Below are 72,089 nucleotides of genomic sequence, written 5' to 3'. Positions count from 1 at the left end.
CTGATTTGTAGGGGTCCAGATTTTGCAGCTCTTTCAGAACATTAGCTGAACGGATTTGGGAGAAGGAGAAATGGGGAAGACTTTGGCGAGTTGCTGTGGGGGGTGCAGTGCTGTTGACCGGGGTAGGAGTAGCCAGGTGGAAAGCATGGCCAGCCGTAGAAAAATGCTTATTGAAATTCTCAATAATGGTGGATTTATCAGTGGTGACAGTGTTTCCTATCTTCAGTGCAGTGGGCAGCTAGAAGGAGGTGTTCTTATTCTCCATGGACTTTACAGTGTCCCAGAACTTTTTTGAGTTAGTGTTGCAGGAAGCAAATTTCTGCTTGAAAAAGCTAGCCTTGGCTCTTCTAACTGCCTGTGTATAATGGTTTCTAGCTTTCCTGAACAGCTGCATATCACGGGGGCTGTTCGATGCTAATGCAGAACGCCATAGGATGTTTTTGTGTCTGGTTAAGGGCAGTCAGGTCTGGGGAGAACCAAGGGCTATATCTGTTCCTGGTTCTAAATTTCTTGAATGGGGCATGCTTATTTAAGATGGTTAGGAAGGCATTTAAAAAAAATATCCAGGCATACTCTACTGACGGGATGAGATCAATATCCTTCCAGGATACCCCGGCCAGGTCGATTAGAAAGGCCTGCTCGCTGAAGTGTTTACCTCAAATCTGTAATCCTCCATAGAAGCTAACCAGAAGCTAGCCATAAGCTAGCCAGAAGCCAATCCAGAAGCTAGCCAGAAGATAGCCAGAAGCTAATCAGAAGCTAGTTAGCTTCTTTACTGGCTAATCGTTAGTATAGACCGATAGGTCTATTCAGATAGCAGCCGATAAGACAGCTAACGGTTAGCGGACCGCAGATGGGCGTTCAGGTAACGTCGCGACGGAGGAGCCAACCGGATAACTCCTTCGGGTAGATAACGTCGGCAGTCCAGTTGTGAAGGCCCGGTGGGGCTCCGCGTTGGCAGTAAAACGGGTCCGGATAGGTGATTGTAGCCCAGGAGTGACTGATGGAACTCTTCAGCTGGCTAGCTCCGGAATAATTGATGTTTGCTCCGGAATCGACGAAAGCCGATAGTCACACGGATAGCAGCTAGCTAGCTGCGAGATCCAGGTATGAATGTCCAGAGTTAGCGGTTGAAATCCAGGGACATGGAGAGAAAAATAGGTCCGGTATGTTCCGTTCCAAGCCGCGCCGTACAAAACTGGCGATAGATTTTCGAGCTAAAGGAAAGCTAGCTAGCTGATGACCACAAACCGTGGTTAGCTGAATACTAACGATTAGCCAGTATAGAAGCTAACTAGCTTCTGATTAGCTTCTGGCTATCTTCTGGCTAGCTTCTGGATTGGCTTCTGGCTAGCTTATGGCTAGCTTCTGGTTAGCTTCTATGGAGGATTACAGATTTGAGGTAAATAATACTTTTTTTATAAATATAAATTGGTGAGGCAAGGTTGCAGGAGAGTGTTTTGATGATGAGTTTATGGAAAATTAAAAATATATATATAAAAAGGTATGGGAAAAAAGTTGTGTATATATATATATATATATATATGGGACACGATAAGACGAGGACAAAAGACGTCTGAACTGCTATGCCATCTTGGAAGAGTATAATGGAATAACAAAAGCATTGGTTGGGTTGGACGAGCTTTCGGCAGAAATGAAGGGCGTGGCTGGGGTGGAGGAGTCTGGCTGGATGTCTTGGATGGGGGTGTGGCTTTGAGTATGCATCACTGATGGTTACTGGATTTCTGACCCTAATTCTTGTATTTTTGTTATTGATGTGTTGTGCTGCTTGCATCATACCTTGTTTGAAGAAGTCTGTTACAGATGTGGTACAGGCTTCAGGTATGATGCCCTTGCTTGATGCTCCTGAAGGAGATGCAGATACGGAATCTAACTTCCGGAGAAAGATGGGGCTGACTGAGGATGACCCCTGGTTTGCTGTGGGTGAGGTCGTGGAATGATAACTTCTTAAATACATAACGTGTACGATATAACTTGTCCTCTCTTATGTGAATGTTTAGAGTCCCTGGGTGGCAAGGAGCCCACCTGGTACAGGATAGAAGAAGCTGAGAGGACCAGATGGTTTATAATAATGCTTTGCTCTGCTTTACTCTGTTTTCCATTACCAAAGTTTTATCCTATATCTAACATGTCAATAAACAATAAAGTTATCCTATTTTTGATAGTTATCCTATTTTGTATGTTGGTTTTTCTTTTCTGTTTTTCTGTAAAAAAATCTAATCAAATAAAAATTAATAATAAACGTTTTATTATTTTCATGAAATGCTATTAACATTTTACTATGTTGGGACCGCTGAAATAATGGATAATGAGTGACACCCTAGGGGGTGTCAAAAGGGGGACTCAAATTTAACACCGTTTTTTAAATTAGCGAATTATCGAATGGAGGACATGCGGGTATTTTAAACTTTGTAGCTTTTATATGATTCATTGCTGAATTTGCATTCACACGCTTGTGGGTGTGAAAAGGGGGATTGTGGCGTTCTGTGTTATGCACTATAGCCCGTTACCATATCATATGTGAATATTATCTGCTGTTGGCTTGTGTGGATGTATGTGTTATGCAACATGGCTGACTTGGTTATGGGCGGAACAGCTGCCATACCAGGTGGTTATACAGCCCGACAGGATGCTCTCGATTGTGCATCTGTAAAAGTTTGTGAGTGTTTTTGGTGACAAGCCAAATTTCTTCAGCCTCCTGAGGTTGAAGAGGCGCTGCTGCGCCTTCTTCACCATGCTGTTTGTGTGGGTGGACCATTTCAGTTTGTCCGTAATGTGTACGCCGAGGAACTTAAAACATTCCGAGGGCCCTCACCTCCTCCCTGTAGGCCGTCTCGTCATTGTTGGTAATCAAGCCTACCACTGTAGTGTCGTCTGCAAACTTGATGATTGAGTTGGAGGCATGCATGGCCACGCAGTCGTCGGTGAACAGGAATTACAGGAGAGGGCTGAGAATGCACCCTTGTGGGGACCCAGTGTTGAGGATCAGCGGGGTGGAGATCTTGTTACCTACCCTCACCTGAGGGCGGCCCGTCAGGAAGTCCAGGACCCAGTTGCACAGGGCAGGGTCGAGACCCAGGGTATCGAGCTTAATGACGAGTTTGGAGGGTACTATGGTGTTAAATGCTGAGCTGCAATCGATGAACAGCATTCTTACATAGGGATTCCTCTTGTCCAGATGGGTCAGGGCAGTGTGCAGGGTGATGGCGAATGCATCGTCTGTGGACCTATTGGGGCGGTAAGCAAATTGGAGTGGGTCTAGGGTGTCAGGTAGAGTGGAGGTGATATGGTCCTTGACTAGTCTATCAAAGCACTTCATGATGACGGAAGTGAGTGCTACAGGACGTAGTAATTTAGCTCAGTTACCTTAGCTTTCTTGGGGATGGTGGCCCTCTTGAAGCATGTGCGGACAGCAGAATGGGATAAGGATTGATTGAATATGTCTTTAAGCACACCATCCAGCTGGTCTGCGCATGCTCTGATGCCGTCTGGGCCTGCAGCCTTGCGAAGGTTAACACGCTTAAATGTTTTACTACACTGTATGAGAGCCCGCAGGTTTTGGTAGCGGGCCGTGTCAGTGGCACTGTATTGTCCTTGAGCAAAACATTTTTTTTGTCTGTCTGGGAGCAAGTCATCGTGATCCGCGACGGGGCTGGTTTTTCTTTTGTAGTCCGTGATTGACTGTAGACCCTGCCACATACCTCTCGAGCCGTTGAATTGCGACTCCACTTTGTCTCTGTACTGACGCTTAGCTTGTTTGATTGCCTTGCGGAGGGAATATCTACACTGTTTGTATTCGGTCATGTTTCCGGTCACCTTGCCCTGATTAAAAGTAGTGGTTCACGCATTCAGTTTTGCAGGAATGCTGCCATCAATCCACGGTTTCTGGGACCGCTCAGTGCCTCTTTGCATGGGAAAATCCCCCCCAAAATTGTAGACCTCCACAAGTCTGGTTCATCCTTGGGAGCAATTTCCAAATGCCTGAAGGTACCATGTCCATCTGTACAAACAATAGTATGCAAGTATAAACACCAAGAGACCACGCAGCCGTCATACCGCCCAGGAAGGAGACGCATTCTGTCTCCTAGAGATGAAGGCACTTTGGTGCGAAAAGTGCAACTCCATCCCAGAACAACAGCAAAGGACGTTGTTAAGATGCTGGAGGAAACGGGTACAAAAGTATCTATAGCCACAGTAAAAGGAGTCCTATATCGACATAACCTGAAAGGTCGCTAAACAAGGAAGAAGCCACTGCTCCAAAACCGCCATTAAAAAAAAGCCAGACTACGGTTTGCAACTGCACATGGGGACAAAGACAGTACTTTTTGGAGAAATGTCCTCTGGTCTGATGAAACAGAAATAGAACTGTTTGGCCATAATGACCATCGTTATGTTTGGAGGAAAAAGTGTGAGGTTTGCAAGCCAAAGTAACCCATCCCAACCGTGAAGCACAGGGGTGGCAGCATCATGTTGTGGAGGTGGTTTGCTGCAGGAGGGACTGGTGCACTTCACAAGATAGATGAGGAAGGAAAATTGTGGATATATTCAAGCAACATCTCAAGACATCGGTCAGGAAGTTAAAGCTTGGTCACAAATGGGTCTTCCAAATGGACAATGACCCCAAGCATACTTTGAATGTCAAAATGGCTTAAGGACAACAAAGTCAAGGTATTGGAGTGGCCATCACAAAGCCCTGACCTCAATCCCATAGAAAATGTGTGGGCAGAACTGAAAAAGCATTTGCGAGCAAGGAGGCCTACAAACCTGACTCAGTTACACCAGCTCTGTCAGGAGGAATGGGCCAAAATTCACGCAACTTATTGTGGGAAGCTTGTGGAAGGCTACTCAACTTTTGAGCTAAGTTAAGCAAGTTAAAGGCAATGCTACCAAATACTAATTGAGTGTATGTAAACTTCTGACTTCAACTGTATATATTTTTTTAAATACACCAGAGAGTGCTGTTGAAGTTACCATAGAGCTTTGATGGATTCTGTAAAATGTAACATATTTAAAGTTAAATTATAGTTTGTTTGTATCCTGTTTAGTGAATGACTACTGTGAGTGTTAATGGAGTTTAGGCCATGAAACTGTGTGTATGCTAATTTAGAAAGGTTGACCTATACAGGTAAGAGGAAATTGCCTAGGATCAGATAACCGTGTTTAGGTCAGAGCGTGACTAGGGGGGTGTTCTAGTTTTTTATTTTCTATGTTGGTGATTTGTATGTTTCCCAATTTAAGGCAGCTGGTAATCGTTGCCTCTAATTGGGGATCATATTTAGGAAGCCCTTTCTCCCACCTGCTTTGTGGGATATTGTTTTGAGTGAGTGCGTGAAGCACTACGGTACTGCATGGTCGTTGTTAGTTTCTTGGTTTGTTTAAGTTTCACTAAATAAAGATGTGTGTCACGTTCTGACCTCTATTTCCGTTGTTTTGTATTTATTTAGTATGGTCAGGGCGTGAGTTGGGTGGGCAGTCTGTTTGTTTTTCTATGTTTTGGGGCATTTCTATGTTTTCGGCCTAGTATGGTTCTCAATCAGAGGCAGGTGTCATTAGTTGTCTCTGATTGAGAATCATACTTAGGTAGCCTGGGTTTCACTGTGTGTTTGTGGGTGATTGTTCCTGTCACTGTGTTTGTTGTCACAGGATAGGCTGTATAGGTTTTCACGTTCCGTTTGTTGTTTTGTAGATTTGAGTTATTTCATGTATCGTTCAGTTTTCCATTAAAGAACATGAGTAACCACCACGCTGCTTTTTGGTCCGCTTCTCCTCCTACAGACGAACGTCGTTACAGAATCACCCACCCACCAAGGACCAAGCGGCGTGGTAAACAGAGGCAGCAGCAACAGCAGCAGCAGGAGAAGCGACAGGTGCAGCAGGAGCAACAGCGGCACAAGGAGGAATGGACTTGGGACGATGTGTTGGACGGCAAGGGTTGCTACACATGGGAGGAGATCCTGGCGGGAAAGGATCGCCTTCCATGGGAACAGGTGGAGGCAGCGAGGAGAGCAGAGGCAGCCGGAGAGAGGAGCCGGCGATATGAGGGAACACGGTTGGCAAGGAAGCCCGGGAGTCAGCCCCAAAAATTTCTTGGGGGGGGGGCTAACAGGGAGTACGGCTACGACAGGTAGGAGACCTGAGCCAACTTCCTGTGGTTACCGGGGGGCTAGAGAGACCGGGCAGGCACCGTGTTATGCGGTGGAGCGCACGGTGTCCCCAGTGCGGGTGCACAGCCCGGTGCGGTACATTCCAGCTCCGCGTATCGGCCGGGCTAGAGTGGGCATCGAGCCAAGTGCCATGAAGCTGGCTCTACGCATCTGGTCTCCAGTGCGTCTCCTTGGGCCGGCTTACATGGCACCAGCCTTGCGCACGGTGTCCCCGGTTCGCCTGCATAGCCCAGTGCGGGCTATTCCACCTCGCTGCACTGGCAGGGCGACCGGGACCATTCAACCGGGTAAGGTTGGGCAGGCTCGGTGCTCAAGAGCTCCAGTGCGCCTGCACGGCCCGGTCTATCCGTCACCACCTCCACACACCAGCCCTCCGGTGGCAGCCCCCCGTACCAGGCTGTCTCTCCGGCCCATCCTTACAGGGGCCTCCTCCTCTCCAGCGCTGCCGGAGCCTCCCGCCTGTCCGGCGCCGCTGCCGGAGCCTCCCGCCTGTCCGGCGCCGCTGCCGGAGCCTCCCGCCTGTCCGGCGCCGCTGCCGGAGCCTCCCGCCTGTCCGGCGCCGCTGCCGGAGTCTCCCGCCTCTCCGGCGCTGCCGGAGCCTTCCTCCTCTCCGGCGCTGCCGGAGTCTCCCGCCTGTTCGGCGCTACGAGAGCTACTCAGTCCAGCGTTGCCGGAGCTTCCCGTCTGCCCAGCGCCATCTGAGCTTCCCGTCTGCCCAGCGCCATCTGAGCTTCCCGTCTGCCCAGCGCCATCTGAGCCTCCCGTCTGCCCAGCGCCGCCAGTGCCGCCCGTCTGCCAGGAGCCGCCAGTGCCGCCAGTCAGCCAGGGGCCGCCAGTGCCGCCAGTCAGCCAGGGGCCGCCAGTCAGCCAGGGGCCGCCAGTGCCGCCAGTCAGCCAGGGGCCGCCAGTCAGCCAGGGGCCGCCAGTGCCGCCAGTCAGCCAGGGGCCGCCAGTGCCGCCAGTCAGCCAGGGGCCGCCAGTGCCGCCAGTCAGCCAGGGGCCGCCAGTGCCGCCCTTCTGCCAGGGGCCGCCAGTGCCGCCAGTCAGCCAGGGACCGCCAGTAAGCCAGGGGCCGCCAGTAAGCCAGGGGCCGCCAGTGCCGCCAGTCAGCCAGGGGCCGCCAGTAAGCCAGGGGCCGCCAGTGCCGCCAGTCAGCCAGGGGCCGCCAGTAAGCCAGGGGCCGCCAGTGCCGTCAGTCAGCCAGGGCCGCCCGAGCAGCTGCCCCTCTGTCCAGAGCAGCTGTCGCCCCTCTGTCCCAAGCTGCTGCCGCCCCTCTGTCCCGAGCAGCTGCCCCTCTGTCCCGAGCAGCTGTCCCTCTGTCCCGAGCAGCTGCCGCCCCTCTGTCCCGAGCAGCTGCCGCCCCTCTGTCCCGAGCAGCGATCGCCCCTCTGTCCCGAGCAGCTGCCCCTCTGTCCCGAGCAGTTGTCCCTCTGTCCCGAGCAGCTGTTTCACCTCTGTCCCGAGCTGCCCCTCTGTCCCAAGCAGTCCCTCTGTCCAGTGGGGTCATTGAGAGGGGTGGCCATGGTGAGTAAGCCACGGAGGCGGACAATAAGGCGGACTAAGACAATGGTGAAGTGGGGTCCGCGTCCCGCGCCAGAGCCGCCACCGCGGACAGACGCCCACCCAGACCCTCCCCTATAGGTCAAGGTTTTGCGGCCGGAGTCCGCACCTTTGGGGGGGGGGTACTGTCACGTTCTGACCTCTATTTCCGTTGTTTTGTATTTATTTAGTATGGTCAGGGCGTGAGTTGGGTGGGCAGTCTGTTTGTTTTTCTATGTTTTGGGGCATTTCTATGTTTTCGGCCTAGTATGGTTCTCAATCAGAGGCAGGTGTCATTAGTTGTCTCTGATTGAGAATCATACTTAGGTAGCCTGGGTTTCACTGTGTGTTTGTGGGTGATTGTTCCTGTCACTGTGTTTGTTGTCACAGGATAGGCTGTATAGGTTTTCACGTTCCGTTTGTTGTTTTGTAGATTTGAGTTATTTCATGTATCGTTCAGTTTTCCATTAAAGAACATGAGTAACCACCACGCTGCTTTTTGGTCCGCTTCTCCTCCTACAGACGAACGTCGTTACAATGTGGAACTCCAATCACGCTGAGCCTTGGTCCGTCTCTCCTCACGACCGTGACACAGAGAGAAGGGTCAGGCCAAGAATGAAGATGGGGTGTGATTCTGACATCTAGCTAAACAAGAGAGGACCGTTGACCTTCCACAGGGGAAAGGAGGGAAACTCATTGGGATCAAAAATGTATAGCTCGGGAGATGACGCCTATAAGGGACAAGTATAAAATGTGTTGTAAACTTTCTAAATGGATGCACCTAGCTGACTGTATCCTTGGTATTAATTAAACACTTGAAACTTCTCTTGAGCTTTTAGTCTCAGTTCCTTATTGCAAAGAGGTTGCAATATCATTTCTTCTTAACACCTTCAATGCAAAACAGTGTTTTAATAAACTATTTGGTGACAAACATTTAGAATTTGTTTTTTTCTGAAAATTATCACATTTTAATGATTCACTATTTTTATTTTATGAAATTTCAATGAGGAGGATGGTCCTCCCCTTCCTCCTCTATGGAGCCTTCACTGCAGCATTCAATAACATTCTAGACGATTCCATGCTTCCAACTTTGTGGCAACAGTTTGGGGAAGGTCCTTTCCTGTTTCAGCATGACAATGCCCCCGTGCACAAAGCAAGGTCCGTACAGAAATGTTTTGTCGAGATCGGTGTGGAAGAACTTCACTAGCCTGCAGAGAGCCCTGACCTCAACCCCATCGAACACCTTTGGGATGAATTGGAACGCTGACTGCGAGCCAGGCCTAATCGCCCAACATCAGTGGCCGACCTCACTAATGTTTTTGTGGCTGAATGGAAGCAACTACACATTAATGACCATGATTTTGGAATTAGATGTTAGATGAGAAGGTGTCCAATACTTTTGGTTTTGTAGTTTATTTGTGAACAGGCGTGTAACTTGCGGGAGATGGTGGTCATAGACTTCCGGCGATGACAGAGATGGCCGCTTCGAGTTCCTAGGAAACTATGCAGTATTTTGCAAACTGGAAACCACATATCCTGAGGCTGCATTCATTGTAGCTGGGGATTTTAACAAGGCTAATCTGAAAACAAGACTCCCTAAATTGTATCAGCATATCGATTGCGCAACCAGGGCTGGTAAAACCTTGGATCATTGTTATTCTAACTTCCGCGGCGCATAGAAGGCCCTCCCCCGCCCTCCTTTTGGAAAAGCTGACCACGACTCCATTTTGTTGCTCCCAGCCTACAGACAGACACTAAAACAAGAAGCTCCCGCGCTCAGGTCTGATCAACTCTGGTCCGATCAATCTGATTTCACGCTTCAAGACTGCTTCGATCACAGGGATTGGGATATATTCCGCACTGCGTCCAACAACAACATTGACGAACACAATGATTCTGTGAGCGAGTTCATTAGAAAGTCCATTGACGATGTCGTACCCATAGCAATGATTAAAACATTTCCAAACCAGAAACCGTGGATTGATGGCAGCATTTGCGTGAAACTGAAAGCGCAAACCACTGCTTTTAACCAGGGCATGGTGACCGGAAACATGACCGAATACAAACAGTGTAGCTATTCCCTCCGCAAGGCAAACAAGCTAAGCGTCAGTATAGAGACAAAGTAGAGTCGCAATTCAACGGCTCAGACACAAGAGGTATGTAGCAGGTTCCAGTCAATCACGGATTACAAAAAGAAAACCAGCCCCGTTGCAGACCAGGATGTCTTGCTCCCAGACAGACTAAATAACTTTTTTGCTCGCTTTGAGGACAATACAGTGCCACTGACACGGCCCACAACCAAAACCTGCGGACTCTCCTTCACTGCAGCCGACGTGAGTAAAACATTTAAAAGTGTAAACCCTCGCAAGGCTGCAGGCCCAGACGGCCTACCCAGCCGCGTCTTCAGAGCATGCGCAGACCAGCTGGATGGTGTGTTTACGGACATATTCAATCAATCCTTATCCCAGTCTGCTGTTCCCACATGCTTCAAGAGGGCCACCATTGTTCCTGTTCCCAAGAAAGCTAAAGTAACTGAGCTAAACGACTACCGCCCCGTAGCACTCACTTCCGTCATCATGAAGTGCTTTGAGAGGCTAGTCAAGGACCATATCACCCCCACCCTACCTGACACCCTAGATCCACTCCAATTTGCTTACCGCCCAAATAGGTCCACAGACGACGCAAACGCAACCACACTGCACACTGCCCTAACTCATCTGGACAAGAGGAATACCTATGTGAGAATGCTGTTCATCGACTACAGCTCAGCATTTAACACCATAGTACCCTCCAAACTCGTCATCAAGCTTGAGACCCTGGGTCTCGACCCCACCCTGTGCAACTGGGTCCTGGACTTCCTGACGGGCTGCCCCCAGGTGGTGAGGGTAGGTAACAACATCTCCACCCCACTGATCCTCAACACTGGGGCCCCACAAGGGTGCGTTCTGAGCCCTCTCCTGTATTCCCTGTTCACCCACGACTTTTTGGCCATGCACGCCTCCAACTCAATCATCAAGTTTGCGGACGACACTACAGTGGTAGGCTTGATTACCAACAACGACGAGACGGCCTACAGGGAGGTGGTGAGGGCCCTCGGAGTGTGGTGTCAGGAAAATAACCTCACACTCAACGTCAACAAAACAAAGGAGATGATTGTGGCCTTCAGGAAACAGCAGAGGGAGCACCCCCCTATCCACATCGACGGGACAGTAGTGGAGAGGGTAGTAAGTTTTAAGTTCCTCGGCGTACACATCACGGACAAACTGAATTGGTCCACCCACACAGACAGCGCCGTGAAGAAGGCGCTGCAGCGCCTCTTCAACCTCAGGAGGCTGAAGAAATTCGGCTTGTCAACAAAAGCACTCACAAACTTCTACAGATGCACAATCGAGAGCATGCTGTCGGGCTGTATCACCGCCTGGTACGGCAACTGCTCCGCCCACAACCGTAAGGCTCTCCAGAGGGTAGTGAGGTCTGTACAATGCATCACTGGGGGCAAACTACCTGCCCTCCAGGACACCTATACCACCGATGTCACAGGAAGGCCATAAAGATCATCAAGGACAACAACCACCCGAGCCACTGCCTGTTCACCCCGCTATCATCCAGAAGGCGAGGTCAGTACAGGTGCATCAAAGCAGGAACCCGGAGACTGAAAAACAGATCCTATCTCAAGGCCATCAGACTGTTAAACAGCCAACACTAACATTGAGTGGCTGCTGCCAACATACTGACTCAACTCCAGCCACTTTAATAATGGAAATGGATGGAAAATGATGGAAAAATATATCACTAGCCACTTTAAACAATGCTACTTAATATAATGTTTACATACCCTACATTACTCATCTCATATGTATATGTATATACTGTACTCTATATCATCTACTGCATCTTTATGTAATACATGAATCACTAGCCACTTTTAACCATGCCACTTTGTTTACATACCCTACATTACTCATCTCATATGTATATGTATATACTGTACTCGATACCATCTACTGCATCTTGCCTATGACGTTCTGTACCATCACTCATTCATATATCTTTATGTACATATTCTTTATCCCTTTACACTTGTGTGTATAAGGTAGTAGTTTTGGAATTGTTAGGTTAGATTACTCGTTGGTTATTACTGCATTGTCGGAACTAGAAGCACAAGCATTTCGCTACACTCCCATTATGTGACAAATACATTTGATTTGATTTGATTTGATGACCACCACCAACTCCAATATAATAAACAGGTACATTTGACCCCCCCAAAAAAACACAATGAAGTAGATGAAGTTGATGGAATCGAAATTATTTCTGCACCATAGAGAATGGCTTTCTGTGGCTTTACACTATGCAGTACTACTCAATTTCATATTTTATGATTGAAACTCCCTGTGAAGAGGTGATGAAGTGCACAAGGTGACATTTAGAATGGGCCATTATCATGCACCTGTCAGAACAGGGGCTAAAAATATATGTTATCCTAATGCACTTGAATAAGGAATGGAGGAAGCTTTCACCATGGTTCATTATCATGTCAGCCAGTTGGCTACTCCGGTTGTAAAGCGAACTAATGTGCTGAATAGTTGAGAGTTGAAAGTTGAGAAATAAATATAGTAGGCCTAGACTATGGAAAGATTAGAGTCCATCCAAACTCTGTTTTGTCACTTAATTGCATAGTCTATAAAGGCTACCCTGGGGCGGCAGGGTAGCCTAGTGGTTAGAGCGTTGGACTAGTAACCGGAAGGTTGCAAGTTCAAACTCCTGAGCTGACAAGGTACAAATCTGTCATTCTGCCCACTCATTATTGAAAATAAAAATTTGTTCTTAACTGACTTGCCTAGTTAAATAAAGGTAAAAAAAATAAAATAAAATGTTGCGCAACATGGGTTATTAGGAACACATTTCATTCCATGCATCAACCAGCTATGAGGAGCTTCGCTTACCTGCGCAACAGCTGATTCTATTCCACTCAAACTCTGAATGCCAGGGCTCTCATGAAGTGTTTGATTTGATTTTCAAATGAATAAAAACATATCAAATGTCCTAATTTGGATAATAGTAGGGGCCTCAAGAAAATGGGCCAGTGTATTAAAAAAGCCAGAGACGATTTCTGGTCCCAATCCACCCCTGTGATGACACATTATTAATATGTCTTCTATTACCATATTAATAGCTAGCAGGCAGATGAAAGTAATGAGCCTCTACTTCCAACTCTCAGATAGAGCAATGGGATAATGGAAGTAATTAAGGAATGAGTAAGGGAGGAATGGGGCCTCAGCTTAGCTACAAATGTGCTCCCGATTTTCTCCACTCCCTCTGACCCCCACTCGTCCCTCATTATGAAAGAGCTAGCGTACGCTCGCTGTTTCCCCATTTCTCTGGGGGGTGCTACCCTCTCTGTTGCCTTGGAGCAGATTTAAGTGGAGAGGAACAAAAGTAAGAGGACACAATTCCAATTCTAAGGTAATTTTTTCAATCAAGATTTCAGATATGAAATAGCCCACTAGTGATCCTTTACAGCTGCAGATTTGATTATGGGAAATTACACATGCAATTTGACATCCTGTTACCTTATGCTGCAGGGACTCGGCTATTAGGGTCAGTGTCATCATCACCAGAAAAATATGGAGGAGAGGATGAGAGAGAGGGTACTAGATTCTATCATTTCTTCTGAGTGAATTAAGTTGCATAGTGTAGAGACTAATCAGCTTCCCATGAACTGGGTCTCTGTGGCCATGCACTAAGAAAAGAGTGGATGCTGTCCTATGTTCCTCTCATACTCCTCTCATCTATCTGGCCTGGTTCTAGGTTCTGTATTCCTTGTTCTGCCCATGCTGTTGGTCATGTTCTTTCCCCAAATAGTGCACATGCTATTTTATCTTTCAGGCAAATATGTTATTGTTCCTTTGTATTTTTTAATGATGTGTCATGATTGGGTCAATGTACCGAAACCGGATTGCACAGCGGAAAAGGTACGGTGGGATTCACAGAGAGTTGACGTCATTTCCGGTCACGACTTGCAGACTTGTTTTTAAGTTGCTGTGCGTTTTGTTGCCAACCTGTTTTGCTACCTTACAAATTTACGGTTTTTACTTTTTAATTACCGTTTATATTTTTGTTTTTTCCTACTCAACTTTTTCACTCCGGACGCTTTATCTGGACACGGTTCGTCAGGACCTCCAACAGCCGAAGCTAAGTAGTAACATTAACATGATGCCTTCTAATTGCAGTCGCTGTACTCGCCTTACGGCGAGGATAGCTGTGCTACAAGCCCAGCTTCAGACGCAATCGCTAGGCAAGGGTAATTTCAGTGTAGGAAAGGATGAGACCGCGTCTGTGCCACCAGTAAGTACAGATAGTAGTATAAATCCCCTGGCACAGTCCCCGCAGCCGGACAACTTTCTCACGGTTTCTGGAAGGAAATGCTGTAGGAACGCCGGTGTCGCTCATTCAGCCGACAGAAACTTTCAACCGGTTTTCCCCATTAAGCAGCGGGTCGGAGTCAGAGGCCGAGTCTTCTCTGGTCTCTACTCCTCCCGTTACGGGGTCTGAGACGCCGAAGCTTCCCACCATTAGCTCTGACAAATTGAAAACTCTAGTCATTGGCGACTCCATTACCCGCAGTATTAGACTTGAGAATCATCCAGCGATCATACACTGTTTACCGGGGGGCAGGGCTACCGACGTTAAGGCTAATCTGAAGATGGTGCTGGCTAAAGCTAAAACTGGCGAGTGTAGAGAGTATAGAGATATTGTTATCCACGTCGGCACCAACGATGTTAGGATGAAACAGTCAGAGATCACCAAGCGCAACATAGCTTCTGCGTGTAAATCAGCTAGAAAGATGTGTCGGCATCGAGTAATTGTCTCTGGCCCCCTCCCAGTTAGGGGGAGTGATGAGCTCTACAGCAGAGTCTCACAACTCAATCGCTGGTTGAAAACTGTTTTCTGCCCCTCCCAAAAGATAGAATTTGTAGATAATTGGCCCTCTTTCTGGGACTCACCCACAAACAGGACCAAGCCTGACCTGCTGAGGAGTGACGGACTCCATCCTAGCTGGAGGGGTGCTCTCATTTTATCTACCAACATAGACAGGGCTCTAACTCCTCTAGCTCCACAATGAAATAGGGTGCAGGCCAGGCAGCAGGCTGTTAGCCAGCCTGCCAGCATAGTGGAGTCTGCCACTAGCACAGTCAGTGTAGTCAGCTCAGCTATCACCATTGAGACCGTGTCTGTGCCTCGACCTGGGTTGGGCAAAACTAAACATGGCGGTGTTCGCCTTAGCAATCTCACTAGGATAAAGACCACCTCCATTCCTGTCATTATTGAAAGAGATCATGATACCTCACATCTCAAAATAGGGCTACTTAATGTTAGATCCCTTACTTCAAAGGCAATTATAGTCAATGAACTAATCCCTGATCATAATCTTGATGTGATTGGCCTGACTGAAACATGGCTTAAGCCTGATGAATTTACTGTGTTAAATGAGGCCTCACCTCCTGGCTACACTAGTGACCATATCCCCCGTGCATCCCGCAAAGGCGGAGGTGTTGCTAACATTTACGATAGCAAATTTCAATTTACAAAAAAAAAAATGACGTTTTCGTCTTTTGAGCTTCTAGTCATGAAATCTATGCAGCCTACTCAATCACTTTTTATAGCTACTGTTTACAGGCCTCCTGGGCCATATACAGCGTTCCTCACTGAGTTCCCTGAATTCCTATCGGACCTTGTAGTCATAGCGGATAATATTCTAATCTTTGGTGACTTTAATATTCACATGGAAAAGTCCACAAACCCACTCCAAAAGGCTTTCGGAGCCATCATCGACTCAGTGGGTTTTGTCCAACATGTCTCTGGACCCACTCACTGTCACAGTCATACGCTGGACCTAGTTTTTTCCCATGGAATAAATGTTGTGGATCTTAATGTTTTTCCTCATAATCCTGGACTATCGGACCACCATTTTATTACGTTTGCAATTGCAACAAATAATCTGCTCAGACCCCAACCAAGGATCATCAAAAGTCGTGCTATAAATTCACAGACAACACAAAGATTCCTTGATGTCCTTCCAGATTCCCTCTGTCTACCCAAGGACGCCAGAGGACAAAAATCAGTTAACCACTTAACTGAGGAACTCAACTTAACCTTGCGCAATACCCTAGATGCAGTTGCACCCCTAAAAACTAAAAACATTTCTCATAAGAAACTAGCTCCCTGGTACACAGAAAATACCCGAGCTCTGAAGCAAGCTTCCAGAAAATTGGAACGGAAATGGCGCCACACCAAACTGGAAGTCTTCCGACTAGCTTGGAAAGACAGTACTGTGCAGTACCGAAGAGCCCTTACTGCTGCTGGATCATCCTATTTTTCTAACTTAATTGAGGAAAATAAGAACAATCCGAAATTCCTTTTTGATACTGTCGCAAAGCTAACTAAAAAGCAGCATTCCCCAAGAGAGGATGACTTTCACTTTAGCAGTGATAAATTCATGAACTTCTTTGAGGAAAAGATTATGATTATTAGAAAGCAAATTACGGACTCCTCCTTAAATCTGCGTATTCCTTCAAAGCTCAGTTGTCCTGAGTCTGCACAACTCTGCCAGGACCTAGGATCAAGAGAGACGCTCAAGTGTTTTAGTACTATATCTCTTGACACAATGATGAAAATAATCATGGCCTCTAAACCTTCAAGCTGCATACTGGACCCTATTCCAACTAAACTACTGAAAGAGCTGCTTCCTGTGCTTGGCCCTCCTATGTTGAACATAATAAACGGCTCTCTATCCACCGGATGTGTACCAAACTCACTAAAAGTGGCAGTAATAAAGCCTCTCTTGAAAAAGCCAAACCTTGACCCAGAAAATATAAAAAACTATCGGCCTATATCGAATCTTCCATTCCTCTCAAAAATTTTAGAAAAGGCTGTTGCGCAACAACTCACTGCCTTCCTGAAGACAAACAATGTATACGAAATGCTTCAGTCTGGTTTTAGACCCCATCATAGCACTGAGACGGCACTTGTGAAGGTGGTAAATGACATTTTAATGGCATCGGACCGAGGCTCTGCATCTGTCCTCGTGCTCCTAGACCTTAGTGCTGCTTTTGATACCATCGATCACCACATTCTTTTGGAGAGATTGGAAACCCAAATTGGTCTACACGGACAAGTTCTGGCCTGGTTTAGATCTTATCTGTCGGAAAGATATCAGTTTGTCTCTGTGAATGGTTTGTCCTCTGACAAATCAACTGTAAATTTCGGTGTTCCTCAAGGTTCCGTTTTAGGACCACTATTGTTTTCACTATATATTTTACCTCTTGGGGATGTCATTCGAAAACATAATGTTAACTTTCACTGCTATGCGGATGACACACAGCTGTACATTTCAATTAAACATGGTGAAGCCCCAAAATTGCCCTTGCTAGAAGAATGTGTTTCAGACATAAGGAAGTGGATGGCTGCAAACTTTCTACTTTTAAACTCGGACAAAACAGAGATGCTTGTTCTAGGTCCCAAGAAACAAAGAGATCTTCTGTTGAATCTGACAATTAATCTTAATGGTTGTACAGTCGTCTCAAATAAAACTGTGAAGGACCTCGGCGTTACTCTGGACCCTGATCTCTCTTTTGAAGAACATATCAAGACCATTTCAAGGACAGCTTTTTTCCATCTACGTAACATTGCAAAAATCAGAAACTTTCTGTCCAAAAATGATGCAGAAAAATTAATCCATGCTTTTGTCGCCTCCAGGTTAGACTACTGCAATGCTCTACTTTCCGGCTACCCGGATAAAGCACTAAATAAACTTCAGTTAGTGCTAAATACGGCTGCTAGAATCCTGACTAGAACCAAAAAATTTGATCATATTACTCCAGTGCTAGCCTCTCTACACTGGCTTCCTGTCAAAGCAAGGGCTGATTTCAAGGTTTTACTGCTAACCTACAAAGCATTACATGGGCTTGCTCCTACCTATCTCTCTGATTTGGTCCTGCCGTACATACCTACACGTACGCTACGGTCACAAGACGCAGGCCTCCTAATTGTCCCTAGAATTTTTAAGCAAACAGCTGGAGGCAGGGCTTTCTCCTATAGAGCTCCATTTTTATGGAACGGTCTGCCTACCCATGTCAGAGACGCAAACTCGGTCTCAACCTTTAAGTCTCTGCTGAAGACTCATCTCTTCAGTGGGTCATATGATTGAGTGTAGTCTGGCCCAGGAGTGGGAGGGTGAACGGAAAGGCTCTGGAGCAACGAACCGCCCTTGCTGTCTCTGCCTGGCCGGTTCCCCTCTTTCCACTGGGATTCTCTGCCTCTAACCCTATTCAGGGGCTGAGTCACTGGCTTTACTGGGGCTCTCTCATGCCGTCCCTGGAGGGGGTGCGTCACCTGAGTGGGTTGAGTCACTGATGTGGTCATCCTGTCTGGGTTGGCACCCCCCCCCCCCCCCTTGGGTTGTGCCGTGGCGGAGGTCTTTGTGGGCTATACTCAGCCTTGTCTCAGGATGGTAAGTTGGTGGTTGAAGATATCCCTCTAGTGGTGTGGGGGCTGTGCTTTGGCAAAGTGGGTGGGGTTATATCCTTCCTGTTTGGCCCTGTCCGGGGGTGTCCTCGGATGGGGCCACAGTGTCTCCTGACCCCTCCTGTCTCAGCCTCCAGTATTTATGCTGCAGTAGTTTATGTGTCGGGGAGCTAGGGTCAGTTTGTTATATCTGGAGTACTTCTCCTGTCCTATTCGGTGTCCTGTGTGAATCTAAGTGTGCGTTCTCTAATTCTCTCCCTCTCTCTTTCTCTCTCTCGGAGGACCTGAGCCCTAGGACTATGCCCCAGGACTACCTGACATGATGACTCCTTGCTGTCCCCAGTCCACCTGGCTGTGCTGCTGCTCCAGTTTCAACTGTTCTGCCTTATTATTATTCGACCATGCTGGTCATTTATGAACATTCGAACATCTTGGCCATGTTCTGTTATAATCTCCACCCGGCACAGCCAGAAGAGGACTGGCCATCCCACATATGCTCTCTCTAATTCTCTCTTTCTTTCTCTCTCTCGGAGGACCTGAGCCATAGGACCATGCCCCAGGAATACCTGACATGATGACTCCTTGCTGTCCCCAGTCCACCTGACTGTGCTGCTGCTCCAGTTTCAACTATTCTGCCTTATTATTATTCGACCATGCTGGTCATTTATGAACATTTGAACATCTTGACCATGTTTTGTTATAATCTCCACCCGGCACAGCCAGAAGAGGACTGGCCACCCCACATAGCCTGGTTCCTCTCTAGGTTTCTTCCTAGGTTTTGGCCTTTCTAGGGAGTTTTTCCTAGCCACCGTGCTTCTACACCTGCATTGCTTGCTGTTTGGGGTTTTAGGCTGGGTTTATGTACAGCACTTTGAGATATCAGCTGATGTACGAAGGGCTATATAAATAAATTTGATTTGATTTGATTTGATTTGATTTGATGTACAGAAGTCATCTCTTATGGGATTGTTTTTATAAAGGCATAGACTATGGCACTAGGGGAACTGAGTCAAGGTGTGAATGGTCTGACACTAGTAGAATGGTCTTGCATGCCACAGTTGCTGTATGTACAAATGACATGATGGCATCTGCCTTTTAGAGAGTTTATATTAAAATGTAATTGTAAGTAAAAACTAAACAGAGACGATGTGAGGACTTATGATTTGTTTGTTGAGTTGCGTTCTTGTTGGAATAAAGCAGTGGCTTCCATCAGATTTTGATCAGTATTGAACATGTTGAACAAGGGGCCAATACTTATTGAGAGATGATGATTAGGCTAAACTCTGACTCTTATCTAAATAACAATGTGCGCAGTGTGGTAAGTGTTCATGTTTGTTTGTTGACCTGAACACTAATACAAAATAACAAAAGAATAAATGAAACCGAAACAGTTCCGTAAGGTACAGATACGGAAAATAACTACCCACAAAAACCCTGTGGGAAAAAGCTACCTAAGTATGGTTCACAATCAGAGACAACGATAGACAGCTGTCCCTGATTGAGAACCATACCCGGCCAAAACAAATAAATACAAAAACATAGAAAAAAGAACATAGAATGCCCATCCAAATCACACCCTGACCAAACCAAAATAGAGACATAAAAAGCTCTCTACGGTCAGGGCGTGACATTTATCTTGTTAACATATGTGTTATTCAAATGAGCGTAGGCCTAATATTGGCGCTGGAGGGAATGGGCCAGAGGGTATGACGGACGTTTTACGTGCTTCTGACCAATTGTGCTATTTTGTGTATTTTGTTTCTCTAATCATAACTTTTTTTGTACATAATGTTTCCCCCATCGTTTCCTATGACCGGAAGAGATTCTGGAAATCAGAACAGCTATCACGAACCTCGATGTGGACGAGGACTTCTACTTCAATGAGTCGGAGGTGAAAGATATTGATTATACCTGACCAGGCACCCTGATGAGACTACGGGGGTGAATTAATAAATCGCATCTGCCCTCTGTTCTATTGGCAAATGTGCAATTGCTGGAGAATAAACTGGAACATTCAAGACTATCCTATCAGTGGGACATTAAGAACTGTAATATGTTATGCTTCTTGGGGTAACGGCTGAACAAGGACATGAAAATATACATCTAGCAGTTTTTTCTATGCATCGGCGGACAGAACGGCAGAGTCCGGTAAGATCGGGGGGGGGGGGGGGGGGGGGGGGGGGTGTCTATTAACAACAGCTGGTTACTTATTATTAAGAAAGTCTCACGGTTCTGCTCGCCTGAGTTATAATACATAGCTGGCCACAAATGGATGTTCAATTTCACTTCCTGGGTTGGTTATGTAGGCTTCTTGTAAACCGTCCCTTTCTATTACATATAATAATACGATTAAATAAGATCTTTACATTAGAAACCAAAGTCTATTAGAATTCCAGTCATTCCAATGAATGTTATATCCCTTGATCTTCAACAATTGTCACGACTCCGACCGAAGGTGGCTCCCCAAAAAGAAGGTGGCACCCCGAAAGAATGGAGTCAGCAGGAGCAGCAGCCAACCCTCTCCCATCGATGGAGGAAAGGGTCCTACATCATACCACCGTTCTCCATCGGATCGGAACGGCTATGGATCAGGCGATGGAGAGAATGGACCGATGGGAGAGAAGTGGTCTCCTCTCTCCACCTTCAGCTCCCACAGCTCAGGACTCTCCATCTCCCGACTCCGTCTTACGCTCCCGAGGGTTTATGATGGAGCAGCGGCGGGGTGCCAGGGGTTCTTACTCCAGCTGGAACTGTACCTGGCCACCGTTAGACCCACTCCCTCGGGAGCGGAGAGGGTGAGTGTCCTCATCTCCTGCCTCACGGGTCGTGCTCTGGAGTGGGCGAACGCAGTCTGGAATGGCCCAGACTCAGCGAAGGAGCACTACCCAAAGTTTTCCCGCTGTTTCCGCGCCGTGTTTGACCACCCTCCAGATGGCCGAGCGGCGGGAGAACGACTATTCCATCTCAGACAGGAGAAGAGGAGCGCCCAGGATCATGCGTTGGAGTTCCGGACCTTGGCAGCAGGATCTGGGTGAAACGACAGGGCCCTTATTGACCACTACCGGTGTAGTCTCCGGGAGGACGTCCGCAGGGAGCTAGCGTGTCGGGACACCGCTCTTTCCCTGGATGAGCTGATTGACATGTCCATCCGACTGGACAATTTGCTGGCTGCCTGCGGGTGTTCGGAGAGGGTCCTGTGTGTTCCACCACCCAGCACCTCCACTCCCGTTTCGATGGAGTTGGGAGGGGCTGTGCCGAGGGGTACCGGAGGAGGAGGCTCCCCCTGCACCAGCTGTGGTCGGAGAGGACACACGGCCGATCGGTGCTGGGAGGGTCGGTCTGGGAGTCGAGATGGCAGGCGGAACACTTCTCGATCACCCCAGGTGAGTCAGCACCAAACTCACCCAGAAACCCCTGTTGGTCACATGTTTGTCTTGATTTTTTTCCTTAATTTTTTCCCCTCTTTCCAGCATAGGGCGCTAGTCGATTCAGGCGCAGCTGGGAACTTTATGGATCGCGGACTCGCTATTAAATTAGGTGTTCCGCTTGTGCCGATAGATTCTCCCTTTCCCGTGCACTCCCTAGATAGCCGGCCATTAGGGTCAGTGGTGGTCAGGGAGACCACGGTTCCACTGGACATGGTAACGCAGGGGAATCATAGGTATACGTATCAGTCTCTATATTATTGATTCGCCTGCGTTTCCAGTGGTGCTAGGGATTCCCTGGCTGGCCCGGCACAATCCTAAAATTTCATGGAGACAGGGGGTTCTCCAGGGGTGGTCAGAGGAGTGTTCTGGAAGGTGTCTGGGAGTTTCCATCAGTGCCACGTCGGTGGAGAGTCCAGACCAGGGTCCCACAGTGTGCATTCCCCCGAGTATGCCGATTTGACAATTGCTTTCAGTAAAAAGAAGGCGACTAAATTACCACCACATCGACCGGGAAGGGATTGTGCGATAGATCTCCAGGTAAACGCTGCACTTCCCAAGAGTCACGTGTACCCATTGTCCCAAGAGGAGACGTTGGCTATGGAGACATATGTCACGGAGTCTCTGGGACAGGGGTACATTCGGTCCTCCATCTCATCCTAGAGTTTATTTTTTGTGAAGAAAAAGGAAGGAGGTTTGCGTCCGTGTATTGATTATAGAGGTCTAAATGCCATCACAGTGGGGTTCAGCTACCCACTACCTCTCATTGCTACGGCAGTGGAATCATTTCAGGGAGCGCAGTTCTTCACAAAATTGGATCTCAGGAGCGCGTATAGTCTGGTGCGTATTCGGAAGGGAGACGAGTGGAAAACCGCATTTAGTACCACATCGGGCCACTATGAGTACTGCGTCATGCCGTATGGGTTAAAGAATGCTCCAGCCGTTTTCCAATCCTTTGTAGACGAGATTCTCAGGGACCTGCACGGGCAGGGAGTGGTTGTTTATATCGATGACATTCTGATCTACTCAGCCATTCACGCCGCGCATGTGTCTCTGGTACGCAAGGTGCTTGGTAGACTGCTGGAGCATGACCTATACGTCAAGGCTGAGAAGTGTGTGTTCTCCAAACGAGCCGTCTCCTTTCTGGGTTATCGCATTTCCACCTCGGGGGTGGAGATGGAGGGTGACCGCAGTAAGGCTGTGCGTAATTGGCCGGGTTTTGCCAACAACTACCGGAGGTTTATCCGGGGTTTTGGCCAGATAGCGGCTCCAAATACCTCACTGCTGAAAGGGGGCCCGTTGCGGTGGTCAACAGAGGCGGACGGAGCTTTCAACAGGTTGAAGGTGCTGGTCACAGATGCACCCGTGTTGGCGCATCCGGACCCCTCTCTAGCATTCATAGTGGAGGTGGACGCGTCCGAGGCTGGGGTGGGTGCCTTGCTATCACAGCGCTCGGGTACACCACCAAAACTCCGCCCCTGCGCTTTCTTCTCGAGGAAGCTCAGCCCAGCGGAGCGTAACTATGATGTGGGGGACCCGGAGTTGTTAGCGGTGGTCAGGGCTCTGAAGGTGTGGAGACACTGGCTTGAGGGGGCTAAGCATCCCTTTCTCATCTGGACCGACCACCAAAATCTGGAGTATATTCGGGCAGCTAGGAGACTGAACCCACGTCAGGCAAGGTGGGCCATATTTTTCACCCGATTCTGGTTCACGTTATCTTATAGACCGGGCTCCCAGAACGTGAAGGCGGACGCACTGTCCCGCCTTTACGACACGGAGGATAGATCCACCGAACCTACTCCCATCCTTCCCGCCTCAAGGCTGATAGCACCAGTGGTATGGGAGGTGGACTCGGACATTGAGCGGGCGTTACCCTCCTCAGTGTCCGTCGGGGCGGAAGTAAGTGCCGCTTGGTGTTCGGGACCAACTGATTCGGTGGGCTCACGTCCTACCCTCCTCGGGTCACCTGGGGTGAGGAGGACAGTGGGGAGCCTTCTGGGGAGGTATTGGTGGCCTACCTTGGCTAGGGACGTTAAGGTTTATGTCTCCTCCTGTTCGATATGCGCCCAGAGTAAGGCTCCTAGGCACCTTCCTAGAGGGAAGTTACAACCCCTCCCCGTTCCACAACGGCCATGGTCACATCTATCCGTAGATTTCCTGACCGATCTTCCCCCGTCTTAGGGGAACACCACAGTTCTGGTGATTGTGGATCGGTTCTCTAAGTCCTGCCGTCTCCTCCTGTTGCCCGGTATCCCTACAGACTGCGGAGGCATTATTCACCCACGTCTTCCGGCACTACGGGGTGTCGGAGGACATTGTTTCTGATCGGGGCCCCCAGTTCACGTCCCGAGTATGGAGGGCGTTCATGGAGCGTCTCGGGGTCTCGGTCAGCCTGACCTCCGGTTATCACCCCGAGAGTAATGGGCAGGTGGAGAGAGTAAACCAGGAGGTGGGTAGGTTTCTGTGGTCGTATTGCCAGGACCGGCCTGGGGAGGGGGCACTGTCACGACTCCGACCGAAGATGGCTCCCCTTTCCGCTCGGGTGGCGCTCGGTGGTCGTCATCGCCGGCCTACTAGTTGCCACTGATTCTTTCCTCCCCCTCCTTATGTGTTTATTGAGTACACCTGTTTTGAGTTGGGTATAATTAGTGAGGCTTTATTAGTCAGCTGGCCCGCCTGGTTCTTTGTGCGGGATTAAATATTGTGACCTTCTGTTTTGTAGTAGAGGAACGTGTTTGTTCCTGGTCGTGCATTTTGGTTGTGAGCACCCTGTGTTGAGTTTTATGCATTAAAGAGCACAGCATCGCACTCTGTTTCCTGCGTCTGACTCCACACTCACGACACCCGGAGCGTTACAAGAATAGGACTTGGAAATATGGGAGTATAGATTAGCCAAATTGTTTTACCTGAGCATGTCCGCAAAACTAAGGAAGTATTTGCGAGCCCTACTCTGCTGTTTGTGATTTTGTTGTAACAAAGGACTGATTGATTCACAAAAGTGTGAAAGTTTGAGCATGTGTCCATTAGGTTCATGGATATATATATTTTTATCAGCATGAATTAGATTGAGCCATAAAAGCCCCACTTTTATTCCATGGGCTTGGATTCGCACTATGCAGCTGTTGCAAGAGCGCATTTTTCACTGGCTGTCCACTGTTTACAAAAACAATGATTGACCTGTTGACGCCATGGGTTCCCAAGCGGGAACTACACCCCCCCCCCCGTTCAACTCAAACGGTGGCGCAGGGAATGCAAAAATATTCTTAGAAATATTTAACCTCCACACATTAACAAGTCCAATACTTCAAATGAAAGATAAACAGCTTGTTCATCTACCCAGCGTGTCAGATTTTTAAAATGTTTTACGGCGAAAACACAGCATATATTTTTGTTAGACCACCACCAAAACAAAGAAAAAACGTAGCCATTTTGTCCAACAAAAGATAAAATGACAAAAGCAGAATTAAAAGAAAAATCATTCACTAACCTTTTGAAAATCTTCATCAGATGACAGTAATATGACATGTTACACAGTACATTAATGTTTTGTTCGATCTCGGTTTACTTTGACGCCATGTTCAGAAAATTCTTCAAAATGTCAGAAAAATTATAGAAAGCTACGCCAGATAACCAAAATACTCATCATAAACTTTGACTAAAGATACATGTTCTACATATAGTTAGAAAGATACACTTGTTCTTAATGCAACCGCTGTGTCACATTTTTTTTTAACGTTACGGAATTAGTTTACTATGCAATAATCTGAGACGGCGCTCAGACGTAACAATATTTCTCTGCTATGTTGGAGTCAACAGAAATACAAAATTACAACATAAATATTCCCTTACCTTTGATGGTCTTCGATCAGAATGTAGTGGAAGGAGTCATACTTACCCAATACATCGTTTTGTTTCATAATGTTCAATTCTAGTGTCCATGTAGTAGCATATGCTACCATTTTCAGCTCAAATGCCCAAAAAATGACTTCTGGTCCAGAATAATTGCGCATCAAAACTTCCAAATTACATATTACAGGTCGACAAAACTGGTCAAACTAAGTGCAGAATCAAGCTTCAGGATGTTATAAACGTACAAAACGAATGGCATTCCAACCGGACAATCCTAGTTCATCTGGGGCTGACTGGAACAAAGGAAGCTCTCTGTCCAAAGCGCGCCTTCACGCACACGAAAATCCTCGCGACACCTACAGTTTTTCACCCAATTGGGTCAAAGTTCACAGCATATGCACCATTAAACGCTCTACTGAATGAGGACATCTAGTGGAAGACATAGGAAGTGTTTCCAGATCCATAACTGGTTGGGAAGGGAGGGGGTGATGATGTCAAAGTTGCCCCAACTTTCAGGATTCCAAAACTAGTTTGGAAGATTGCCTGCCCTGTGAGTTCTGTTATACTCACAGACATAATTCAAACGGTTTTAGAAGCTTCAGAGTGTTTTCTATCCAATAATAATAATAATATGCATATATTAGCAATTTAGGACAGATTTCTATGCAGTTTACTATGGGCACGCAATTCATCCAAAGGGGAAATACCGCCCCCTATCCTGAACAAGTTTTAAATGTCTTAAATTCAGCGATTATTTGGTTAAAATACACATTTAGATTTGTGAACAGCCATCCACAACAACCACAATCATTAAAGCGAAATCAATAAAAGTAAATGCTGTATCACCGTAGACTACACCACAACTGTCATCCTTACCTCCAAGCGTATATTCAAGTTGGATAATCCTTTGACGCCGACAGCAGTCGCACCATTGGAAGACATAGCTTGAACTTTAGCCTGCAAAAGCCTATTCCTGCTCTTTTCTCGCGATCCATCAAACACGTTTGGTGTGTCTTCATAGTGGTCTCAGACTCGCTCAGGTGGAACTCATTTAAATTTGCGCCTTTTTTCAATGATGATTTGAATGTCATTGAGAAAACAGAGAAGTGTCAGATTTTTTTCCGCAAATATCCTTTCTGAATTTAAAACTAATCCTCAAAGTAATCATCTAGTTTTTCAGTATCGGTAATCTGATTACAATGTTGTTGCTGGTAATGTAACGGATTACAGTTACTGTTTTTTGCATGTAATCCCTTACATGTAATCTGTTACTCCCCAACCCTGAATGCACTGTGTGTATATATATATATATATATATATATATATATATATATATATATATATATATATATATATATATATATATAGCCTATTTAAAAGGAAAATAAGTTTAGGCGTAGCCCCAGAGATAGAAACTTTTGAATTAAACATTCAAATCACAGGGATTTTGCGCCATTATTCAAATGACATTTTCACGGCAGCCTAGAGTAGAATGTGTACTTGCTTGAAAACAATACAGAATTATTCATTGCATTGTGGAGTTGTAGGTTAGTCTAGGTAGGATCATTTAATTGTACCTAAACAAGATCAATAGGGGAGCTTTTTGAGCTGTGTGTCATGTCTTCACTGTTCTTTCATGCACAATGATGAACGTGGCCATTAAGCTGCCTATCAGCTATTTCTATTTGTTCTCGTGGATTCATTTTGGAAATTGGACAAATGATCCACCTAGGACTATTGTCACTATGAATGGTGGGTAGAGGGCAGGATGGACCGTTAGACTGGTAGACTATACTGATCTGTGGTATAGTTAAGAAATAAGTCCTGAGGGGGTGTGGTATATGGCCAATATAACACGGCTAAGGGCTGTTCTTACACACGACGCAACGTGGAGTGCCTGGATACAGCCCTTAGCCGTGGTATATTGGCCATATATCACAAACCTCCGAGGTGCCTTATTGCTATTATTAACTGGATTACCAACGTAATTAAAGCAGTTAAAATAAATGTTTTGTCATACCCGTGGTATACCGTCTGATGTACCATGGCTGTCAGCAAGTCAGCATTCAGGGCTCGAACCACACAGTTTATAATATAAGTTAGCACACAGAGAGGCATAGCGCATAAAGGAGGTACCAAAACACTTTGATATAAGGCAGGCGCATGCAAGCAGATTAGGAAATTTGGCTAGGATGGAAGAAATTATATAGTAAAACCTGCAATAAATTAATGTAAACCTGGGGAAGAAATGAACTACCCTCCCCTGTGCCCAATAAAAAAACATACAAACCTCCCCAAAGCAAAGTTTTGAACCACCCCCAAATAAATTGCAAGTTTCCTTCTCTGTTTTCCAGATGCCCTGCAAACCTCAGTGACTGGCACTTGGCTCAACTCACTGACTGGAAGAAAAGTCACCGTTCACTGATTACAGAAGATCAAGTGAAGGTTGGTTTGATCAAACTATTTTTATTATTGCCATCTTTGAAATGAGAAACAGAGTTAAAGTAAAAAGACAAAAAATATTGTGTGTATGAAAGTGACAAGTTGTAGATGTTGTTGAAAAGGTAATTCACAAAATTGTCATATAGCCATTGAAATTACTAGCCTTTTACACTTGATTAAAGTAACTGTGTTAAAGCTATGTTAAATTGTACTTTTTAAGTGTGATTTGGTAGGGTAGCCTATGCTATATTGTTTCAAATCTATAACTGGTATTGTGCTCTGTAAATATCCTTGGGCTATTGTCAGTGAATCAATGAGACATTTTGTTTAGGCTAAACTGTGATTTCGAATCACAGTAGCGGTAAGACTTAATACAGGTTTGGTGACAAACTGATAACAGATCTGGATTCATTAAGTTAAATAACAAGAAATATTATGCAATTGACTTGACACTACATTATTTTATTTTACTGTAAATGGTTGTATAGTCTAGGCTACTGCATAATTAATTGTATGCCCATTTTCAGTTCTATTATTTTGACACATTTACTCATGTCTCACAATATGCTGACTTTAAATAGCAAACTGAACAAGACTTTGATAAAAAGAAACTCATTGGCAATTTGAGAGACAACAAGATTTATGTTAATTTAAGCTTTAATGAGGCATGCGTGAAATGAGCTGTGAAAACCAAAAGTTGGGTTTGTCTGTGGGAAATAACATAGGTTGACAAGACACCGGTAAGATAAGAGATTCATGCCTTTATGTTTGCATGCTTGCTTACCGTAAATAAATAATGCCCAGACTGTGTGAAATAGAGAATTAATGGATAGACGGGTAATTTGTTTTTATGAGTACCATGTTACAGATTCAGGTTTTTCCATTTCTGTTTTGAGGTTGAACTTAAGCACATATAACATGTTAGCACATAGGCTGCACCGATTGGTGTCACCTCGTAAGTCAGTATGTGTTCCACCTGTGCTGGGTTGTCCTTCTCGTTAGTCAGAAGGAGGTTAAACCTGTGTTGGCATAAGTCAAATATTGGTGACAAACTGATAACTGATGTGGATTCCTTAAAGTTGAATAACAAGAAATATTATGCAATTGACTTGACATTACATTATTGGCTGGCCCAGTGCTCCCTGTTTTAGTTTTGCTCCACTTTTTGGTTTGCTTCCTTTCTTTAAGTTTGTAGTGGGCTTTTCTTTTGTTTGCCTCTTCTTGGGCAAATTTAGTGGAAGCTCATGGTGGGTGTCTTTTAGATTCCAGTTGTTGTTGCTATTCAACTTTCAGTGGAATCCCCCATAAGGGTCTTCAGAACCCCTCCTAAAACCTCACCTGTTTTGTTTGTGACTCTTTGTTAGTTCCTCTTCTGTTTTTGCCAAATGGGGATCGTAACAACCAACTTAGATCACATTTAAAATGTAAAGTTACATTTGGATTTAGTATGGATTTAAGATACAGAGAGGCAGACAAATAGTTAACTCGCTAATTATAGTGTCGTTATCCTTGCTATTATGAAATGATTTGTTCAACTAAATCTCTTTCTCTGAGCAATTGTATTAATATCAAATAATACATTTTTTAGCATAAAATATAGCTCAATATTTGTATTATTTATTTATACATTATTTTTTGCTAATCTTTATCAAGGGTGCCAATAATAATGGACCCCACTTTATTATACAAATATTATCCTTATCAGCCACTGGCTTGCATCTCATCATACATATTACCAAAATGGCAGCAAGTCCGTTTTTGTTTCCCATGTTATCTTATTTACTTGGTTATTTTATCTTTTTATGCAGCAGAAGAATATTTTATACAAATGAAAATGGTCTTACCAATCCATTCATATCATTTCTGGAGCACTGCAAAATTTTAACTGGATTTTTACATCCCCTCTTGATAGATAGCCTTGAGAATGCTGACGGAGTAATAATTATCTTACTGTTACTGTGGGTTACTCTCATCCTTTTTACTTACAAATAACTCAACTGTGGGGGATTTAGTACATTGGAAAGTATTCAGACCCTTTGACTTTTTCCACATTTTGTTACGTTAAAGCCTTATTCTAAAATGTATTAAATTGTTTTTTCCCCCTCATCAATCTATACACAACACCCCATAATGACAAAAATTTGCAAAAAAGTATTTACTCAGTACTTTGTTGAAGCACCTATGGTAGCGATTACAGCCTCGACTCTTCTTGGATATGATGCTACAAGCTTGGCACACCTGTATTTGGGGAGTTTCTTCCATTCTTCTCGGCAGATCCTCTTAAGCTCTGTCAGGTTGGATGGGGAGCGTCGCTGCACAGCTATTTTCAGGTCTCTCTGGAGATGTTCGATCAGGTTCAATTCCGGGCTCTGGCTGGGCCACCTAAGGACATTCAGAGACATGTTCCAAAACCACTTCTGCTGTATCTTGGCTGTGTGCTTAGGGTCTTTGTCCTGTTGGAAGGTGAACCTTCGCCCCCAATCTGAGGTCCTGAGTGCTCTGGAGCAGTTTTTCATCAATCCTGACTATTCTCCCAGTCCCTGCAGCTGAAAAACATTCCCACATAATGATGCTGCCACCACCAGGCTTCACCGTAGGGATGGTGCCAGGTTTCTTTCAGACGTGACGCTTGGCATTCAGGCCAAAGAGTTACATTTGCAAACATTTCTAAAAACATTTTTTTCTTTGTCATTAAGGGTTATTGTGTGTAGATTGATAAGGGAAAAACTATTTAAACAATTCTAAACAACAACAATTCAAAACGTGGAAAAAGTCAAGAGGTCTGAATACTTTTTGAATGCACCGTGTGTCCTCCGAGGGTGAAGGTGTGATTGTCCTTCTGCCCTGTTTGCAGCCTCAGCAGCATGTTGTCCAGTCTCTCCAGCTCCCGCCTATCCTTCCCACCGTGGGGGCAGCTATTGACTCCCTGGTGCACAGGTGACATGTCTATAGTGTTGTCCTCCTCAAAGGTCTGAGAGCTAACAGCTCACCACAGTGTCCGAGAGCAAGAGAGAGATTGTTTTTTATAAACATAGACCTCTTTTATATGTAGGCCTAATAGTGCTTAACAATAATACATAATTGACAGTTACCTTCTTCTCAAAAATCTTGGCTGAGAGGCTGTAGCATCACATGGTGGCTCCAACTTCCTTTGACTGCTCCATTTCAATATCATTCTCTTTGTCCTCATCTTCCCGAAGCAGTAATAAATCTTCAGCACATAAATAGGGAGTCGTGAATGGAAGGGAATTGTACAAGTTATCAATATGCTTGCAAGGTGACGAAGTTACATTTATTATCCAAAGGTTTTCACGGTAACATTTGAGAAAACATGTAACAATTTCATATTTGATAGTCCATAACTGAAATAATATGATAATGTATGCCTGTAAGTAGCAAAGTCACAAACCAGCTAGATCAGGATCATTTTGATACCAAGCAAACTACCAACCTGAGCTTCGAAACGTCATTATACAGTGCCTTGCGAAAGTATTCAGCCCCCTTGAACTTTGCGACCTTTTGCCACATTTCAGGCTTCAAACATAAAGATATAAAACTGTATTTTTTTGTGAAGAATCAACAACAAGTGGGACACAATCATGAAGTGGAACGACATGTATTGGATATTTCAAACTTTTTTAACAAATCAAAAACTGAAAAATTGGGCGTGCAAAATTATTCAGCCCCCTTAAGTTAATACTTTGTTGCGCCACCTTTTGCTGCGATTACAGCTGTAAGTCGCTTGGGGTATGTCTCTATCAGTTTTGCACATCGAGAGACTGACATTTTTTCCCATTCCTCCTTGCAAAACAGCTCGAGCTCAGTGAGGTTGGATGGAGAGCATTTGTGAACAGCAGTTTTCAGTTCTTTCCACAGATTCTCGATTGGATTCAGGTCTGGACTTTGACTTGGCCATTCTAACACCTGGATATGTTTATTTTTGAACCATTCCATTGTAGATTTTGCTTTATGTTTTGGATCAATGTCTTGTTGGAAGACAAATCTCCGTCCCAGTCTCAGGTCTTTTGCAGACTCCATCAGGTTTTCTTCCAGAATGGTCCTGTATTTGGCTCCATCCATCTTCCCATCAATTTTAATCATCTTCCCTGTCCCTGCTGAAGAAAAGCAGGCCCAAACCATGATGCTGCCACCACCATGTTTGACAGTGGGGATGGTGTGTTCAGCTGTGTTGCTTTTACGCCAAACATAACGTTTTGCATTGTTGCCAAAAAGTTCAATTTTGGTTTCATCTGACCAGAGCACCTTCTTCCACATGTTTGGTGTGTCTCCCAGGTGGCTTGTGGCAAACTTTAAACGACACTTTTTATGGATATCTTTAAGAAATGGCTTTCTTCCATAAAGGCCAGATTTGTGCAATATACGACTGATTGTTGTCCTATGGACAGAGTCTCCCACCTCAGCTGTAGATCTCTGCAGTTCATCCAGAGTGATCATGGGCCTCTTGGCTGCATCTCTGATCAGTCTTCTCCTTGTATGAGCTGAAAGTTTAGAGGGACGGCCAGGTTTTGGTAGATTTGCAGTGGTCTGATACTCCTTCCATTTCAATATTTCGCTTGCACAGTGCTCCTTGGGATGTTTAAAGCTTGGGAAATCTTTTTGTATCCAAATCCGGCTTTAAACTTCTTCACAACAGTTTCTCGGACCTGCCTGGTGTGTTCCTTGTTCTTTGTGATGCTCTCTGCGCTTTTAACAGACCTCTGAGACTATCACAGTGCAGGTGCATTTATACGGAGACTTGATTACACACAGGTGGATTGTATTTATCATCATTAGTCATTTAGGTCAACATTGGATCATTCAGAGATCCTCACTGAACTTCTGGAGAGAGTTTGCTGCACTGAAAGTAAAGGGGCTAAATAATTTTGCACGCCCAATTTTTCAGTTTTTGATTTGTTAAAAAAGTTTGAAATATCCAATAAATGTCGTTCCACTTCATGATTGTGTCCCACTTGTTGTTGATTCTTCACAAAAAATACAGTTTTATATCTTCATGTTTGAAGCCTGAAATGTGGCAAAAGGTCGCAAAGTTCAAGGGGGCCGAATACTTTCGCAAGGCACTGTAGCTATCTATCAATCAACGGTTAGGCTTCAGCCTTAGGCTACATGAATTTTTGCAATCAGCAGTCAGTTAGGAATCATAGCTATCACAGGTAAAAAAAAAATACATAATATATATAGCTATGTAGGTAGCTAGCTAATAATTACTGTAGCTACCTAGATAGCTATATTGGGGTCATACATTTTACTGGTAAAATAGCAATCCTGCATTAGTCATCTCTTCTGCCTGGCTGATCTAATCCCTAGCCAGTTCATTTTAGCTCGGTCTAGCTCATACCTAGTAACAAATGCTCTTCAAATTGTCAATATGAGTATTTCATTTTGTAAAGTTATCAATGAAAATTTTGAAAATACAAGACAAGAGATAAAACTAAATTAGATAGACTAGCTAGCTACCTTGCCTCATTTTGTCTGATTGTCTACTCAGCTTGTTAGAAAAACATATTTTCACAGACATCTTATCAATCGGAAAAAATATTCGAAAAAGTAAATATTATAAATACCAATATAAAAACAAACTCAATATGATCTTAATGACAGAGGTGTCAAAGTTGTGAGAAACCTTCAGGTCCACTAGAGGCTAGATGCCTCCCGGACAGCATTCACTTTCAGCCTCCACACCAAAACTCACAATTTAATTTGCTCACCCCTATCAATTACGTATTGCCATCAGTTGTTACTATGGCAATTCAAGATGGCGCTACCCATACCTCTAATAAATGTTGTTCAAGATCAAAATACTTCAAATAGAGTGCTTGCAGTTGCATCAAAAATCACCTAGCAATCCCACCAGGCCATGTTGGAAGATCAGTCAGTCTGTTGGAAGTTCTCCAATCCTCCACATGGCTGGGTGTGTTTTGCTATCACCGGAAGCTTTGGGAAGATTGTCCACATTATTTAGTTTTTTTCTAATGACCGAGAAAACAGAGGCAGTGGGAGAACCTATTTAAATTATATTTTGAAAATGATAGCTACAGGAACTTTGTGTGCAGGCTAGCTCAAATGAGCTGCTAACCTAATGTGTTTTCTAGCTAGCTATACATGTTTTAAATGTATTTTTACCTTTATTTAACTAGGCAAGTCAGTTAAGAATAAATTCTTATTTACAATGATGGGATATACCGGCCAAACCCGGACGACGCTGGGACAGTTGTGCTCTCCCAATCACAGCCATTGTGATACAGCGTGGATTCGAAGCAGGGTGTCTGTAGAGACACCTCCAGCACTGAGATGCAGTGCCTTAGACCGCTGCACCACTTGGGAGCCAAGTGAATTAAATATCACCAGCTAGCTAACTTAATAGTAGCTACTTAACTACCTATCTTGATGTTTTTATTGTTGCAACTTCAAATGCCTTTGTAGCTATGTAGCTAGCTAACTAAAACCAGCTGTCAGAAGGGAGAGTAGGCTACTCTGGATAGGGCAGGTACCTTTGTGGGAGGACATTATGAAACAATTATCCAGTTCCAATCCTTAGCATGAAACTATGAGGACAGAGAGATATAGGAACATAATATTCAGTGCTGTCTAATTTGAGTATAATGCAGCCTGATTCGTTGTGATGTTTTCAGTGGCGACCTGTCATTTAGAACCCCACTTGTTAGCAAAAAAATACAAACGGATGTATATATCTACATACATATATATACATATATATATACATATGCACATATATATATACAGTGCCTTGCGAAAGTATTCGCCCCCCTTGAACTTTGCGACCTTTTGCCACATTTCAGGCTTCAAACATAAAGATATAAAACTGTACTTTTTTGTGAAGAATCAACAACAAGTGGGACACAATCATGAAGTGGAACGACATTTATTGGATATTTCAAACTTTTTTAACAAATCAAAAACTGAAAAATTGGGCGTGCAAAATTATTCAGCCCCTTTACTTTCAGTGCAGCAAACTCTCTCCAGAAGTTCAGTGAGGATCTCTGAATGATCCAATGTTGACCTAAATGACTAATGATGATAAATACAATCCACCTGTGTGTAATCAAGTCTCCGTATAAATGCACCTGCACTGTGATAGTCTCAGAGGTCCGTTAAAAGCGCAGAGAGCATCATGAAGAACAAGGAACACACCAGGCAGGTCCGAGATACGGTTGTGAAGAAGTTTAAAGCCGGATTTGGATACAAAAAGATTTCCCAAGCTTTAAACATCCCAAGGAGCACTGTGCAAGCGATAATATTGAAATGGAAGGAGTATCAGACCACTGCAAATCTACCAAGACCTGGCCGTCCCTCTAAACTTTCAGCTCATACAAGGAGAAGACTGATCAGAGATGCAGCCAAGAGGCCCATGATCACTCTGGATGAACTGCAGAGATCTACAGCTGAGGTGGGAGACTGTCCATAAGACAACAATCAGTTGTATATTGCACAAATCTGGCCTTTATGGAAGAGTGGCAAGAAGAAAGCCATTTCTTAAAGATATCCATAAAAAGTGTAGTTTAAAGTTTGCCACAAGCCACCTGGGAGACACACCAAACATGTATAAGAAGGTGCTCTGGTCAGATGAAACCAAAATTGAACTTTTTGGCAACAATGCAAAACGTTATGTTTGGCGTAAAAGCAACACACCATCCCCACTGTCAAACATGGTGGTGGCAGCATCATTGTTTGGGCCTGCTTTTCTTCAGCAGGGACAGGGAAGATGGTTAAAATTGATGGGAAGATGGATGGAGCCAAATACAGGACCATTCTGGAAGAAAACCTGATGGAGTCTGCAAAAGACCTGAGACTGGGACAGAGATTTGTCTTCCAACAAGACAATGATCCAAAACATAAAGCAAAATCTACAATGGAATGGTTCAAAAATAAACATATCCAGGTGTTAGAATGGCCTAGTCAAAGTCCAGACCTGAATCCAATCGAGAATCTGTGGAAAGAACTGAAAACTGCTGTTCACAAATGCTCTCCATCCAACCTCACTGAGCTCGAGCTGTTTTGCAAGGAGGAATGGGAAAAAAATTCAGTCTCTCGATGTGCAAAACTGATAGAGACATACCTCAAGCAACTTACAGCTGTAATCGCAGCAAAAGGTGGCGCTACAAAGTATTAACTTAAGGGGGCTGAATAATTTTGCACGCCCAAATTTTCCGTTTTTGATTTGTTAAAAAAGTTTGAAATATCCAATAAATGTCGTTCCACTTCATGATTGTGTCCCACTTGTTGTTGATTCTTCACAAAAAAATACAGTTTTATATCTTTATGTTTGAAGCTTGAAATGTGGCAAAAGGTCGCAAAGTTCAAGGGGGCCGAATACTTTCGCAAGGCACTGTATATATATATATATATATATATATATACACATACACGCTATTTATATATATGAGTGCCTTCGGAAATTGTTCAGACCCCTTGGCTTTTTTCACAATTTGTTACGTTACAGCCTTATTCTTTTTTCACCAATCTGCACACAATACCCCATAATGACAAAGCGAGAACAGAGTTTTAGACATTTTTGCAAATGTATTAAAAATAAATAACAGAGGTACCTTATTTACATAAGTATTCAGATTCTTTGCTATAATATTCTAAATTGAGCTCAGGTGCATCCTCTTTCTGTTGAGATGTTTCAACAAGTCTACCTGTGGTAAATTAAATTGATTGGACATGATTTGGAAAAGCACACACCTGTCTATATAAGGTCCCACAGTTGACAGTGCATATCAGAGCAAAAACCAAGCCATGAGATTGAAGGAATTGTCTGTAGAGCTCCGAGTCAGGATTGTGTCGAGTCTCAGGTCTGGGGAAGGGTACCAAAAAATGTCTGCAGCATTGAAGGTCCAGAAGAACACAATGGCCTCCATCATTCTTAAATGGAAGAAGTTTGGAAACACAAAGACTCTTCCTAGAGCTGGCCACCCGGCAAAACTGAGCAAACGGGGAAGAAGGGAGGTGACCAAGAACCCGATGGTCATTCTGATAGAGCTCTAGAGTTCCTCTGTTGAGATGGGAGAACCTTCCAGAAGGACAACCATCTCTGCAGCACTCCACCAATCAGACCTTTATGGTAGAGTAGCCAGACGGAAGCCACTCCTTAGTTAAAGGCACATGACAGCCTGCTTGGAGTTTGGCAAAAGGCACCTAAAGACTCGAGAAACAAGATTATCTGGTCTGATGACACAAATATTTGGCCTGAATGAGAAGACTGTAATCGCTGCCAATGGCGCTTCAACAAAGTACTGAGTAAAGGGTCTGAATACTTATGTAAATAAGATATTACCCCCACCAAAAAATATATAGATTTGCAAAAAAAATGTAAAACCTGTTTTTGCTTTGTCATTATGGGGTATTATGTGTAGATTGATGAGGGGAAAAAACTATTTAATCAAGTTTAGAATAAGGCTGTAATGTGGAAAAAGTCAAGGGGTCTGAATACTTTCTGAATACACTGTATATCTATAGCCTACCTGTAGTTTAAAAAATAAATATTTATATTTTAGGCTACAAGCCTCAACTTTAGGGCTTAACTGTAGGTGCGCCAAATATCCTACACGGCAATCGCCAAATAATAATTTTGGGAACAGGCAGAAAAAGTTACCATGAATCCACAGAGGAAAAAGGACATTTTCCAAGTTTCATTCAATAAGACAAAAACTGCGAAAGGAGAGTTGAAAAAAGAGAAGGCAGGGCAACGTTTGGGTAAGATTTTATGAATTGATAAAATAGGATGATAGCAGTGTGGCTATGTTATGTGTGACGATTATAAGGCGCTATACAAATTCCACAGTCACAAGAAGGGACTTCAAGTAGGCCTATGGTATGTCAAAGGAACTGTAGCCTACTGTTCAGAGGGGTTAAATGTTAACTGAAATCTGGACACTGACTGTAGATCTATAACCTCTCACATAGCCTTAATAATAACTCCTGCAGACTTAAAAGCCATTCTTGCAGTAAATTATATACTAAATGTAGTCCAAATTTGGACTTGGGAACAGGAGTGGAAAAGTCTGATTTCTTTCTTTCTGCATCTTGAGATGCTGTCAGCATCATACAAGCTGATAGTATTTTAACCACATAAAATAGTCAGGTTTGCAGGCCTCCTTGCTCGCACATGCTTTTTCAGTGCTGCACACACATTTTCTATGGAATTGAGGTCAGGTCTTTGTGATGGCCACTTTGTTGTCCTTAAGCCATTTTGCCACAACTTTGGAAGTTTGCTTGGGGTCATTGTCCGTTTGGAAGACCCATTTGCGACCAAGCTTTAACTTCCTGACTGATGTCTTGAGATGTTGCTTCAATATATCCACATAATTTCCTTTCTAATGATGCTATCTATTTTGTGAAGTGCACCAGTCCCTCCTGCAGCAAAGCACCCACACAACATGATGCTGCCAACCCCGTGCTTCACGATTGGGATGGTATTCTTCCGCTTGCAAGCCTCCCCATTTTTCTTCCAAACATAACGATGGTCATTATGGCCAAACAGTTATATTTTTGTTTCATCAGACCAGAGGAGATTTCTCCAAAAAGTATGACCTTTGTCCCCATGTGCAGTTGCAAACTTTTTTTATGGAGGTTTTGGAGCAGTGGCTTCTTCCTTGCTGAGCGGCCTTTCAGGCTATGTTGATATAGGACTAGTTTTATTGTGGATATAGATACTTCGTACCCGTTTCCTACAGCATCTTCACATGGTCCTTTGCTGTGATTGACTTGCACTTTTCGCACCAAAGTACCTTCATCTCTAGGAGACAGAATACATCTCCGGTATGACGGCTACGTGGTCCCATGGTGTTAATAGTTGCGTACTATTGTTTGTACAGATGAACATGATACATACAATTTTTTTCTGAGGTCTTGGTTGATTTCTTTTGATTTTATTTTCCAAGGATGTCAAGCGAAGAAGGAACTGAGTTTGAAGGTAGGCCTTGAAATACATCCACAGGTACACCTCCAATTGACTCAAATTACGTCAATTAGCCTATCAGAAGCTTCTAAAGCCATGACATAATTTTCTGGAATTTTCCAAGCTGTTTAAAGGCCCAGTCAACTTAGTGTATGTAAACTTCTGACCAACTGGAATTGTGATACAGTGAATTATAAGTGAAATAATCTGTCTGTAAACAATTGTTGGAAAAATTAAGTAGATGTCCTAACCAACTTGCCAAAACTATAGTTTGTGAACAAGACATTTGTGGAGTGGTTCAAAACCAATTTTAATGACTCCAACCTAAGTGTATGTAAACTTCCGACATCAACTGTTTTTTCTCTTTATCAAAAAACAGCAGGACTTACAGCCACTTAGCTGTTGTTGTCGGAAGAATTAATGTGGTGGTCTTCCAACATGGCCGCCAGGAGGTGTCGTAAGTCAACTGCAAGCCCTCTATATACAGCAGATATTTCTAATCAGGTCACAGGGTTTTAAAAAACGATTGGAAAAACTTTTGGCCTTCGGGAGGACGAAAACGCAGTCAGACTGCAGCAACCTTGCACTTCATATTAATTATATTGTAATTATATTTTAAAGAAGGACTATGGGGGTTTCCTACACAGACGAAGAGAAAGCCGGTTTGCATATAGTCCTGTCTTACGGAACTGTAGGCCTAATAAAACATTTACTCACAGTCTGTGGCAACTAGATAGCCTAATCAGGCCACATTTGATCAAATTCTAATTTTCTCACAAACAAATGGGCTATAAATACAAAACATTCCCGCTTTGTTTACCCTTGCCAGAGAGACAGGGCGCATGGTATTCTAGACTATGCAGCTGCTGCTGTTAGTAGCCTACAGTTGATCAGACTGAAAAATAGTCTGGCTTCCATGCAATACAGCATGTCAGATCGCTAATGTTTAGGTGTAGGCCTATAAACTGCTACTTTTATGTAAGAGTTTTTGCTTGTGTCTGAGAGTAATGTGTTATAACTGCTTGCAAATAAATACCAGAGGAAAGTGGAGTGCGCCTTTATATTTGTGTGTTGCAACATGCGATTTTCGTGAATCTGATTTGGTCAAGACACACAAAGATCCTGCAGTTATCATGGGCTTCTTCCTGGGAATGACCGGACCAAAGCGTAGCGTGATGAGCGTACATTTCTTTATTTTTTAATGAATGTCGCCAACAAAACAAGGAAACGACCGTGAAGCTTAATAACTTGGGCAACAATGCCACTAACAAAGTCAACTACCCACAAAATACAAAGGAAAAAAGGCTGCCTAAGTATGATTCCCAATCAGAGACAACGATAGACAGCTGTCCCTGATTGAGAACCACACCCGGCCAAAACATAGAAACAGAAAACATAGAAATAAAGAAACTAGAATGCCCACCCTAGTCACACCCTAGCCTACCCAAAATAGAGAATAAAAGCCACTCTTATGGCCAGGGCGTGATAGCAGCAGCACTCTGATGTGAAGAAATGATTCGGTCTAAGATAAACAGCACTTTGTCCCTCTTTTAACACTTTACATCAATATATTTTATTAAACTAAAGCAAAAGTGTTGTGGTGCTGCCACACCTGATTGAAAAGTGCTGAGGAAAATGCTTCCTCGCTAAGTTTTCCGGTGGCCCTGACTGTGCTCTTCTCTACCTGTGCTGTTGGTAGCTGTGTTATTCACTTTGAAACTGATTAATGTGCTGATGGCCTGTTTGTCCCAGCCTAATAATACAGTATTATACCTACAGTACATGTAAAAACTGAATACCTACATAAAAACTCCTTATGTTGCACTTAGTTATATTATTTATATATGAGTATACAGCATACAGACTTTGTGCAAACTTGGATTCATGCCACATGGACAGTCTATTTTGCTTGCTTCTCATCCATTTGAACCAGTGTTTTACACCGCATGCATAAAGTTAGGGCTATAACCTAGTAAATCAAGGCACTGGCCAAGTGCATGTGTCATGTTCGTTTAAAGAAGGATTGGACCAAGGTGCAGCGTGGTAGGCGTACATCTTTCTTTATTAGATGACACTGAAGAAAACAACAAATACAAAATGAAAAGCACAGTTCTATAGGGCTGGAAAGCAACAGTACAAAAAACAAGATCCCACAAACTAAGGTGGGAAAAAGGCTACCTAAGTATGATCCACAATCAGAGACAACGATAGACAGCTGCCTCTGATTGGGAACCATACCAGGCCAAACAAAGAAATAGGAAAACTAGAATGCCCACCCAAATCACACCCCGACCTAACCAAATAGAGAAATAAAAAGGCTCTCTAAGGTCAGGGCGTGACAGCCTGGACGTGTTTATGACTCTTTATGATTGTGCATGTCACTAATCAGAGGCAGAAAGGAAAGGCAAGCAAATGTATTGTGCATAATTTCCAGGAGGCTTCGATGCAATGATGCTGTCTCTTCCATACACTAGGCATGAATTCCATCTCGCTCTGATCCATCTTAGCTGTGCTATACTCCAGGGGATAGAGAGGGGCAGACTCTAGCGAGCTATCAAAAACTTGTTAGCTACCTATCATAGCCTGGCTTTTAGTATCCAGCTGAACATATTGAACAGAGCAAAAATCTATAAAGCTAGCACAGCTGAGTCACACACACACACACACACACACACACACACACACACACACACAGTTTCTTGAGAAGGTCTTCGGGGTGCAGAGGGAGATGCAACGTATGGACAATCTCGACGATTCCAAGGATTATAACATTTAGGGGACATATTAATAAATTGAGGGAATGAATTAATATATTTAGGAAAAAACATATTGAGGGAATTAATAAAAACAAAGGGAACAAATAAAAAAAACAGAGGGAAAAGATTAGCCTGGCTGGGTTTTTTTCTTCATCACCATGACTCCTGAGGGACTCCTTAAATTAATTCAAATAATGATCAAATTGTTTTTGTTGAGGAGGATGAGTGAAGATAACATTATCGTTGAGTGACTTGGTGTGCACTTTAGAATATCTGTGTGGTATGAGTGTGACTTCATATCCACTTTCTCTGTCCTGCTCTCTATCCTACTCTCCATCCCTCCCTCCATACTGCAGATGGACTTCTCTCTGACCGGGCCCAGTGAGCTATGCAATAGACATCAGCAGCAGCAGCCACAACTTCAGCCCAATGTTCGCCCCATCATGGCCTGTTTTTCTGGGAGTGGGACTGACACTTCTCCCCTGCTCCAGAAGGTGGGCTCCAAAAAGGCCCCTGGACTCCTGCCCACCATTTACAGCCCCCTCAGTGGCATGGAGAGCTCCAGCCTCTGCATCCCCTCTTCCCACACAGGCAGCAGCCATGATTACAGCCCTGTAGCCTTCTACAACAACTCTACGCTGGGCTACAGCAGACCAACCATCTCCGACAGCCCCTCTTTGTGTCCCCCACTCAGTCCCCAACTCTTCTGGCCCCCCAATGACCACGGCCAGCACAACATGCCCCCGCTGACCCAGCACTGTCCCCAACCCTTGCTGTATGGCAATCCCAACCACCCCGCCCCCTTTGAAGAGCCTAAACCCCACAACCTCAACCTCACCCCTAGCAGGTAGCTACGGTCTTCCAGCATCTGACAGTGACACACCCTCCGTTTGTATCTTTCAATCTTTACACCTGTCTTATTTGACCTTTGCTTGTCTCATGTAACATCTCAGATGGGTAAACAAAAGGAGACAGCCTCTTTGCAAAACATAGGCAACCTATTTTGTAGTTTGTGTGTTAAACAGTGTGATTGATGTTCCTTCTCATAGCTCTCTCCTCCACCCTACCAAGCTGTCGGGGAAAAAATTATGTGCCGTATGTAATGACTACGCTTTGGGTTACCATTACAGCGTGCAGTCTTGTGAGGGCTGCAAGGCCTTCTTCAAGAGGAGCATCCAAGGTAGGACCAACAAGGGAGCTGTGTGGTGTCATTACAGTGTCTCTACCCTGGGAACTGGGGTCATGGTGTCCACTGCAGGGTCTGATCTCTGCTGAGACCTCATTATATCCTGTTTTTACCTACTGTACTATAGGTCTCCAAGGATTATCTGCAGTCTATTATGTAGTAATATGGTTAATTGTAGGTCAATCAGATGTGATGTATACAATTCATGTAATATTTCCCAATGTCTAGCTCTATCTTTTCTAGGGCACAAGGACTACGTTTGTCCAGGGACTAACCAGTGCACTATCGACAAGAACCTCCGTAAAATGTGCCGGTCCTGCCGCCTACGCAAGTGTTATGAAGTGGGCATGAAGAAGTGTGGTAGGCAGCCATCGTCCTTATCTACTCTCTCTCACTTGCTGAGTTGTGAAACCCAACCTCATGTAGTCAAACATGTGAGCCTGTGAGCTTGTAGAAGTATCTGTAGGAGTGAAATCCATCAGTTGTTTGTCTGTGCTGTTGTTCAGGTATGAGGCCGGAGCGCTACAGTTACATGGGGGCGAGGCACAGGCGTGTGCCTCAGGGGTGGGGGGCACCAGGCGGGCTGGTGGGGGTCGGTGCCAGGGCCCAGTGGAATCTGGAGGGGGGCTCCCTCCCCCTGCTGGAGGTGCACCACTCATCCCTGACCCCTGAACAGCTGATATCCTGCATCATGGATGCGGAGCCGCCAGAGATCTACCTGATGGAGGACCTAAAGAGGCCTTTCACTGAAGCCAGCATGATGATGTCACTCATCAAACTGGCCAACAAGGAGCTGTTCCTCATGATCAGCTGGGCCAAAAAGATCCCTGGTGAGACACCTGTTCTGTGTGTGTGTGTGTGTGTGTGTGTGTGTGTGTGTGTGTGTGTGTGTGTGTGTGTGTGTGTGTGTGTGTGTGTGTGTGTGTGTGTGTGTGTGTGTGTGTGTGTGTGTGTGTGTGTGTGTCAGCTTGCGTGCAGCACATGTTCAAGGTTTGGTTGATGCCCCGAGTTTAAATGTGAGATACAGTAGGTATGTCTAAAGAAAAAAAAACTACATGGCTGTAGACCCTTCACACCCTACCCTACTTCTATATCTACTAACTGTGATCAGTACTGTAGTAGTTGGCCCTTAGCCTTCTCATTACCCCACGTACTGCAGCCAGCCATATGGCTGTGTAGTCCCGAGGGACAGGAAATCACACGGGCTATGAAGGGGTTACTCCTCCTCTCCTCTCCTCTCCTCTCCTCTCCTCTCCTCTCCTCTCCTCTCCTCTCCTCTCCTCTCTTCTCCTCTCCTCTCTGCTGCAGAGCATTGTTCCCCCCTCACTCAGGGTTGTAGAAGTGAGCCCAGCAGGTGCCCTCTCAGGGGAGATGTGTCTGAGTTCACACACTCTTTTGTCTGAAATGGGGCTTTGGGGGTTTGGTGAAATAAGGAGATGTGAAAATTAGCTTGTATTGTCAGTTATAAAGAAGAACAAAACCTCTACAGACTAGCTGTGCATTGTGGATTTACTCCAGAGAGCACTGCAGTTTCATTTATGAAAGTGCCTCAGCATTTGGCTTTGTTCCAATATCCATCTTTCAGTACTTGTCTAGCTAAGACTGTTGTGAGCTTTAGGGTGCTCCTAGTCTGTCAGGGCTTTACCATGCATTTCATCTGTCCTTTATTAGTCCCTTTAAATGTAGGGGCCCTTAGGGAGTTAACGTTATTGATACATGGAGAAAATCTAAACTCTCAGAAATGAAAATGGATGGCCCTCCCTTCACAAAATATATTTTACCTAAACCCTCACTGAACACTTAAAAAAACATCAAGTGACCCTCCCATATACCCCAAAATAATATTTAAAACAAAGTTGATAGCAGAGAACATGTCTACCGTTTACCCTCACTTCTTGGACAGACCAGAGCCTTTGTCCTGTAATCATTACATGGCAACGCTGGAATTTTGATAGCACACAGGGCTGCGAGCTAGAAGGTTGTTGGTTCGCAGACCACTATGGACAAAAGTAGGGATAGAAATATCTCCTTCATAGTAAAAGCATTGCATGAATCAATCGTCGTATTTGCAGGTCCGAGAAAAAATGTCCTTTTATTAAAATTATATGTAATTCTATGTCATTTTACATATTAGTTGAATACATTTTTAATACCACACAAATTACCGAAATTACAGGCTAAGAATGGACAGAGAGATAGGCCTATGTGTTCACCATTTCTCAGTTCCTATGCTTCCTGTCTGATGTTTTGGTCACTTTTGAATGCTGGCGGTGCTTTCACTCTAGTGGTAGCATGAGACGGAGTCTACAACTCACACAAGTGGCTCAGGTAGTGCAGCTCATCCAGGATGGGGCATCAATGCGAGCTGTGGCAAGAAGGTTTGCTGTGTCTGTCAGCGTAGTGTCCAGAGCATGGAGGCGCTACCAGGAGACAGGCCAGTACATCAGGAGACGTGGAGGAGGCCGTAGGAGGGCAACAACCCAGCAGCAGGACCGCTACCTCCGCCTTTGTGCAAGGAGGAGCAGGAGGAGCACTGCCAGAGCCCTGCAAAATGACCTCCAGCAGGCCACAAATGTGCATATGTCTGCTCAAACGGTCAGAAACAGACTCCATGAGGGTGGTATGAGGGCCCGACGTCCACAGGTGGGGGTTGTGCTTACAGCCCAACACCGTGCAGGACGTTTTTCATTTGCCAGAGAACACCAAGATTGGCAAATTCGCCACTGGCGCCCTGTGCTCTTCACAGATGAAAGCAGGTTCACACTGAGCACATGTGACAGACGTGACATTCTGGAGACGCCGTGGAGAACGTTCTGCTGCCTGCAACATCCCCCAGCATGACCGGTTTGGCGGTGGGTCAGTCATGGTGTGGGGTGGCATTTCTTTGGGGGGCCGCACAGCCCTCCATGTGCTCGCCAGAGGTAGCCTGACTGCCATTAGGTACAGAGATGAGATCCTCAGACACTTGTGAGACCATATGCTGGCCCTGGGTTCCTCCTAATGCAAGACAATGCTAGACCTCATGTGGCTGGAGTGTGTCAGCAGTTCCTGCAAGAGGAAGGCATTGATGCTATGGACTGGCCCGCCCGTTCCCCAGACCTGCATCCAATTGAGCACATCTGGGACATCATGTCTCGCTCCATCCACCAACGCCACGTTGCACCACAGACTGTCTAGGAGTTGGCGGATGCTTTAGTCCAGGTCTGGGAGGAGATCCCTCAGGAGACCATCCGCCACCTCATCAGGAGCATGCCCAAGAGTTGTAGGGAGGTCATACAGGCACGTGGAGGCCACACACACTACTGAGCCTCATTTTTACTTGTTTTAAGGACATTACATCAAAGTTGGATCAGCCTGTAGTGTGGTTTTCCACTTTAATTTTGAGTGTGACTCCAAATCCAGACCTCCATGGGTTGATAAATTTGATTTCCATTGATAATTTTTGTGTGATTTTGTTGTCAGCACATTCAACTATGTGAAGAAAAAATAATATTTAACTCATTCAGATCTAGGATGTGTTATTTTAGTGTTTATTTATTTATTTATTTTTTATTATTTTTTGAGCAGCGTATAAAGAAATCTGAGAATCAATCAATCAAATGTATTTATAAAACCCTTTTTACATCAGTCGATGTCACAAAGTGCTATACAGAAACCCAGCCTAAAACCCCAAACAGCAAGCAATACAGATGTAGAGGCACGTGGCTAGGAAGTCATTAAGAATCTGAACATGGTACTTTCAAAAGTTAGGCCTACCTTTCCACCGCAGACAGTAGGCCTGCCGATGCAGAAAAATTGAAGCGTTAACTGCTGGCCTCTCTTCTACCGTGACTTAACCCAATGAGAGAAGGTCACAAGTGTTTCCCTAAATGCTATCTGTGTTTAAATATCTTCTATTGTACAGAAAGTGAATAGCTTAATCATTTGATAGCGACATAATTAGATTACTTCCCTGAATGTCAAAGAAACAAAACAATGATATCCCCAAGTGCATCAGAGTCAAGTCTTTCCATAAAGACATAGCATAAAGCATTGCGGATCAAAGCAATGTTATAGATCACTTTATATAATCAGATCTGTTTAATTTTCTACGAAATATTAAAACTCCAAGGATCCACCACTTTTTTAAAATTTTCGCCTAAAATGACACATCCAAATCTAACTGCCTGTAGCTCAGGCCCTGAAGCAAGGATATGCATATTCTAACCAAAATAGAGAATAAAAAGGCTCTCTATGGTCAGGGCGTGACAATAATGTATTATTCCAGCCCCGGTGCAATTTAGATTTTGGCCACTAGATGGCAGCAGTGTATGTGCAAAGTTTTAGACTGATACAACAACCATTGCATTTCTGTTAAAAATGTTGTATAAGGACTGCCCAAATGTGCCTAATTTGTTTATTAAAACCTGTTTTGGGAAGGCGATCCCCGAGGGGAACTCCACCCCCCCATTCAGCTGAAAAGGTGGCGCAGGGAATTCAAAAATATTCTTTAGAAATATTTAACTTTCACACATTAACAAGTCCAATACAGCAAATGAAAGATAAACATCTTGTTCATCTACCCATCATATCCGATTTTTAAAATGTTTTACAGCGAAAACACAACATATATTTATGTTAGACCACCACCAAATCAAAGGAAAAACACCTTTGGCATTTTCCAGCCAAAGATAGAGTCACAAAAGCAGGATTAGAGATAAAATGAATCACTAACCTTTTGAAAATCTTCATCAGATGACACTCTGTTACACAATACATTTATGTTTTGTTCGATAATATGCATATTTATATCCACAAATCTCGGTTTACATTGACGCCATGTTCAGAAATGCCTCCAAAATATCCGGAGGAATTATAGAAAGCTACGCCAGATAACAGAAATACTCATCATAAACTTTGACTAAAGATACATGTTCTACATATAATTAAAAATACACTGGTTCTTAAAACCTCTTAAGCCTACCCCCTCCTTTTTCGAACATTCTGTTAAAAATTGCGCAACTTTTCAGCGTCCTGCTACTCATGCCAGGAATATAGTATATGCATATGATTAGTAAGTGTGGATAGAAAACACTCTGAAGTTTCTAAAACTGGTTAAATCACGGCTGTGACTATAACAGATCGTGTGTTTCATCAAAAAGCGCAAGAAAAACTGCTCACTGAAAGCTAAAAATAATATCCATGCGTCACTTTCATGGATTGTTAAAAGGGCACAAAATTAATTATGGACCTGCATGCAATTCCTACAGATTCCACACGATGTCGCCATTGTCGTCATTATCCGGGGAGTTATTTGTTGGTAAAACCAACTAACTGGATTCCATTTCTTTCGGTCTCCGCCAGGATGTTTTGAAGTGCACATTTTCGGCCATTGATTTGAAGACGAGGAGCTATTGAATACACATCGCCCCGTGATCATTTTGATAGATTATAAACGTTTACTAATACCTAAAGTTGGATTACAAAAGTATTTCGAAGTGTTTTGTGAAAGTTTATCGTCGACTTTTTTAATTTTAAAAAATGACGCTGCGTTTTAAAACGATGTTTTTTTCTGAATTACACAGCTTCCATAGATGGCTATTTTGGGTATATATGGACCGATTTAATCGAAAAAAAGACCCAATAGTGATGTTTATGGGGCATATAGGAGTGCCAAGAAAGAAGCTCGTCAAAGGTAATGAATGTTTTATATTTTATTTCTGCGTTTTTGTAGCGCCGGCTACGCTAAATCTTTTGTTTACGTCGCCTTCAGGCATTTTGGGGTGTTGCATGCTATCAGATAATAGCTTCTCATGCTTTCGCCGAAAAGCATTTTAAAAATCTGACTTGTTGGCTAGATTCACAACGAGTGTAGCTTTAATTCTATACCCTGCATGTGTATTTTGATGAACGTTTGAGTTTTAACGAGTACATTTAGCATTTAGCGTAGCGCATTTGCATTTCCAGGTGCCTAGTTGAGACATCTGCGTCTCAAGTAGGATCAAGAAGTTAATGCAATCGCTGTGTCAGATTTTTTTTTAACGTTACGAAAAAAGCCTACCATGCAATAATCTGAGAGAGCGCTCAGACGTAAAAGTATTTCTCCGCCATGCCATGTTGGAGTCAACAGAAATACGAAATTACATCATAAATATTCCCTTACCTTTGATCTTTCATCAGAATGCAGTGCAAGGAGTCCTAGTTCCACAATAAATCATTGTTTTGTTCCATAATGTCCAATACTAGTGTCCAATTAGCTGCATTTGCTAGCACTTTCAGCTCACGTTCCCAAAAGCTGACACTGGTCCAGGACAACTCGCACGACAACTTCAAAAAGATATATTCCAGGTCGAATAAACTGGTCAAACTAAGTATAGAATCAATCTTCAGGATGTTATTTTCATTTATATCCAATAACGTTCCAACCGGATCATACGTTTTCATCTGCAGCCAAATGGAACGTCGGTGGCACCCACAGAGAAATGCGCCACAGGGATATTGCATTCTGCCAAGACCGTGACTATTTCCCATCCCATTCGGTCAAAGTTCAAACCAGAAGCTCCATTCCACGTTCTACTGAATGAGGACATCTAGTGAAAGGCGTAGGAAGTGCTACCAGATCCATATCTTGTTTGGAAAGGAAGGGGCGATGACAGCAAATTTGACCCACATTCAGAATTTCACTTATTGTTTGGAAGATTGCCTCCCCTATGAGTTCTGTTATACTCATAGACATAATTCAAACAGTTTTGGAAACTTCAGATTGTTTTCTATCCAATAGTAATAATAATATGCATATATTAGCAATCTAGGACAGAGTTGGATGCAGTTCACTATGGGCACGCAATTCATCCAAAGTGAAAATACTGCCCCCTATCCTCAACAAGTTTTAATAACTTTTCATGTTCAAAATTGTGCACTCCTCAAACAATAGCATGATATTATCTTACTGTAATAGCTACTGTAAATTGGACAGTGCAGTTAGATTAACAAGAATATAAGCTTTCTGCAAGTTTCAGATATGTCTATGTCCTGGGAAATGTTCTTGTTACTTACAACCTAATGCTAATCACATTAGCCTACATTAGCTCAACCGTCCCGTGGAAGGGACACTGATCAGCTAACAAGGAGTAGGCCTGTGCTTTTTAGCCATTTTCTTTAATAAAAGGTAGGCTTATAGCATACCCTCTCATACCCATCCAATTGAGTCTTGGTTTTAACAGCCCTTCACTGACACTGAGGTTTAGTTAAAGAGTGCCTGGTGGTGGGTGAAGGAATTAATATTGATATAGCAGCCTATCGCCTAATTCCGTCTGTCAAACATGTAGGCCCACCTCTTATTTCTTAAACAGCAAGAAATAGGCTCCTTCACAAAGCCCTCTTGTTGTTAGTAAAGTGTAATGTAGCCTAGTTTTATTTACACCATCTCAGCAGCTATCTCAGAAATAAAACTTTGCTCCCTGCTTCTCCAAGCATTCACTTCGTAGCCTATAGCACTCAACCTCAACTCTGAAACTCGAAGCCAGTTCCACTGCGTTTTTTATTTATTGTTGCGTAGGATAATCTCGTAGGATAAGAAACACCTGTGCCTATAGGCTATGTATCATTTGATTGAGACCACACTAAATTGCCTATAGGCGGGGGTGAGTTTAGTTCAATTGAACGTTTGTTACGTTGCGTAATGGTTTGTACTGAAAGACATAAGATGGGGATCGGCAAATTCGGCATTGGTGGCAGCACTTTTTTTTATTACTTTGTTTGTTTTAAACATCACTGGAAAAATATTTGGGAATGTGCGCAGTTGATTCACATGTTTGGAATGCGCGCAGTTGATTCATCTAAAATGCAGCGATACTAGCTTTGGGCATGGGGTCAATGAAACTTACCTTTGCTGTCGGTGTGCTGTACCCGCGGGGATATGTGATCATCGAAGGTGGAGTGGGACCAGAGGACTCACCTACAGTGGTTGCTCCACTAAATGTTTTGCTATTATGCTGCAGGACTTAGAGGTAATTAGTGGTTTAGTACGGTACCCTGTATCACTACTTCATTGCTCCAGACCAGTGCAAGGGGAAGTTAGAGCACTGATTATGCTTTTCGGTCCTACTGTGTCTCTAACTTACAATGAATGGGTGACATAAACCTAAATAGAAACTGATAATTGTACAGGACTTCAGTATTACTTACTAAAACTGTTGTTACACTAAGGTTTGTATGATTTTATTTTGCTCTTGCCGTAGTACTGTAGCTCCTGACCGGTCACATTGTACAGTGGAGCAATGGTCTAAGACATTTTTGATTTCTTTCCCTCTAAAATAAATAAATAATAAATAATAAATAATAAATCATTCTAAATAACAAACTGGCTTTATTTACAAATTAGTAACAATGTCTCACCCCATGTTCAAGAATGGCCTTTTCTCACTAATTTTACATTATTTGAAAACAAAATCATCTCCAAAATATTGTTATTTTTTTAAACAAAGCAAATATTATTAATTTTGAATGATATAAAAGTCCCTTGGATATTCTCACAGATATATTATAAACCATGTTATTAGCAGAACAATATGCACTACCATTCAAAAGTTTGGGGTCACTTAGAAATGTCCTTGTTTTTGAAAGAAAATCACATTTTTTGTTCATTAAATAACATCACATTGATCAAAAATACAGTGTAGACATTGTTAATGTTGTAAATGACTATTGTAGCTGGAAACGGCTGATTTTGAATGGAATATCTACAGTGCCTTGCGAAAGTTGAACCCTTGAACTTTACGACCTTTTGCCACATTTCAGGCTTCAAACATAAAGATATAAAACTGTATTTTTTTGTGAAGAATCAACAACAAGTGGGACACAATCATGAAGTGGAACGACATTTATTGGATATTTCAAACTTGTTTAACAAATCAAAAACTGAAAAATTGGGCGTGCAAAATGATTCAGCCCCTTTACTTTCAGTGCAGCAAACTCTCTCCAGAAGTTCAGTGAGGATCTCTGAATGATCCAATGTTGACCTAAATGACTAATGATGATAAATACAATCCACCTGTGTGTAATCAAGTCTCCGTATAAATGCACCTGCACTGTGATAGTCTCAGAGGTCCGTTAAAAGCGCAGAGAGCATCATGAAGAACAAGGAACACACCAGGCAGGTCCGAGATACTGTTGTGAAGAAGTTTAAAGCCGGATTTGGATACAAAAAGATTTCCCAAGCTTTAAACATCCCAAGGAGCACTGTGCAAGCGATAATATTGAAATGGAAGGAGTATCAGACCACTGCAAATCTACCAAGACCTGGCCGTCCCTCTAAACTTTCAGCTCATACAAGGAGAAGACTGATCAGAGATGCAGCCAAGAGGCCCATGATCACTCTGGATGAACTGCAGAGATCTACAGCTGAGGTGGGAGACTGTCCATAAGACAACAATCAGTCGTATATTGCACAAATCTGGCCTTTATGGAAGAGTGGCAAGAAGAAAGCCATTTCTTAAAGATATCCATAAAAAGTGTAGTTTAAAGTTTGCCACAAGTCACCTGGGAGACACACCAAACATGTATAAGAAGGTGCTCTGGTCAGATAAAACCAAAATTGAACTTTTTGGCAACAATGCAAAACGTTATGTTTGGCGTAAAAGCAACACACCATCCCCACTGTCAAACATGGTGGTGGCAGCATCATGGTTTGGGCCTGCTTTTCTTCAGCAGGGACAGGGAAGATGGTTAAACATGATGGGAAGATGGATGGAGCCAAATACAGGACCATTCTGGAAGAAAACCTGATGGAGTCTGCAAAAGACCTGAGACTGGGACAGAGATTTGTCTTCCAACAAGACAATGATCCAAAACATAAAGCAAAATCTACAATGGAATGGTTCAAAAATAAACATATCCAGGTGTTAGAATGGCCTAGTCAAAGTCCAGACCTGAATCCAATCGAGAATCTGTGGAAAGAACTGAAAACTGCTGTTCACAAATGCTCTCCATCCAACCTCACTGAGCTCGAGCTGTTTTGCAAGGAGGAATGGGAAAAAATGTCAGTCTCTCGATGTGCAAAACTGATAGAGACATACCCCAAGCGACTTACAGCTGTAATCACAGCAAAAGGTGGCGCTACAAAGTATTAACTTAAGGGGGCTGAATAATTTTGCACGCCCAATTTTTCAGTTTTTGATTTGTTAAAAAGTTTGAAATATCCAATAAATGTCGTTCCACTTCATGATTGTGTCCCACTTGTTGTTGATTCTTCACAAAAAAATACAGTTTTATATCTTTATGTTTGAAGCCTGAAATGTGGCACAAGGTCGCAAAGTTCAAGGGGGCCGAATACTTTCGCAAGGCACTGTACATAGGCGTACAGAGGCCCATTATAAGCAACCATCACTCCTGATTAAAGAAGCAATAAAACGGGCAATCTTTAGACTATTTGAGTATCTGGAGCATCAACATTTGTGAGTTCGATTACAGGCTCAAAATGGTCAGAAACTCGTCAGTCTATTCTTATTCTGAGAAGAAATTGCCAAGAAAACTGAAGATCTCGTACAACGTTGTGTGCTCCCCTCACAGAACAGCGCAAACTGCCGCTAACCAGAATAGAAAGAGGAGTTGGAGGCCCTGGTGCACAACTGAGCAAGAGGACAAGTACATTAGAGTGTCTAGTTTGAGAAACAGACAAGTCATCAACTGGAAGCTTCATTAAATAGTACTGGCAAAACACCAGTCTCAACATCAACAGTGAAGAGACGACTTTGGGATGCTGGCCTTCTAGGCAGAGTTGCAAAGTAAAAGCCATATCTCAGACTGACCAATAAAAATAAAGATTAAGCTGGGCAAAAGAACACAGACACTGGACAGAGGAACTCTGCCAGGCAACATGAGTCTCACTAGTGTTGAGTAATGTGCTGGTAAAAGTGGTGTAGGTCTTATTTATTTAGAGCATATTGAAGTTAGAAGCACTAGGATTTGAAGCAATAGCCTACAACTATTTTAGCACCATTTCACGCTGCTCTGAGACAAGCATGGGGACTGGTCTTGATAAATCAATGAGATTTTTATTTTCACTGAATCTCACTGAATTTGGGTATTGGTTAGACTACAATTATACAATTAGGGTATGGAAATGTTATGTTCTTAGTGTAACTTTTATTTAACTAGGCAAGTCAGTTAAGAACACATTCATATTTACAATGATGGCCTACACTGGCCAAACCCGGACGACGCTGGGCCAATTGTGTGCCGGTTGTGATACAGCCTGGATCAAATACGCACACTCCCAGATCCATTACATTGTATCTTAGTCTCAGGGACGAGATCATTCTCCTCAAGGCCAATAAATCCTCTTACCTTCCGGACTGATCAGATTCACCCAACACCAGAACTACAACTAAATAAACAACGTTTAATACTTAACAAACCCCAATGTCATAGTTTTTTGGGCTACAACCCAAATATATAATTCTGACAAACAAAGTGGGACATGTGTGATTTAGAGCCATAAACCTTTTGTTAACTGACAATTCAAAGGTGCTTTGTCAGCAGTGTCAAGCCCTGACCTTAGAGAACCTGTTTATGTCTCTAGTTTGGTTTGGTCAGGGTGTGAGTTGGGGTGGGTATTCTATTATTTGTATTTCTATGTTTTGGCCGGGTAGGGTTCTCAATCAGGGACAGCTGTCTATCGTTGTCTCTGATTGAGAACCCTACTTAGCTAGCCCTTTTTCCAACTGTCTTTGTGGGAAGTTGACTTTGTTTAGGGCACATAGCGTTTAGCTTCACAGGGTTTTTTTTTTTTTTTTTTTTTTTTTTTTTTTTTTTTGGGGGGGTAGTGTTTATTGTTTTGTTTGGCGTCATTTTCCAAATAAAGAGAAAATGTACGTTCATCACGCTGCACCTTGGTCCTCTTCTTTTAACGGACGTGACAAGCAGTCAGAGTTTGAAATGGCCAAAATTCAAAGTCAAACTTAACTCAAGAACCTATAAAAAACAAATCAATAAGGAACGTAAAAATACAAGGACTGTATGTTTGAAGCAAACAATATCGGTATTAATATTATTGTATTTTCAGATAGCTCATAGATTTATGGGATGTCAACCTCTCAGCAATTTAAAGGGCAAAGATACTGTAATAAGAACACCAGTTTCCCGCGTGCCCACACAACATGGGGATCCTTTAGATAAATAGCCCGTCAAGTTGTACGGTCGGGAGTAGGTTACAGTACTGGGCTAAAATAAAGTACTATGGCACTTATATAAAGTATGCTGGAACTGTTATAGGACGAACCACTGTAGGATGGAGAGTGCACCAAAGGAGGGGGGCTCCACAGCAGTGCAGAGGCGATAGACTGGGGATGCGGTGGTGTGGACAACGGGGCAGTGGAAGGTTAGCTGGCAATGCATGAACATGGGGAGGGGTGCTCCATAATGCACAGGGAGGCGAGTTTCAAGTGGATCGAGAATTCAGCAAGGCCTTTGGGAAGAAAGGTTTACATTTTGTGCAATTAAATGTCCAAAGCTTACTACTGAAGATGGATGAGATACGCCGGTTGGTTCGCAAATCAGAGGTGGGTGTCTTATGTTTTACAGAGACATGGTTGGATTAATCCGTTTGTTAAATTGAGATGGACAATTATTCTGTCAGGAAGGATTGGAACGGTGATGAGATATGTGCCTTAGTCCGTTGGACTGATTAGTCCGTGGGACTGCCAGATGGTGAAGCTGCTCCAGAGTCCAATGTCGGCGAACTTTACACCACTCCAGTTGAAGCTTGGCATTGTGCATGGTGATCTTAGGCTTGTGTGCGACTGCTCGGCCATGGAAGCTCCCAACGAACAGTTATTGTGCTGACGTTGCTTCCAGAGGCAGTTTGGAACTGTAAGTGTTGCAACTGAGGACAGCATTTATTTTTACACGCTACGCACTTCAGCACTCTGCGGACTCGTTCTGTGAGCTTGTGTGGCCTACCACTTTGCGGCTTCAAGAAGTTTCCTCTTCACAATAACAGCACTTACAGCACTTGACTGGGGCAGCTTTACCAGGGCAGAAATTTGACGGACTGACTTGCTGGAAAGGTGGCATCCTATGACAGTGCCATGTTGAAAATCACTGAGCTTTTCAGTAAGGCCATTCTACAGCCAGTGTTTGTCTATGGAGATTGCATGGCTGTGTGCTCGATTTTATACACCTGTCAGCAATGGGGTGTGGCTGAAATAGCCAAATCCACCAATTTGAAGGGAGGTCCACATACTTTGTGTACATATAGTGTATCTCTGCACTTAGGTGAAACTGAGGCAATTATTTTGGGGTCCAGAACTAAATTGTGTAGGTCCTCTGAAATCATGAAATCAGAGCGGAGTTAGGGGGTGAGGTGCTGACTACTAAAAACCTCTGTTAGCTAGCAGGGATGCATCCTTGACGAAAGCTTGATAGGTGTGAGCATGGCCACTAAAGTGCTAGGGACGGTTAATGCCAGGACTACATTTTTGGCTAGAAAGTCCAAGCTGCTTGATAAGGATTCCATGACAGTGCTAGCCGCTGCCCTCATTCAATGCCATTTTGACTACACTGATACTTCCTGGTTAGGGGGCTTATACACGTTTCTGAAGGGGAAACTCAAAATATTCCACAATAAGCTGATCAGGGTAGTGTTGAAGCTGAGTCCACATACTCACATGCAGGAGCTGCTTTCAGGAACTCAACTGGCTGCCTGTTGAGGCTAAGGTGTCCCAGATTAGACTGGGTTTGGTTATCAGGAGTATTGATGATTCTGCGCCCAGATATCTAGCTGATTACTTTCCCCATGTTAGGGATGCACACAATCACAGCACCAGATCAGGTGATGCTAATGTGGGTTTATACAGGTTCAGGAGTAATCGTGGGAAAGATACTATCTTCTACACTGTAGTCTCAGAGAGGAATGTGTTGCCTCTAACCATAAAAACAACATCCTCTCTGGGCAAAAAACTATTTGATGTCTTCTGTGTACCTTGCGATGCAACTGCAATGATATCATATATGTTCTTCTTCATTTTTAGGTTTTATTATCTCGCTGTAATACTGTTTGCAACCGTGTTGGATCTTAACTTGCCGTCTTGTCTCAAGAGGACCCGAATGGAAATAAGTCCCAGACGTTATCGTGTATTATCCTCAATGATTTTACTCATGTGCATGTATGGCTTTTCAAGTTTTGTGTGTGCTTGTTTATTTAAATGGTTGAATTAATAAACAGAACTACATTTATATTGTGCGTCCAGTGGAGAATGAGAGATGGGGAACACGTCGATATACAGTACCAGTCAAAAGTTTGGACACAACTACTCATTCAAGGTTTTTTTGTTTTTTTTAAAACTATTTTCTACACTGTAGAATAATAGTGAAGACATCCATGCTATGAAATAACATGTGGTAACCAGAAATGTGTTAAACTAATACAAAAATATTAGAGATTCTTCAAAGTAGCCACCCTTTGCCTTAATGAAAGTTTTGCACACTCTTGGCATTCTCTCAACCAGCGTAATGAGATAGTCACCTGGAATGCATTTCAATTAACTGGTGGGCCTTGTTAAGAGTAAATTTGTGGAATGTATTTCCTTATTGAGTTTGAGCCAGTCAGTTGTGTTGTGACAAGGTAGGGTTGATATACAGACGATAGCCCTATTTGGTAAAAGACCAAGTCCATATTATGCAAGAACAGCGCAAATAAGCAAAGAGAGATAACAGTTCATCATTACTTTAAGACATGAAGCTCAGTCAATCTGGAAAATTTCAAGAACAAATTTTCCAATCCAGAAAATTTCCTCAAGTGCAGTTGCAAAAACCACCAAGTGCTTTGATGAAACTTGCTCTCAATAGGACCGCCACAGGAAAGGAAGACCCCGAGTTACCTCTGCTGCAGAAGATGAGTTAATTTGAGTTACCAACCTCCGAAATTGCAGCCCAAATAAAAGCTTCACAGTGTTCAAGTAACAGACTCATCTCAACATCAACTGTTCAGAGGAGACTGCGTGAATCAGGCCTTCATGGTCGAATTGCTGCAAAGAAACCACTACTAAAGGACACCAATAAGAAGAGACTCGCTTGGGCCAAGAAACACAAGCAATGGACATTAGACAGGTGGAAATCTGTCCTTTGGTCTGATGAGTCCAAATTTGAGATTTGGCTATCACACATGGCTCCCACTGCATTCTGCAGAGATGCACCATCCCATCTGGTTTGCGCTTAGTGGGACTATAATTTGTTTTTCAACAGGACGATGACCCAAAACACACATCCACACTGTGTAAGGGCTATTTGACCAAGAAGGAGAGTGATTGAGTGCTGCATCAGATGACCTGACCTCCACAATCACCCGAACTCAACCCAACTGAGATGGTTTGGGATGAGTTGGACCACAGAGTGAAGGAAAAGCAGCCAACAAGTGCTCAGTATATGTGGGAACTCCTTCAAGACTGTTGGAAAAGCATTCCAGTAGAAGCTGGTTGAGAGAATGACAAGAGTTTGCAAAGCTGTCATCAAGGCAAAGGGTGGCTACTTTGAAGAATCTCAAATATAAAATATATTTCTGATTTGTTTAACACTTTTTTGGTTACTACATGATTCCAAGTGTGTTATTTCATAGCGTTGATGTCTTCACTATTATTCTACAATGTAGAAAATAGTCAAAATAAAGAAAAACCCTTGAATGAGTAGGTGTGTCCAAACTTTTGACTGGTACTCTATATATATCATAATAAGCAACTCGTTCAAAAATACTGAAGAATATTGAAATTTCGTCAATTACAGATTACATGACCCTCCCCTGGACTAGATAAAAAAAATACTAATCCCTCCCCTTGACTGAAATTGAAAAAGCATGACCCTCTCCTATTTTTCTCCCTTCAGAATACAATGAGCACTAACTGCCTCCACTTTCTTTTCATCTGTGCATGTGTGTACTATAGGCTTTGTAGAGCTGAGTCTGACGTACCAGATGCACCAGTTGGAGAGTTGCTGGTTGGACGTGCTGATGCTTGGTCTGATGTGGAGGTCTGTCGACCACCCTGGGAAACTCATCTTCTCAGCAGACCTAAAGCTCAACAGGTACAAATTCCTGAATTTCACTACTAAGCTCCAGTAAGAATAAGATGAGAATGATGTTGGTTACAGTATCTTCACCCTTTAAATTGCTGAGAGGTTGACATCCCATACATCTATGATCTGAAAATACAATAATACTGATTTTAATGTTTGCTTCAAACATACAGTCCTTGTATTTTTACATTCCTTATTGATTTGTTTTTTTTAGGTTCTTGAGTTAAGTTTGACTTTAAATTTTGGCCATATAAAACTCTGACTGCTGACAAATCACCTTTTGAATTGTCAGTAAACAAAAGGTTTATGGCTCTAAATCACACATGTCCCACTTTGTTTGTCAGAATTATATATTTGTGTTGTAGCCCAAAAAACTATAACATTGGGGTTTGTTTATTTAGGTGTAGTTCTGGTGTTGGGTGAATCTGATCAGTCCGGAAGGTAAGAGGATTTATTGGCCTTGAGGAAAATGATCTCATCCCTAAGACTAAGATACAATGTAATGGATGTGTGAGTGTGCGTATTTGATCCAGGCTGTTTCACAACTGGCGCACAATTGGCCCAGCGTCGTCCGGGTTTGGCCAGTGTAGGCCGTCATTGTAAATATGAATTTGTTCTTAACTGACTTACCTAGTTAAATAAAGGTAAAATAAAATGTTTACAAAAAAATGATGCATATTCCCACATACATTACACTGTATTTTAGTCTCAGGGATGAGAACATTCTCCCCAAGGCCAATAAATCCTCTTACCTTTCGTACCACTTGTCTATATGTGAGTGTGTGTGTGTACCACTTGTCTATATGTGAGTGTGTGTGTACCACTTGTCTATATGTGAGTGTGTGTGTACCACTTGTCTATATGTGAGTGTGTGTGTACCACTTGTCTATATGTGAGTGTGTGTGTACCGCTTGTCTATATGTGAGTGTGTGTGTACCGCTTGTCTATATGGGAGTTTGTGTACTACTTGTCTATATGTGAGTGTGTGTACTAATTGTCTACATGTGAGTAGGGGTATTACTTGTCTATATGTGAGTGTGTGTACCACTTGTCTATGTGTGTGTACCACTTGTGTCGTGACTTTACTTTCATTGAGGCAGCAGACAAAATCATTTGTCCTCTCAGTGTGGAGGATTGGAATGTGTGAATGGGCCCTATGGAGAATCTTACTCAAAACAGTAACATGCAATAAATGGATTTTGGGACAATATATTCCATCAGCCAAAATGGTGGTAATAACGATAGATGGAATATGAAAATGAATGTAATTTTTGTTATGTTATTAAAAGTTAAATGACGACGTTATAACAAAAACATTTTAACTTGAAGAGTTTCCATAATATGCACATGATGTTTACATATTGTACTTTTGGTTGGAAAATGTCCAGATTAAAGAGAACGTTTTTGTAAAATTGAACTGTGAAATTACTTGTCTAAACTTGATTAGAGTACAATCTTGATGCCTTGCCTCGTAACTACATACACCCAGAGAACTTGCCATGAAGGCGGAAACACCCAATTCTACCCTGGGGTATAAAACATGTGAGTTAAGAATTTACACATCAGACTAGGTGACCACGCACTGCAGCCAAGGTCCGAGTAGTCGCAATCCCAAAACGCAACACGAGGTTTCAAGACGTTACTAGAGTAATTCCCTGGACTATCTATCAGGCAGCCTGCCACAACGGAGACCTCCCGGACGCTCAGTAATTCCCTTGCCAGTGATGATTTTGTACAGCCTACCCCGGCTTCCCGAGAACCACGCTTACCTCCTCCTGAGCGCTATGTTGGGGACCCTGGAACCGGCCGGGCGTTTCTTTCCCAGTGCTCCCTCATCTTTGAGCTGCAGCCCTCTTCGTTCCCTTCGGAGGTGAGGAAGGTATTCGATCATCCGGTGCCCGGGAGAGATGCTCAACCTCAAGAAACAACCCCGTAGTGTGGCAGACTACACAGTAGACTTTCACACGTTGGCTGGCGAGAGTGCCTAGAACCTCGAGTCTCTGTTTGATACCTTTCTTCATGGACTATCCGAGGAGATTAAAGTTGAGCTCGCAGCTCGGGAGTTACTTCTGGACCTTGACTCCCACATAGTCTTAACAATAAGGCTCGATGGACCACTTGTCTATATGTGAGGGGGCGGAGGAGGGAGAAGAGGCCTGTTTTCATCTCTATTTGTTCATCCACGGCTACTTGCTCGCCCCCGAAGAACCCCGGAAGTCCCCGATGCCTGCGTTTCCGAGAGGATCCAAAGGCACTCGAGTCCCCTCGGGAATCATTGGGCACAGTGACTCATTTTCTACTGTGCCTACGAAACGGGGCAGAGCCAGGTAAGAGTACTATGGTGGGTCATACTGGGAGTTTTCTAACTCTCATTACTCGTACTCTCTTTCATGTTATCCTGCTGTGGGGTGACCCATCTAAATCTCTCAGAGTGCTCATTGACTCTGGAGCTGAGATTTATGAACGCTACTCTGGTATCAGAGCTGGGTATCTCCACACAACTCCTCTCTGTTCCCATGGACGCCAGAGCACTGGACGGACGTACCATAGGCAGGATCCCTCATAGTACGGTGCCCATTAACCTGTGTTTGTCGGGCAATCACAGTGAGTCCACACAGCTTCTTCTCATTGAATCTCCCCATGTTCCTGTTGTTTTGTGATTCTCATGGCTCCAGAGGCACAACTCCGTTATTGACTGGACCACTGGTTCTATCCTGGGTTGGAGCCCGTTCTGCCACTCACATTGCCTTCAGGCGGCTTAGCCTGCCCCGGGATGTCCTGCTGCGGTCTCTGGTAAAGCCTCGGATATCTCGTTCCAGCAGAATACCAGGACCTCCTGGAGGTGTTCATCAGCAAGGCTTGCGCTCCTCCCTCCGCATCGTCTCTACGATTGCGCTATTGATCTACACCCGGGCACAACACCGCCTCGTGGGTGACTATATTCCCTGTCTGGCCCTGAGACCAAGGCCATGGAGGAGTACATTTAGGACTTTCTGGCTGCTGGGAGCATTCATACTTTTGCTTCCCCTGCCGGCGCAGGGTTCTTCTTTGTGGGAAAAGAGGACAAGACCATGCGTCCATGTATTGACTACCGGGGCCTCAATTACATCACGGTGAAGAATTGCTACCCTCTACCACTCCTCTCCTCGGCTTTTGAACCTCTCCAGGGGACAACCATCTTTTCCAAGTTGGACCTTCTGAATGCATACCATCGAGTTTGGATACACAAAGGAGACGAGTGGAAGACGACCAACACAGCTAATGGACACAATGAGCACCTGGTCATGCCGTTTGAACTCACCAACGCTCCAGCAGTGTTCCAGGCCCTGGTCAATGATGTGCTCTGTGACATGATGAATGGATCTCTGTTTGTCTATCTCAACGACATCCTTGTTTTCTCCTGTTCCGCTCAAGAACACGTCAAGAACATGCCCGTCAAGACCTTCAAAGCCTCCTAGAGAACCAGTTTTTTGTGAAAGCTGAGAAGTGCAAATTCCACCACTCCACTATCTCCTTTCTGGGATACATCATCGCTGAAGGGAGTGTTCAGATGGTTCCTGAAAAGGTGAGAGTGGTGGTAAATTGGCCCCAACCCACATCCAGAGTGCAGCTGCAGCGTTTCTTGGGATTTGAACATTTCTACCGCCGCTTCATTCAGGCTACAGCACCCTGGCAGCTCCCCTCTCTGCACTCACTTCGCCAAAGGTGTTGTTCACATGGTCTCCTGTTGACAGGGCATTTTTGGACCTCAAGCGTCAGTTTACTATCTCCCCCATCCTCATCCATCCGGATCCGTCTGTCAGTTTGTGGTTGAGGTCAACGCTTCTGACATTGGAGTGGGGGCCGTCCTGTCCCAGCGGTCTGCTCAGGACCCAAAGCTGCATCCCTGTGTCTTCCTGTGCCATTGTCTCAACCCCGCTGAGAGAAAATACGACGTAGGAAATCGGGAACTTCTGGCGGTCAAGATTGCATTGGAGTGGAGGCACTGGCTGGAAGGGGCAGAACATACATTTTTGGTGTGGACCAATCATAAGAATTTAGAATATCTCTGCACTGCCAAGCGCCTTAATTCTAGGCAGGCCCATTGGCCTGTCTATATGTGAGTGTCTGTAATACTTGTCTAAGGATGTGCATGGCGTTTGAGTATAGTAGGTGTGCACATGTGCTGCTATATCTATTTGCCAATCTTTGAGTTTACATGTCTGAACTGTTACACAAGTGTACATGTCTGTGAGTGTGTGTTATATAATATGTCTCTTTCACTCTGTGTGTGACTGTGTGCTTGTAGGGAAGAGGGGAACTGTGTGGAGGGAATCATGATTATATTTGACATGCTACTGGCAGCCACCACTAGGTTTCGAGAGCTGAACCTCCAGAGAGAGGAGTATGTCTGTCTGAAAGCCATGATCCTCCTCAACTCCAGTAAGTCAAATAATCAGTACTTCTGTACAGTGACATGTTGTAAGATCAGAGGCTGGGCTATTATCAATTATCAAAGCCAGATTTACTCACAAATAAACCTTGATGAAGCCCAAGTTCACCATACAACAGATAGCTCTAACATCCAGTGACAGGTGATTAACCAAAATTGACAAACAATTTTCACTAAATGTGAATACAGTACCACTGTAGCCAAGATACACAAGCAATAGCCCCCGATGGTGGCATATTTCATATCATCCAACAAAATGTATAACCAATAGGTAGCATTAAAATACCAATACAAGCACACATTTAATCCGAGTAGTTTGCAATGCAAACTCCTTAGCCTTTCAGAATGGATATACAATTCCTCCAATGAACCGCTTGCATCATGCACATACACACATGATAATAATAATAATAACATTATGTGAACAATTATTATACACATTATAATAATATTATAATACTGAAATATTATTATACACATTATGCACACACATATAATAAAGTTCTAACAAAATGTCAATATCAACAATCAAAATGACTGAAAAATGCAGTTCAAAAGATTAAAAGTGTCTCATCAAAACAAAATTCTAGCTTGATAAATCAAATGCATCAAAGGGATGTTTTCTATTTTCATGTTTCATGTTCATTCAACAGTAGCCTAACCCGCAAATCGCAAAGTATTTAGGCTTAACTTTACCTGTAAATGAAGTCCATTCATCTGTCCTTCAGGGTGAACCTCTCTGTGACAGTGTTGCAGGGCCAAGGATGACAAAATGATCAAACCTTGCTTACATTTGAAAGCTACAATTGTCCAAAATGTTATAAAACAGTCATCTCTGATCGGCTGTCTGTTCTGGGTTGCTGTGCATTCGATCAGATGATTTTCTGATCCTTCCTCTGATGAAGGTCAGGAAGCAGAGCTATTGCTCTCCTTCTGAATTACACCAAGATTTCCTTAGAAAATTGTTTGAGGTGCAGTATACCACCTAAATATGAGGTTGTTTTTGCTAGCTAGCATTGTTCAGTTCAAAGGATGTGAGTGCCTAATTATGTACAGTGCATTCGAAAAGTTTTCAGACCCCCTTTAGCCTTGTTCTAAAATTGATTAAATTGTTTATTTCCCGCATTCAATCTACACAAAATACTCCATAATGACAAAGCAAAAACAGGTTTTTAGAAATGTTTGCAAATGTATTAAAAAGGACAAACATGTCACATTTACATCTCAGTACTTTCTTGAAGCACCTTTGGCAGCAATTACAACCTCAATTCTTATTGGGTATGGCTATACAAGCTTGGCACACCTGTATTTGGGTTTCATTATTCTCTGCAGATCCTCTCAAGCTCTGTCAGGTTGGATGGGGAGTGTCGCTGCACAGCTATTTTTAGGTCTCTCCAGAGATATTCGATCGAGTTCAAGTTCGGGCTCTAACTGGGCCTCTCAAGGACATTCAGAGAATTCTCCCGAAGCCACTCCTGTGTTGTCTTGGCTGTGTGTTTAGGGTAGTTGTCCTGTTGGAAGGTGAACCATTTTGAGCCTGTAATCTAACCCACAAATGCTGATGCTCCAGATACTCAACTAGTCTAAAGATGGACAGTTTTATTGCTTCTTTAATCAGGACTACAGTTTTCAGCTGTGCAAACATAATTGCAAAAGTTTTTTTTTTTTTTTTTTTTTTTTATGTATTTTTTTTATTATATATTTTTTTTAGCCCTTTTTCTCCTCAATTTCGTAGTATCCAATTGTTGTAGTAGCTACTATCTTGTCTCATTTCTACAACTCCCGTACGGGCTCGGGAGAGACGAAGGTTGAAAGTCATGCGTCCTCCGATACACAACCCAGCCAGCCGTACTGCTTCTTAACACAGCGAGCATCCAACCCGGAAGCCAGCCGCACCAATGTGTCGGAGGCTACACCGTGCACCTGGCAACCTTGGTTAGCGCGCACTGCGCCCGGCCCGCCACAGGAGTCGCTGGTGCGCGATGAGACAAGGACATCCCTACCGACCAAGCCCTCCCTAACCCGGACGACGCTAGGCCAATTGTGCGTCGCCCCACGGACCTCCCGGTCGCGGACGGTTACGACAGAGCCTGGGCGCGAACCCAGGGACTCTGATGGCAAAAGGGTTTTCTAACGATCAATTAGCCTTTTAAAATCATAAACTTGGATTAGCTAACACAACGTGACATTGGAACACAGGAAGAATGATGGTTGCTGATAATGGACCTCCTCGCTACGGAGATATTCCATAAAAAATCAGCCGTTTCCAGCTACAATAGTCATTTACAACAATAACAATGTCTACACTGTATTTATGATCAATTTCATGTTATATTAATGGACAAAAACTGTGCTTTTCCTTCAAAAACAAGGACATTTCTATGTGGCCCCAAACTTTTGAATGGTAGTGTATATTTTGAAAGAGGTGTTGATCATCATTATTTGGCCCATATAGATCAATTAGCCAGATCTGTTTTTGGTCCAATAGGATATTTAAAATAATCCATCTTCCTTGAGGAACTGTTTGCACAGTTTTCACAATCAGATCAACATTGCTATTAATTAGTATTATTACCCCTTTTTGAGTTTCTTTGCCCATGACAAAAATATTTTCCTCCCTCCCAGTTCTTTTCCCACCGAACCTCATCTATATTTGTAGAGTGAATCAATCAATCAATCAAATGTGTTTATAAAGCCCTTCTTACATCAGCTGACAAAGTGCTGTACAGAAACCCAGCCTAATAGCCAAAACAGCAAGCAATGCAGGTGTAGAAGCACGGTGGCTAGGAAAAACTTTCTAGGCTGGAACCTAGGAAGAAACCTAGAGAGGATCCAGGTTTTGCGGGGTGGCCAGTCCTCTTCTGGCTGTGCCAGGTGGAGATTATAACAGAACATGGCCAAGATGTTCAAATATTCATAGATGACCAGCAGAGTCAAATAATAATAATCACAGTGGTTGTAGAGGGTGCAACAGGTCAGCACCTCAAGAGTATATGTCAGTTGGCTTTTCATAGCCGATCATTTAGAGTATCTCTACCACTCTTGCTGTCTCTAGAGAGTTGAAAACAGCAGGTCTGGGACAAGGTAGCACGTCCGGTGAACAGGTCAGGGTTCCATAGCCGCAGGTGAACTGGGGACAGCAAGGAGTCATCAGGCCAGGTAGTCCCGATGCATGGTCCTAGGGATAAGGTCCTTTGAGAGAAAGGAAGAAAGAGAAAAAGAGAGAAAGAGAAAGAGAGAGAATTAGAGAGAGCATACTTAAATTCACACAGGACACCGGATAAGACAGGAGAAACACTCCAGATATAACAGACTGACCCTAGCCCCCGACACATAAACTATCATAAATACTAGAGTGTTTTCCTGTAAAGCAGCACAAATAATAGAGTGAGTTTCCTGTAAACAAAATATATGATATTCTTTCTCCTTTAGCCAGGTAAAAATGTATTACTATTATACCAAGTTCTTGTCCATTACATACAAGACATATTTCATGTAGTCCTCATTATATCCTGTTTAATTCCGACAAAAAAAGGATGAAGGAAAAAGGAACAGATTCTAACGCTAATGACTGCCAGTAAAAGTGAGTTTTAGGCATCACACTAGCCATAAAGTCATACTTAAGTTTAACTTACAATCGACCCTGACACAGCCATGGCACGATAGCCAAGAATACATGCATTACTGACAATCCAGAACGACCCACACACTTTTTGTTTTTATTCCAGGATCTATCACCTCAGCTGTTTTACACCTAGGCCTATATCATTAGGATCAAGAATATAAAAGGTAGTGTAAATAGCTTATATAGAATAATAAACTGGGTCGCTTGAGCCCTGAACACTGACTGCTGAGAGGCGTGGTACATCAGATTGTACACCACGGGCACGACAAAGCACCAATATTTAACACTCTAACTACGCTGACAACCAGCCTCAATAGCAATAAGGGGTTTGTGGTATATTGCCTACACACCACAGCCAAGGCCTGCATCCCAGCACACCGTGTTGCGTCGTGCGTAGAAGAGCCCCCAGATGGGGCATATTGGCCATTATTTGTAGGACATTGTTTTTGCACCAGCAACAGACATATTTATTACCATGGAGCTGCTCAAAATCACGGCTGGCGAGAAGGATGAGGAAATCCGCCCACTCCCATGCTTCACAGAATTAGAACAACCCTTTATGGATGGGCGAGAGGCAGGATAATTTGAGGCCGTTGCTCCCGGCGCTTGGTGCAGGCGTTTGACAGATGGAGAATCCCTGAACGATCCAGACGAGGGACGGAAGGTTGCCAACATTGACTTCGAAATCGTAGTATTAGGCACTGCGGCTGCAGATACCCCCAGCGACGAAGGTGCAAGAAGATCAGAACGGCGAAACTATTTGTTGTTTGTATCTTCTCTTGTTGGGAGTGTAGACTGCTTTGCGGGAGTCCGCAGTCTTCGGCTTCCATGGCTTGTGTTATGCAATCATCGATGATTGCCTTGCTCCTCTTGCCAGGCTCCTTCGACTCTGCTATCAGATGGGGGAGCTCTGGGCAACACTGGCAAGTCGGATAACGACAAACGACAAGACCGGAGATGCATCCAATAAGCGTGAATGCCGTCCAGCCACCGGCATAGAAAATTTAAACATTCCACTCTGTGTTTTCCCCAGTTTCTTACGTAGGCTGGAGACCTGCATGATCAAGGAAGCCACCTTAAGCCTATAATTCTTGACAAGAAGACCATTGCCGCATTGGAGTGATCCGGTTTGTCCCAAAATAAAGCGCAGTAGATATAGCTTCTACAGTGCTTGAACAGTTCATTTATTTCTCCAGACAAAGAGGGTTCGATTGCAAGACTTCGTTAGCTTGATGGCTAGCAGCTTACCGTACCTGTCAAGCAGGCTTCCACCTCTCCGTTAAGCGGGATTCCAGGACAAGAAATTGCGGTCCTAGCCTTTAAAAGCTAACCGCGTCACAGAATCCACGCAAGAACAATTTCAATATTCAAATTTAATGAATATAGGTTTAAACTACGACTCGGTGAAACATAAGATATTACAGTTTTTAATGTCCAGTTGGTAGGATAGTTTCGACCGTAGATCATAGAGTTTGTTTTCCGGTGATTACACTTTAGCCAATAGAACTGATGGTAGTGGCAATTTACTGACTAGCCTAAGATTCTTCACAAGCCACCAGGACCTTCTCTCTCTGTATCTCCGCCTTTTCTTCACATAAATGACAGGGATTTGGGGCTGGTCTCCGTAAAGCAGTATATCCTTCGCTTCGGACTCATAAAAAAAAATATTTGTCAATTTCGAGATGAGTAATCACTGTTTTGAAGTCCAGAAGCTCTTTTCAGCCATAAGAGATGGTAGCAGCAACTTTAAATTACTGCACAACTTGTACTACGTTAGCCTAATATGATCCACTATCGCTAGCGATCCTAAGGAACAACCACACAAACGTGACAGGAAAGGACGGTAAACGATGCAATGGAATTCATAAAAAATGTAAGGAAACAAACACTAAAATCTGTGACAGTTATAAATGTACTTTATGTGAGTATGTGTGACCGACCGGCTCAAATCGGTCTTATGTAGCAACATTTGAAATTGTTTTTTACATTGGATAAAAGTAGAGACTCAGCTGTACAATTGTATGTCATACACTACAGTTGAAGAACAATGGGAAAGTAATTCTGCTTTGAAAGTTGATAAACTTGTAAAAACTCACTTTTGAGAAAATGGCTATTGAATGTTTTGGTAAACTTATTGGAGAGAGCTTTTTTGTCTACACACATTCAGCATCATTCAAACCCTCTTAAGATTTAGCCCCACCAATCTCTTTAAGGATTTGCGTTGTCTGGTTCTGGTGAGTTTGTGCCCATAGGTGACGTTGTTGCCGGGGTCAGTTGTTGTTCCAGCCTCTGTCAGCATTTGCGGATAGTCTGAGCACTGATGGACTGGTGTAACTCGGGCAGTTGTTGTTGCCATCCTGTACCTGTCCTACAGGTGTGATGTTCGGATGTACTGATCCTGTGCAGGTGTTGTTACACGTGGTCTGCCACTGTGAGGGCGATCAGCTGTTCGTCCTGTCTCCCTGTAGCGCTGTCTTAGGCGTCTCACAGTACGGACCACAACTGCAGTCCTCATGCCTCCTTGTAGCATGCCTAAGGCACGTTCACACAGATGAACAGGGACCCTGGGCATCTTTCTTTTGGTGTTTTTCAGAGTCAGTAGAGAGGCCTCTTTAGCGTCCTAAGTTTTCATAACTGTGACCTTAATTGCCTACCGTCTGTAAGCTGTTAGTGTCTTAACGACCGTTCCACAGGTGTATGTTCATTAGTTGTTTATAGTTCATTGAGCAAGCATGTGAAACCGTGTTTAAGCCCTTTACAATGAAGATCTGTGAAGTTATTAGGAATTATCTTTGAAAGACAGGGTCCTGAAAAAGGGACATTTCCTTTTTTGCTGAGTTTATTAAAAAAAAAGCTGTGTTAGACAGGACTACCTACACATACTAACCAGCTCAAATAGACAGAAGTGTACTATGTGGCAGACCAATCTGAACTCATCTCATGTTCAGCCCACTCATTATCTGTATTTTTCTGTGGCTAAACCAACTAGGCTTGTAATTTAACAATGGCATACACATTTGTTATTAAGGCAAATGAAAGTTCACATGTTCCAGAAGGCACTTCTGCCAATAAATATTTGATTTAAAACATTGCGTTCAATGGCTCTCCTGTGAAGTAGAGCCCCGCGAAATATGCCTAGTTTCCTGAAACGGGTCACAAATCTGACGGTCAGTAGCGGTGTGTGGGTAAAATCACTGAGGAAGCCAAGCCAGTAAAAAATACATATTACAACCTATGTTGTGATAATTGCGTTGTTTGCTCTATAACCCATTCGTTCATATACAATAAGGCTGTGACAACAAAAAGACAACAGTCACACATACCACACAAATTTCTCTACACATACCTTTGTTTCATCACAAAACTGAGCTTCATCTGTCTGAAGTCCACAGCATAGCCAAGCAAGTTAATGTTTTAGACAGTTAACTTAACAACTACTGATTTACAACCACAGAGTTACCGCAAGTCAGTACAAAGACAAAAGGAACATCGCTATTCCATCACTATTTCAACTTAAACATCATCAAATCAAGAAAGGCTAAATATACAGTACCAGTCAAAAGTTTGGACACACCTACTCATTCAAGGGTTTTTCTTTATTTTGACTATTTTCTACATTGTAGAATAATAGTAAATACCTCAAAATGATGCAAGAACACATATGGAATCATGTATTAACCAAAAAAGTGTTAAACAAATCAAAAATACATTTTATATTTGAGATTCTTCAAAGTAGCCACCCTTTGCCTTGATGACAGCTTTGCCTACTCTTGGCATGTTTTTAAAACTCATGCATAAAAAGGGAATTATGTTCCATTTACATACACTTAACTCTGGTCGGAATTCCCCCTAAATGAAAAGTCAGTTTACATATGGTCTATGTTTGTGTCCACCAGTAGACATATGCTCTACCTCTCCGGAGATGGCAGAGGATCTGGAGAGCAAGGGGAAGCTGCAGCTTCTGTTGGACTCAGTGACAGATGCCCTGGTGTGGGCCATCTCCAAACAAGGCCTGTCCTTCCAGCTGCAGTCAACCCGCCTTTCCCACCTCCTCATGTTGCTCTCAGACATCCGCCACGTCAGGTAGACTACAGCTACACCAGCTACAGCTACGTAATCACTAGCAGCAAAAAGAGCCTTCTTTAAGAGTCTACTTAGTTACTATCTGTTTAGACATTCATCAACACTTTTTTAGATCAAAGTGGCATAATTGTATGTTTTTAGTTGTTTGTCAAAACTACATTTCTATGCTCCTCCTCTCCACTGTCTCATTAGTGGCAAAGGCATAAACCACCTCTCCGGCATGAAGAATAATAATATTGTGCAGGTCTCCGACCTGCTCTTGGAAATGCTCACCAACACATGCCACAGAAGCCGTATGTCCGCACCTCTTGACCCCTCTAATCACGACCTCACCGTGCTCCCAGCAGCCCAAGCCCCTGCCCCTGCCCCTACCCAGGCTTCAGCCTCTGCTGTGGACCCCCAGTTCCAGCCACATTCCCTATAGCCACCATCCCAAACACTTGAGAGCAGTAAGTAAGCCAAACACTTGAGAGCAGTAAGTAACTCATGAAGTTGGGTTAGCCACTGAAGACCTAGAATGTATATTTACCAATACTCCATGAATCATAATCCGATGTGTTCTCCTTCTCCGGGTATATCCACCCAGGGTGCTGGCCAGCTGAGGGTAGATGTATGCCTCAGTGAGTGGGAAAGTGACAGAATACAGCGTGGGACATGGGTGGAGACGTCCTGAGACTGTAAAGCACCCCACAGGGGTGACTGGACAGAAAGAGAGGCCAGACTAGCACTAGGACAAGTGATGGATCTGACCGAAGTCCACTCTCTGGGACAGTGGACATAATTCTCAATAGATTGACAAAGAGAAACTCGTAGAAAGACTGCAGAATGTGTCATTGTGAAGTAAATTTATTTTTTGTGATTTCCTTATAAATATGTAGTTGGTAAGTGTACTTATGCATCTTGATCATGCTCTGTCCCTCCTGTAATGATGTGGGACTTGTGCTGTTTATCTGATGTTCAATGTCAAAGCCATGTTTGTATTTATAGAAAACCCACATCCAGAGATTGTAATTTCAAGACATTTTAGACCCAATTGAATTTCAACCAAACATCTTAT

The 72,089-nt window shown here is 43.7% G+C and overlaps 1 protein-coding gene across 1 annotated transcript; it reads left to right on the top strand.

The window, feature by feature from the left end:
- The first annotated feature begins 42,027 nt into the window (after positions 1-42,027).
- LOC139383594 (estrogen receptor beta-like) lies at positions 42,028-71,456 on the top strand. The gene is made up of 8 exons (XM_071128160.1): positions 42,028-42,509; positions 42,712-42,842; positions 43,092-43,208; positions 43,355-43,678; positions 58,763-58,901; positions 63,181-63,314; positions 70,849-71,032; positions 71,225-71,456. Exons 1-8 carry the CDS (start codon positions 42,106-42,108, stop codon positions 71,454-71,456), a joined length of 1,665 nt encoding a protein of 554 aa, XP_070984261.1. The 5' UTR covers positions 42,028-42,105.
- The last annotated feature ends 633 nt before the right edge of the window (positions 71,457-72,089 follow it).

Source organism: Oncorhynchus clarkii, chromosome 25 (genome assembly GCF_045791955.1).
Source record: "Oncorhynchus clarkii lewisi isolate Uvic-CL-2024 chromosome 25, UVic_Ocla_1.0, whole genome shotgun sequence".
NCBI classification, from domain to species: Eukaryota; Metazoa; Chordata; class Actinopteri; order Salmoniformes; family Salmonidae; genus Oncorhynchus; species Oncorhynchus clarkii.
Note: the sequence above shows the minus strand (reverse complement) of the source record. Positions and strands in the feature narration are given on the sequence as shown.

Excerpts from the sequence above, each read along its gene's own strand:
- LOC139383594 (XM_071128160.1), top strand. The coding sequence starts at position 42,106 with ATGGCCTGTTTTTCTGGGAGTGGGACTGACACTTCTCCCCTGCTCCAG. Across the intron at positions 43,679-58,762 it reads CTGGGCCAAAAAGATCCCTG|GCTTTGTAGAGCTGAGTCTG; the intron begins GTGAGACACCTG and ends TGTGTACTATAG. Across the intron at positions 71,033-71,224 it reads TCAGACATCCGCCACGTCAG|TGGCAAAGGCATAAACCACC; the intron begins GTAGACTACAGC and ends CTGTCTCATTAG.